The sequence below is a fragment of the Chroicocephalus ridibundus genome, chromosome 25 (assembly GCF_963924245.1).
Source record: "Chroicocephalus ridibundus chromosome 25, bChrRid1.1, whole genome shotgun sequence".
In the NCBI taxonomy this organism is placed as follows: Eukaryota; Metazoa; Chordata; class Aves; order Charadriiformes; family Laridae; genus Chroicocephalus; species Chroicocephalus ridibundus.
The window spans coordinates 741,733-811,524 of record NC_086308.1 but is presented as its reverse complement, the minus strand read 5'-3'; the positions used below and the strand labels follow the sequence as shown (position 1 = coordinate 811,524).

The following is a 69,792-nucleotide window of genomic DNA, read 5'->3' as shown; positions in this document are numbered from 1 at the left end:
CCACCCTGACTATCCCCTGAATGTGGACAGCACAATCTCTGCTCACAGCAATGGTTACTGCTCTTTCCTGCACCTTTGGCGTGTACGGAGTGTTTCCTTGTGGTGGCCCCATCCTACGATGACGACTGGGCTGTATGCCACCCCCTGCTCTCTGCAAGGCTCGGGAACTGGAAGGGTTGTCTCCAGAAGAAGGCTGCACCTTGGCTGGGGGGATTTCTGTCATCTACAGCAATCATTTCATTCTTGTCCCAGATACATGTTGTGGTCCCCGTGTCCTGGACCACTTCTTCTTTGTGGGAGTGAAACACTGGAACAGGTCACCCAGAGAGGTTGTATGTACCCACTCTCTGGAGACATTCAAAGTCGGGTTGGACACGGCCCTGAGCAACCTGTCTAATTGGAGATGTCCCTGCTCCCTGCAGGGGGTTGGACTAGATGGTCTTTAATGGTCCCTTAAAACCCAACCCTGTTTATGATTCTGTGATTCTGTGGGTTTACACCAATGCTGAAACTCTCCTGATGTGAAACCATTACATTCATCATTGACTTTGTTTTCATAACCTGCTTTTTAGACCCATTCTTCCTCTGCCTGCACTTGGGCACAGCTCTCCTGCCCAGCATGGGCAGGCAGAAGGCCTTCTCCACCGGCTCCTCTCCCCTCCCTGGAGCCACTCCTTTCTGCGGCACCCCCACCACTGTCAGTGGGATGCCCAGAACAGCCCTCCTGAGAGAGTTTAACAAAGCCCTGTTTCAACACGCACCTCACCCCTGCTCGATCCTCTCATCTACAGCCTGAGGAGAAGGAAGGATGGGGGTTGGGAGGAACTGACAGAAACAGCTTAGGAAAGCTGTCGGCTGCCGAGAGATCCCGTTGGAGTCGTGGGCTTGTAGGAAGAAATCACTTCTGGTTTTCTTCTGAAGCAGCCCCCAAGTATCTGGACAGCGAGTATTGTGTCCTGGGCACTCCTCTGGCAGCGTGTCATAGTGAGAAGGCTTTTGGTGTCATGGAGATGGAGAAGGCTGGTCAGTGCCATTGTGAGACCTCTCTCCAACACCTTGGAAAGGCCAGAGCCATCTGAGAGCCTTGGAAAAAGCAGAAATGAAACCAGTTTTCAAAAAAGCAGGAAGGAGGATTGGGACAATGACAGACTGGCCAGCCTCACCAGGGAAGGGGATATGACAAGTCCTCCTGCAGCCATCTGCAGGCGTTTGAAGGACAAGAAAGGGATGGCAGAAGACATGTGGGAGGGAAAAAAGGGGACGTTGTGTACCCGGACTTTAGCAAGGCCTTTGACTACAGGTCTCCTGTAGTCTCCGTATAGCCAGGTTGAAGAAGTGGACGATGTGGTTGGTGGAAAGCTGTCTGAATAATGACGGAGGGACATCATCTGTGGTACAAAGTCCTTCTGGAACCCACTTACTAGTGGCATCCATCAAAGACCAGCCCTTGACAACTACTATGGAACATTATTATCTCTCCGTATGATGGCAGACAATGCACTTTCACCTCCTTTGTAGATGATGCCAAGCTGGGGGAGCCCTTGAGGAATCCCACCCTGTTAGCACTGTTGGTGGCAGGAGAGTTGGGAAGGATGACTGTGGTGGGTTAAACATGGCAGGGCACGGAGGGTCGGAAGGGAGAAGCGTAGAGGGATGGCACCTTTGGGGAGGAGCGCACAGGAGAGGTGACCCAAAGCTGACTAACAGAGTACTCCATCCCACCTGCACCTTGCTCAGTATAAAAGCTGAGGGATCACAGGGCTCAGGCTCTTTTTCCAATGTCAGATGCCAGCTGGAGGAGCGGTGCTAGAGGAGGCTGGGAAGCAAAAGCGTGGTTGTGATGTGACAATTCAGGGCAGCACTTGGCCAGGGGCTGGTCCCAGGGGAATGGCGCTGGAGCCCCGGTGGTCCTGCTGTGGCCGGGACATTAATGGCCCCTGCGAGCGGGGCGGGGGCAGGGGCAGAAGGAGATGTCCTGAGCCGGAGAGGGAAAAAACTAAATGGCCCAAGTGGGGCAGGAGCAAAGCGAGTCACCCCGATTTCAGCAGAGGCACAAAGAGCCACCTCGAGCGGGGCAGGAGTAAATCCAGGCACCTGGTGTAGGGCAGGGGCAAAAGGAGCCTCCCCAGGCAAGAGAGGGGAAAAACCAGCTGTCCTGAGGGGGACACGATGAAAAGAAGCCACCCAAGCAAGGCTGAGGCCACACTGGATGCCCCAAGGGAAGGATATAAAGAAGAAAGCCTCCCCAAGTGGAGCAGGAGGAAAACTCCCTGCCCTGAGCTGAGCAGGAGGAACTCACTGCCCCGAGCAAGAGTGGGGAAAACTGGAGGACGCAGGAGGTGCAGGGGCCCAACTGGCGAGCTCAAGGAGGGCAGGAATAGCAACCAGCTGCCTTCTTGGGGCAGAGGCAACACTCATTGCCCTCCAGGCAGGTCGTGGGGTTAAACCAGATGCTAAAAAGCCACCCACAAATGTTTTTTGGAGCTGCAGGGTGGGAGAGCAGCTGGGTGGGGGCCTGGCAGCCACCCAAGGTGCACCCAGTGCAGTTGCTCAAGGTGGTGCTTTTGTAGCACTCCTTCAGTCAGGTTGTGGCTGGATCTTCTGGGGTAGATAAAATCACAGAATCGGGGAATGATAGGGGTTGTAAGGGACCTCTGGAAATCATCTAGTCCACCTCCCCTGCCAGAGCAGGTTGAGCTAGAGCAGGTTGCACAGGAATGCGTCCAGGTGGGGTTTGAATATCTCCAGATACAGAGGCTACAGCACCTCTCTGGGCAGCCTGTCCCAGTGCTCTGCCACCCTTGAAGTCAAGAAGTTCTGAACCTGTCAGACACCAGGTGCTTTGCTGCAGGAGTCTCACAGACGCAGTCCTGTACCTGGGAAGAGTGGAAAAGAAGCCCTCAGCCCCCCGACTGTGCCAGCCAAAGCTGTGAAGGGGCTCGCTGACAGCCCTGGGCAGGTTTTTATGCCTGGGGCTGGTGCGGCTCCAGGCAGAGGCGGGAGCTCTGTGGGCAGATGAGCAGCCCTTGGCCAGCAGTGCCTGGGGCAGCCCAACAGCTGCTGGCTGGTGGCTGCAGGAGGTGCCCCCGCTGTGGTGGCTGAGGGGCCGCACTGCGTCCCCGTGCGTGTGGGGGTGTCCCCTGTCACAAAGGGGCAGTGATGTGACACCTGGCCACTGCTTGTGAGGTCACCTGGCCAGGGCTTGGCATCCTCAAGAGCGGGCCAGCCAAAGCTCCTTGGGCTGAGCTGGCCCTGGGACAACTCGGCTCCTGCCTTTGCCACTTCCTTGGCTGCTTTTTCCCAACCATTCATCGTTTACTGCCCACTTCTCCTCACCTTCCATCTTCTTCTGAAGGTAATGATGATTTGACCTTCAGGACAGATCATACAGGAGGTAGATGTGGGATCAAAGTATCGTCTGGTCTATACCTTCGGAGCTTTAGGATGAGCTGTTACAGCTTTATAGTCTGGCCAGATACGCACTGTGGGTAGAGTTCCTATTTGCTAATTGTTATTTCTTCAGCACATCCTAGGGTGGGTAAGTAGGGGTGGCAGTGTACTCTGAGGCTTTGGGCTCCGTCTGGAATGAGAAGAAGCCCATCCTGACGGATGCGGTAGGAAGGGAGACAGAAAAGGAGCACAGCAAAGGCAGCTGTTAAGGCAGCAGCTGAAAGCCAGTCCCTCCTGTGTCCAAGGGGGCAAAGTGTGGGGTGGAGAACCAGAGGGCTCTGCTGCTAATGGCAGCCAGAGGGAAGCAGCAGGTCCTCTTCAGAGAAGGTGACACCCAGTGCAGTCTTCCCAAAGGGCCTTGGTAACTGCTGTCAGTTGGATTCCTGCGACAGGGACAGCAGGGCCGTCAGCTGCAGCTCTGCAGCGGTTGGAACTACCACTGAAACGGTGCTGGTGGCGGATGCTGTTATCTGGGTTTAGTTTGGGATTTTTTGTAATTTATTTTGTTGAGGTGCAACTATTTCTTTGCACTCAGGTGTCAGGATTAGCACTGATCTTCTCTTTCTGGAGCATGTCCTGGCATCCTTCGTCATCCAGAGCTTTCCCTGCTGTTCCTGAAGAGGAGCGATGGCCTCATTGGGCCACCCATCGCTCCTGTGAGTGACGACTTCACCATCAGGCTTGGACTTTGTGAATCCCCAAAGGCAAGGGACGTGGCTGGTGCTCCGTCCCTGAATGTTGATGTACCGGCAATCGAGAGGGAATTCTGGGGTGAGTCAGTCATGACTTATGAGCCAGTTTTGACATCTCATGTCATGACTTCTCATCATGATGAGACATGGGGGATGCCCCCATCCATCCCCCAAGTCCATTCAGCACCCAAGCACATCATCAAGGCCTTTCAGCCTTCAGTTCCCTGAGTGTGTTCTGCACTCCAGTTTGGGAAGAAAAGGCCTATTTTCACCCATGGCACTGAGGAAACTCCCTTTTATTGCAGAGATACCACAAAGGAGGCCAGCATTACCATGGTTCCATCCCATCTCCTGAGTGTTCCATCCCATCTCCCATGCTCAGTGTAAAAGCTGAGGGATCAAAAGGTCGGCTCTTTTCTTCAATGGCTCTCTTTGTTCAGTGACTGATGCCTGAGGAGGACCCTGTTTGTCTGCCTTTGATCCTGATCTGTGCGTTCCTGAATCTATATCCGATATCCAGTTCCTATCTGGTGCTGAGTCCAGTCCTTGACTTCCCCAGTGCCTGCCATTGACTTCTCCCTGGGAGCCTGAAACGGTTTTGTGTGCATTGTATCTATTTCATTATTTCCTTTATATTTAATTATTAATATTTCATTAATGTAACTACTTTAATGAACTATTATTTTTATTACAGTAACCATTTTTTTCTAAACTCATGAATCTTTTCTCTCTTTTCTGTGTCTCCTTGGAGTGAGAGGTGGGGGAGAGCATCTGTCATCTCACCATTGGCCAATCTGCCCCAAACCACGACAGCCCTCCTGTCCAGCTGGTTTTTACCCATCTATTTATCCATCCATGCAGACCATAGTGTGCTGACATTGAACATTGTGGGGGATGATGCTGAAAGCCTTGCTGACTTCCAGGTAGAAGACAATCATTGCTCTTCCTTGCCCAGAAATCCTCTCCTTTCTTCAGAAAACGTAAAAAGGATGGCCAGGAAGAAGCTACCTTGGGTAAATCCAGGGTAAATCACCTTCTCTTTCAGACACCCAGAAAGGGGTGTCACAGGGGGGCACAGCCTTCTGTCACCCTGCTCATCCTTTGGGCCTTTTTGCAAGGTGCATGCAATGTTTGGGTTCTTACAGTAATCAGGGAGTTCCCTCAGACTCCGTGACCTTTCAAAGATGATGGAGAAGGGCCTCACGGTGACACCGTCCTGCTCGCTCAGGTCCTTGGGAGCCTGCCCCTCCAGCCCCATAGGCTGGTAAGGACTATGTTTGCTCAAGCGACACCTGAATTGATCCACATTCACTGCTGGTTATTTTCTTCCAGACTCCTGCCTTGAGGAGCAAAGGGCTGAGAGACCTTGCTGGGGAAGACTAAGGCAAGGGGGATACAGTATCTCATATTTCTCTACACCTGTTCTTACTAAATTCTCCAGTGGCCACACGTAATCTTTGGGTTTTTTCTTGAATTCTTCTGGAAGTACTAAGAGATCCTCTTGATGTCCTCGAAGCTCTTGCAAGGGTCAACACTAGGGAAGCTTTGGCTCCTCTAAAGCCATCCCTATTTCTAAATTCCTGCTTCAGTCCTTGCATCCACGTTCCTTCCTTAGCCAAGCTGCTCTCCTGAAATGTCTGGTTGTTTTCCGGCTTATGGATGTCGACAGTTCTTATGCTTGGAAGATGCTTCTCTGAAAGACCAACTGTACTGAGCTCTGCTGCCTTTGAATACTGCTGCCCATGGGCCTACCACTGAAAGTCCCCTGAAGAGGCTAAAATCTTCTCCCAGTATTTCATGGTCCCTACAGCCAAAGCTGACACTGGTTTTCGCATCCCTGATCAGCGCTTCCTCTTTTGCAAGGACTGGATTGGAGTGAGCATCACCTTTGTTGGTCTGCGCCTGTGCAAAGAAGTTGTCCAAAGAGACCCCAACACCAGCTGGACAGTATGCATCCTGCCATGCTCACCTGCCAGTGAGCGTCATTAAAGTCTCCAATAGCACTTGGGGTCATGGATCTGAGGACTTCCATGGCTTGCTTAAGCAAACCTTTCTCCACTTCCTTACCCTGATTGCAGGTGCTTTGTCTCCCACGAGGGTGTCACACTAACAGGCCTCTCCTTTGACCCTCACTCACAAGGGCTCACGCAACCTGCTGCGCACCCCATAGAGGAGCTCCACACATAGAACAAGCTCCTGCACATGGAGGGCATCTCCCTCCTCATCTTCCTGGCCCGTCTCTCCTGAAAAGCCCCTATGCACCATGGCAGCACCACTGTGAGCTGTCCCACCACCCCTTGCCACTTATTCCACCAACGTACAAACTCTAGGATGGCACATGGGACTCCAGCTCCTCCGGTCTGTGCCCCAGGCTGAGGGCACTGGTGCACATTTGGTCTGCAGCACCTGAGCTGGAGCACTGGGGCCAAGCTTGGACTTGTCCCAGGCAAACCCAGTACCAAGTGCCCAAGACCCCACACCTGCTAATGCTGTGCTCGAGACCAGAGACATACTGGATGCGACGGCAGGCGGCAATGTGAAGGCACTAAACGAGGAAACGCTGCTCCCTACAACACCAGAAAAGCCAGGCTGGGCTCTGTAGCCCTGGAAGAAGCAGGCTTTGTTGTCTGTAGTGTTGCTGAAGACCTGTGCTGGAGGTGAAGCTGATCTCCAGGATGACAAGGTGCTCCTCAAAATGTCCCTCATCAAGGGCCTCAGGAAAGGATTGTTGAAAGAAGAACTGGGAGAGTTTGGGAGCAGCCAAATCATTTGAGACCCCAGTGTGATAGGCTTCCTGTTCATGACCTGCTCTGCATCAGCTGAATGGAGATGGGTGAGACCGTGCCTCACTGCAGTGGTGGGTTTCAGTCGCTGATCAACGGAAACTGAACGTGCCTGAGATGCCACATAGGCTTGCACAAAGGAACCAAATCGGCCTGCAGTGCCCTCTGAGGTGTCCCTCAGGCATCTGCTCTGAACACCAATGGCTTTCCCATAGGTCCTGTGCGGTCCCTGCCAGCCTGTGCTGGAGAGCGCTGGCATCTCACTTAGCACCACAGGCCTGTGTTTGGCCATTGAGAAGCGTCCTGAATTGGGTTAAGCCATGTAGGGATGTCCCTGAAACAACTGCCATTACAGTCAGTGGAGAGCTAGGAACTACAGCTGATGGAGAAGAGAAAGAGAGGGACTTAGGTCCATTTGCTCAGCTGATGACCTCTGTAGGCTGCTGTAGATATAAGGAAAAGGAAAGGTTTTAGTTGTCTTAAAGGTAAACACCTGCTGTCATTTCCATCTGCCAAAGGAATTCCTCACAAGGCTCCAGGATGGTGCCCCCGATGCTGCCTTGTCTCTCAGCATTGCTGCATTACAGCTTCTTGCAGTCACCTGCAAATGTCTTGGACAAGCTCTGGTGTCACCTCCAATGTCACCAGGTGTTTCCACCTGAACAACACCCTCAATCTCCATGAAGTAGCCTGAGAGCTGAGACAAGGAGCTCCCATACAGCTGCCTGTATTTGTGCACACCTGAACTGAGGCAAGAAGAATCCCACCTCCTGTGGGTTTGTGGAAGGAACAAGAGGGAGTCCTCTCCTAGCCCAGGACTTCAAACCCAGGATGAGATGCCTCAAATGATTCGGCTGCATCACTGCACTCACCACGGGTAAAGAGCTGTCTGGGTGTCCTGTCTAATGGTGAGACAAGGAAAGGCTATTCTCATGCCTAACTCTGTCTCTGGTAATAGAAACGACACAGCTGGAAAGAAGTGTCTCTGCCCAGCTGAGGAAGGGAACCTCAGTGCTGACTTCAGCCTGTTTCCCAGCAGGTTCTCCCGAAGCCCCAGGGACACCTGAAGGGAGGCCAAAGTGGGCAGAGCAAGGGCTGCCTTGGGCTGCTCCTCTGCTGCTGAGCTGGGCTGGGCTCCTGGGACAGAGGGAGCTCATGGCAAGCGGGCAGCACTCCTTCCACAGCACTGCAGGGAGACAGCTCTGCCCAAAGCGCAGCAGGGCTGAGGGCACTGCCTGCAGGTGCCAAGGGGAGAGGAGCAAGGCAGAGGTGTTAAAGGCACTCTAGGAGCGGGGGCATAGCTGAGCTCTCACTGCGGGAGGAATCTTCACAGCCCTCTATATGGTAAGTCTCTGGCTGCAGGGTACTGAGTTTGGTGTTCTTTGGAGGACATCCTAGACCTGGTTCATCCCGCAGCCTGCAGGACCTGGCAGGAGGATTCTCAGAGATTCCCAAGCAGAGGAGGAGGACGTGCTCTGGAGCAGGGCTTCCCTGCTGCACTTCAGCAGGTCGGGGCACGGTGGTTTCCTTGTCTTTGGGATGACTGCAGGGGTACCAACCTGGGTGTGCAGCCAGAGGAGCCCAGGGCTGTCCTTCCGCAGACGGTCCCTGCACCCCGGGGGATCACTGCCAGGGCATTTCCAAGGAAACTTTTCAAGAGGCTGGTCAAAGTGGGGATTACCTGAAAGGGAAGGAGTCTGTGCTTTGAGACGAGTCACCTTGTTTGGCTGGGTGGACAGTGGGAGATGGGACTTCATTTTTCCACCCTTGCGAAGGCACGGGGTCGCCCACTCCCTTTGAGTTCTCTGAGCCGCCCCTTTGCCCCTGTGCAGGCAGAGATGCCCTGGAGCAGTTCCCTGCTGCCAGGAGGTGTTTGCAGGGCAGAGCTGAGCACATCGCAGGTGGGATGGAGTTCTCTTTCTGGGAGCACTGCAAAGGAGGAGACCTGGGCACAGAGAAGTGGTTCCCAGCAGAGACAGCTCCAGGCAGCAGAAACCTTGTCAGAGAGGGAGAGGGAGGAGATCCCAGAAACGTGAGGGGAGGGGGGATTCGGGCACCCCCCTGCCATCCGCTGCAGTGCAAGCACCTTTCCTGCAGCAGCTCCCAGGTCTCCTCTCCCACACAGTGCAGCCCCCCACTCTCAGCGTCACAAACACTCGGCCATCACTTTCCTTCCCAACAGCTCAACCAACACAGAGGGAGATGCCACGGGACGGCTGTAGGTCGGCAGCTGCAATGAGGCCTCTGTGTCCCTGGCTGGGAGGGGAGAGATGAGATTCCTCTGCTCTCAGCAGTGTCCTGGCCTTTTCGGGGGAACACCTGGGTGTTACTGTCCTCAAGCTCAAACAGGTGCCTGCCCAGGGCATCTGGGAGCAGGGTGAGGGACAGGTCAGCTCTCCACACTCTTCACTGAGGGACAGTCCCTTTGCCTGCCAGCACCCAGAGGATTTCACTTGGAGTGCAGCAGGAATGCTCCAAAACTCCTCAGCTCTTGTGTGACAACTGGAACAAAGTCCACAAAGCAAATTCCCCTCAACTTTGCTCTGCCGTCGGGTAAATTAGGAGTGACAATGCTGAAAAGCTCTTCGATATCAAAAGTGGATGTAGGCTAAGATCACCCCGTCTTCCTATCGACCAATTGCTGTAGGCAGGACTGAATCCTGCAGAGCCCCCTGCTCCCAGTGGCACCCTCAGCCAGCACCAACCACAGCTCATGAAAGGGACCTGCCAAAGGTCTGCTTGAAAGGGGAGAGGAACTTTCAGAGGTTTTTCTGAGAAACTGAATAGACTTTGGTCTCTTCTTTGAATAGGTCCCCATGTCCAGAGGACAAATATCCAATGGCAGCTCCACCACCCAGTTCCTCCTCCTGGCATTCGCAGACACACGGGAGCTGCAGCTCTTGCACTTCGGGCTCTTCCTGGGCATCTACCTGGCTGCCCTCCTGTGCAACGGCCTCATCATCACCGCCATCGCCTGTGACCACCGCCTCCACACCCCCATGTACTTCTTCCTCCTCAACCTCTCCCTCCTCGACCTGGGCTCCATCTCCACCGCTGTCCCAAAATCTATGGCCAATTCCCTCTGGGACACCAGGGCCATCTCCTATGCAGGATGTGTTGCCCAGGTCTTTCTGTTTGTCTTTTTCATTTCAGCAGAGTTTTATCTTCTCACTGTCATGTCCTATGACCGCTACGTTGCCATCTGCAAACCCCTGCACTACGGGACCCTCCTGGGCAGCAGAGCTTGTGTCCACATGGCAGCAGCTGCCTGGGGCAGTGGGTTTCTCCATGCTCTCCTGCACACGGCCAATACATTTTCCCTACCCCTCTGCCAGGGCAATGCCCTGGACCAGTTCTTCTGTGAAATCCCCCAGATCCTCAAGCTCTCCTGCACAGACTACTACTTCAGGGAAGCTGGGCTTCTTGTGGTTAGTGTCTGTTTAGGCTTTGAATGTTTTATTTTCATTGTGCTGTCCTATGTGCAGATCTTCAGGGCTGTGCTGAGGATCCCCTCTGAGCAGGGACGGCACAAAGCCTTTTCCACGTGCCTCCCTCATCTGTCTGTCATCTCCCTGTTTCTCAGCAGTGTCATGTTTGCCTACCTGAAGCCCCCCTCCATCTCCTCCCCTGCTCTAGACCTGGTGGTGGCAGTCCTGTACTCAGTGGTGCCTCCAGTACTGAACCCCCTCATCTACAGCATGAGGAACCAGGAGCTCAAGGATGCCCTATGGAAACTGGCTCAATGGACGTCGTTTCACCATTAATAAATTGTTTCCCCTTCTCCGCACGTTTTCTAGACTTTCTCTTAGGCAATAAGCCTGCTTTTTTCTCTTGCAGTCATCCTGCTTCTGTATAATTTTCTGGGTTTGTACCACTTGTCTTGAGGTTTGTTCCAGTTGTGTCTGACCCTTGCACAACACTGTGTCAAAGGTGACCTGTCTAATAGCAGCTCTTCAAGAAAAAGGCATCTCCCAGGTGCAGTGCCTGGATGCTAGGTGCTTCCTCCAAAGGTGCTGCCAATAAAATGTCCAACGAACTGGTCTTTCAAAGAGTCTGTTCTCCCTGTGTTCTCCCTGTGTTTGGGGTTAAGCTCACTGTACTATTGGGTTCCGTGGACCAAATGTTCTGGTTCGAAAGGCTCTCTTCTTGTCTCCAGTGGTAGTGGAGATGGTGCATGAGCTCCCGATTACCTCCTCAGGCTGCTTCACATGTGTCAGGACTTATGGCATACAGCAGACTCTATGGAAATGAATTTGGACGTGTGAGGAGAGGATGGGGACTCACCACGTGCCCTGAGCTGGGAGTGAATGAAGACACAGGAGATGAAACATCCACAGAGGTGAAGTACCCCACAAGCAAAACACTAAACTGAGGTATGCACAAACAAGGACTCTGCAATGCCCAGAAAGTCAGTGTGGATCCGGTAGGCGTGGGAGAGGGAGGCTGGAGAGGTGTGGGAGCTGCCGGAGGACCCTCAGGGCCAAGGAATGTCGTGCTGTCCTGGGGAGCGGGGCTGATGTGAGCAGAGGAGGGGGCAAATTCACTCAGGGTTGGGGGTCACCTCAAAAGGCTATCAGGAGAGGCAGAGAGTGACTAGCCTGTTTTCCTCATTGCCTTGAGGCCAGCACTAGCCTGGGGCTGATGGGGAGGCTGAGCTCCTTGTCTGCCCCCCAGGGGCTGTGTGCCCTTCAGAGGAGCTGGGGCTGTGGAGTGAGTGCCGAGAGCTCTGCAGCGACTGTGGTGGGCACTGCTGTGGGACCAGCCCAGACTGGGCAGCTGTGCTTGGCTGGGCAGAGGAGAGGGCAAGGGCTCTGGAGAGAGATGAGGAACAGCTGGGATGGGCTGGTAAAAGCCTGGGAGAGGAAAATGTCAGTGTAGAGCTAAGTTGTGGGAGTGTGCAGGGTGTGGGCACTCCAGGTGTGGCCTCACCAGTGCCAAGGAGAGGGGAAGGTCACCTCCCTCCATCTGCCAGCAATGCTTTTCCTGATGCAGCCCAGGAGGCTGTTGGTCTTTGTCATGGTGGTGCATTGCTGGCTCATGCTCAGCTGTTTGTCCTCCAGGACCCCAAGGTCCTTCTCTGCAGAGCCACTATCTAGCCAGTCAGCCCCCAGCATGGTGTCACAGCGTGGCTAGATCACAAGCTGTCCTCCCCCAGGGACTTTCTCAGCAGCAGCTTGTCCTTCTTGCAGATCAGCTCCACCTCTGCCATAGGTCCCACAGTGCTTCAGAGTAACCTGGGACAGCAAACCCCTCTCCTGCCAGGGCTGCGCAGCCAAGGCCTGTTTCTCTCTGGCCCTGGGGACTGCAGCTTTTACTCTCGTTGTGGGAATCTCATCCATCGTTTTGTGTCCACCTGCCATCCACTCCAGCATGCCTCTGCAGGGTTTCTGGCAGGAAGTGTGGCCTGTGGGGGACCCACACCGGAGCAGGCTGCGAGTGCACATTGCTGGCTCATGTTGAGCTTCTCATCCACCAGCACACCCAAGTCCCTCTCCTCAGGGCTGCTCTCAAGCCATTCTCCACCCAGCCTGTATTTGTGCCTGGGATTGCCCCGACCCACGTGCAGGACCTTGCACCTGCCCTGGTTGAACTTCATGAGGTCCACACAGGCCCATCTCTCAAGCCTGTCCGGGTCCTTCTGGATCCCATCCCATCCCTCCAGCTTGTCAACTGCTTCACACAGCTTGGTGTTGAAACAAAGAACTCGACACAACAGCACTTGGATACTGTGAAGTCCGTGTTCTTTATTCAGCTTTCTTGTTGCCCTTGATGCCTCTGGCCAGATTTGACTCTCTCTGGGCTTTAGCTCTCCTAACATGATCCATGGCTGCTTGGACAATTTCTCTGTATTCCTCCCAGGCTACCTGTCCTTGCTTCCACCTTCTGTAGGCTTCCTTTTTCTTTGATTTACCCATGGTAAGTCCATGCTGATGGTTCTTAGCACAGCTGCCAAATGGGCCACACTGATGCACAAGTGGAGCTGGTACTGCCAAGAGGCAGAGCTGGTCAGAGATGTGAAGACCAGTCTCAGCCTTGGCTGTAGTGACCATCGAATGGTGGTCTCCCAGATCTCCAGGGGAACAGGGAAGGAGAGGAGCAGAGCATAAACCCTGGACAGTAGGGAAGGAGGCCTACTGAGGGCACTGGCAGGTGGGCTCCCATGGAAACCATGTCAGGGCCCTGAAAACATCCACAGGCCTTCATGGCCCTGAGCAGCTTCACCTGGGGCCTCCTCCCACCCCTCTGTCCATCAGCTCAGGATCCCCTTTAAGCCCAGGCCTGAGGTTCAGCCCCAGCTTGATCTACGCTGTAGGTGTAAAGGTTCTCCAGACACAGCCTTGCCTGTCCATGGACCTTGTTGGTTTGCTCTTGCAGGCTGACTTCCCAGCTTGATTCTTTATCGGGTGGACCACGAAAGAACTGCCATTCACTGAGCGGCCCTCCAAGTGCCAGACCCCAGCTGATTCACAGGGGCCTAGGGCCTTTCTGCGTTCTTTCTTCATGTCACTTGGTCAGGTTTGGGGAGGAGAGGAAGAAAAGCATGTGAGGTTTCTGGGTGCCAATGACTGAAAGTGGGAAGCAGAAGCATCCCATGTGAAGTGATTTAAAGGCTGGGCTAGTTCAACACTCTTATTTTCAACTCCTTTCTTGGAGGCCTTCAACCTTCCACAGAAATCTGGAAGCTCTGAGATTCCTCCATCTCACTCTCTTTTAGCAATTAAGTTGATAGTAACCAAGCCAGAGGCTTTGTTTCCATTCTTTTTACAGCCTAAATCACCACTTGGTCTGCAGATGTGGAGAAGTTTGTAGAAGAACAAGAAAGACAAGAAAGTGGCTGCTCCCAGGAATCTCAGGAGGCATGGCATACTGATAGCTTTGTTCAGGAAGCTGGTCAAATGCCTCAAGGCATGACCAATGCTGGTCAAATGTTGCTCAAGGCTTTATCCCGTAGGAGATGGAAAACATCCAAGGACAGAGATGGCACAATGTCACTGGGAAACCTCCTGCAATGCTTGGATGCCCTCACAGAGAAAAAGATTTTCATTTTCTTTGTCCTGAACCTTCCTTATTTCAACATCTGACCATTGTCTATTAACCTCCTGCCAAGCACCACTGTCACAAGCCTGGCCCCATGGCCCTGAAAATGTCCCCATAGGGACACACAGGCTGCTATGAGCTTCCCAAGACCTTCCCTTCTCCAGGCTAAAGAAGGCCCTTCCCCTTCAGCCCCTAAGCATCTTGGTGGCCAACCGCTGAACTCGCTCCCAGCTATCACAATCTTCCTTGCTGTGATGTGTTGACCATGGCCAATAGCCAATAGCCCAGCAGCCACATAGTCGCTCACACTTTCTTCCCCCTTCACAAGTGGGACAAGGAAGAAATAAAGTGTGAAAAGTTTTGGGTCAACATAACAATTTAACTGGTGAAGAGAAGAGATGAAAAAAAACCTCAACAAGTGAAACGGAGACCATCACTCAACACCTCCCACAAGCAGACTAATGCCCAGCCAGTCTCCAAGCAGCAGACTCCTTAAACAATAAAAAACCCCACCATCTTCCTCCTGTGCCTCAAGCTTTTATTCCTGAGCATGAGGTCATATGGTATGGAATATGCCTCTGGTCAGTTTGGATCAGCGGTCCTGGCTGGGTCCCCTCTCAACTTCTTTCTCACCTCCCACCTACTCGCTGGAGGGAGCAGAACGAAGAAACAGAGAAGGCCTTGACACCATGCAAACTCTGTTCAGCAATACCCAAAACACTGGAGTCTTCTGAGTTTTCTCAAGTCCCACGGGCATAGGAAACGGCCATCCTCCGGGACTTCTTGTGGTCTGGTCCAGAAGAGAAGCCGTGCTGGGCTGGCCTTTTTCCTTTAGGAGCGTTAGACCAGCAGCCCATGGAGGACCCCGGTGGAGCAGGCTCCTGGCAGGACCTGCTGCCCAAGGAGAGGAGCCCATGCTGGAGCAGGTTTTGCAGCAGGACCTGTGGCCTGTGGGGGACCCACACTGCAGCAGTCCACGCCTGAAGGACTGTACCCTGTGGAAAGCATCCACGCTGGAGCCGTTTGTGGAGAACTGCAGTCAGTGGGAAGGACCCACAGTTGGGCAAGGTCAGAAACGAAGTGTTATGAACTGACGGCAACTCCCATTCCACAACCCCCCTGTGCCACTCGGGGCAAAGGTAGAAGAGTTAGGAATGAAGTTGAGCCTGGGAAGAAGGGAGGGAGGGAGGGGGGAAGGTGTTTTGAATTGTGTTTTCTTTCTCACTGTCCTATTCTGTTACAATCAATTGGAAATACATTTAATGAATTTTCCCAAGTTGGGTCTGTTTTGCCCATGGGAGTAATTGGTCAATTAATTGGTAAACAAATGATCCTCCGAGTTTATTGCTATTGACAAACATGGCGAGAGTTGCCCTCATGCACAAATGCAGCTACTTCATGGTGCAGGCAGTCACGTTGGCGAGGCATGATTGACCCTTGGTAAGTCCGTGCTGATGGGTTTTGGACACGTTCTGCTGTTGGTGCCAAAAAATGTCACCCAAGAGGACTCCAACTGATGGCCCGCTCCTCACCGATGTGAGCTTGTGCAGCCTCTGGTTCCCTGCGGTGCAGTGTTGGATTCTTCCAAAGACGGGTGCACCATTTGCTTGTCCTCTCTCACAAGAGACCTCTGCCAATCCCATGACCTCTCAGAAAGGATATTCCAAAGAAATATTGATCTTCCCTGTGACGCCATTACAACTATTCTCCCTGTTACACAGTGCAGTTAGTTTCTCTAATTTTTTGTCTACTTGTCCTGATACAGTGACCATTTCTAAAGTCACCTTGTCAGACCCAGACTGTCTCGGCAAAGGCCCTTTCCATAGTTCTTCAGTTTTCTTCTCCATTTACTCTTTGTTCATCCAGGTACCTCTCGCCCACGCTGCTGCTTTCACCTTCAGGGACTGAACAGCCTGACTGTCTCTCAACAGTCTAATTGCCTCCTTAGCCAGCTCTTTAATTATGTTTATATGTATTGTTTTTTATCTAACTACCTAAGTTTATCCCTTGTAGAAATCAACCTCATTAGTGGTAGCTTGTACTTAGCATATGATTGCAGAATATCATTTATTGTTTATGAAAACTGATTGTGCTTTACTTTTCTTTTCTGAAGAATGGGGAAAATTCTCCTGTGCCTGGGTGCAGCCAGGTCTCTAAGGGGCTCAGGTGGGAGATGGTGCAATGGAGCTGTAACCTCCAGCTGCAGAGAGCAGTGAAGTCTGATGCAAGGAGCAGTGATGCAAGTCCCAGGTGGGCAATGTCAGAAATGGTGAGGTTGGGGAGGTGAGGAGCAAGGCTGTCCATCCAGCGATGGACATCAAGGGACTGCTTTCCCTAGGTGTCCAGACTTCCTGAGGAAACACTCTGCACCAATATCAATCAGAGAATGCTTCTATCACCTCTTCTGTAAAGTGAAAAGTAATAAAATATATCCTTTAACAGAGAAGATCATTTTTATCAGATGCATTTTGAAATCTTCCTACTTCATTACACTATGAAACCTCTCCAATTAGCTGTACAAGTCTTGAAGAAAATTACAAAAAGAGAAGCTTGTTAAGGCTTTCTGTCTTGTAATGAGCCCCATGGGGTATTTGCTGCTGAGTCCACAGACCTCAGATACTGAGAGAAGGTTGAACAGAGTGCTCAAGAAATCAGAAGTCAAACTCCAAGTACCTGGAAGCATTAATGAGCCCCACTGAGGGCCATTCCTGACAAAGCCTCCCCAGGGACTCGTTAGAGCAGATAATTGGAGGCTGTGATTGCAGGTGGGCAAAGGCAGAGTGCAGGTGGCTGTAATGCTGAAGAAACCCTTGCTTTGTTTGATGCAGCAGAAAGGCCAAGCCCTCAGCCCCAGGCCCTGGCAAGGCAGATCCTGTCCCTCGCTTGTGGCCCAGGGCTCTTCCTGGGGCAGAGGGATGTGAGGGGGAGCAATGCCAAGTGTAGGAAAATTCTGTGACACCTCCTGGCCTCCCAGAGAAGGGGCGAGGAGGAAACAGAGTCCTGAGGCTCAAAACAATCACAGACTCATGGAATCATCTATGTTGGAAAGGATCTTTAACATCATTGTGTCCAACTGTAAACCCAGCCCTGCCAGGTCCACCACTAAACCACATCCCTGCGTGCTGCATCTTGTGGTGCTGTGCTCTCCCGCTTCTGCCCCTCCCCAGCTCCTGCTCAAGCCATAACCATCAGTGGGAGGTGTGATGAGTGTCACCTGGACTTTGGGGGATGGCTGGCAACACAGCCAACACGCTGTCTGGAGTGGGGGCCTAGATATTTTGTTCCCATGCGAATATGACTGTAGGTCAATTCTCTTACTCTATAAATAGTGGACAGCCCAAGAGTGCTTGGAGCTCTCCTGCATGGCAGTGGGCTGCACGCCAGGATCTCCCCTTGAGCAGGGATGCTCGCTTAAGGTTCTACTCCTAGACGTCGAGAGATTCCTTGCCACAACAGATTCTCGGTAGGTGATTAATAGAACGTTAAACTGTGAAATCTTAGCTAAGTGATAGAAAGGATTGATTGCACATACATAATCCTTTAGACATAAACCGTTAACCAAGGCTGGGACACGCATTGGATCCAGCCATAGGCAGACTCCTCTCCGAGAAGGAGTTTAGAAAGAAAGTTGAGCCTCATGACTCAACGGGAGGGTCTCCCTGACAGCTTGTCCGACCCTGTCCTCTATGCAATAAAGAATCAAGTGTACCTTGTCATCACATCCCATAAAACACTGTCGCGTTCACTACTCATTTTGTTAAATCACATAAAGACTCTCCAGATACTAAGGGGGAACCTTCATCAGCTCAGCCTTTGCTTCCCCCTCCGCTACCTCTGCGACGCGCTAAGTCGCCCGGACCCTTAAAGGTCTGTGCCGCAGGCTACCCTCCTGAGGAAGATCCGCTTGACCCGGGGCCCGTTGATCCCGATAAAGAGCCTGACTTGTATCCCCCTGACCCTCATGATACATGGGCGAATATTAGACGTCAAGCTTTAAAAGAAGGTGACTTGGAAATAGCGCGAACGATAGTCGCCCCTGTTATTTATCAAGGCCGGGGAGTGCAGTGGGAGGCTTTGTCCTTCCCGGTGATTAAAGAGCTGCGCCGTACCGTCACAGAACACGGGCTCTCTTCCCCATATTTTGCGAGCCTGCTGTCTTCTGTCTTTGATACGTATGTTATGACTCCTCATGATTTAAAATCGCTAGCGCAATTGTTATTAACCCCTACCCAGTATTCCCTCTGGGAGTCGCGTTGGAGAGGGGGCCTTCAAACTCTCCTCACCAGCTACGTGGGTCATAATAATGCTGCTCTTGCCGCACTGACCGTGGAGCAACTTATGGGTACGGGTCAGCACTCTGATCCAGCGGCACAGGCTCGAGATTGTCCACGAGAGGCCCTGGAAGCGATCCGCGAAGAAGCAAAAAAGGCTTTACTCAAAATACCCGATTCCAGTAAACCTCAAAAGGCATTCACCTCTATTACGCAGGAACCTCGGGAGCCGTACATGCAATTCATTGGTAGACTTAAGCAAGCTTTAGAACGCCAAGTAGATAATATCGAAGCTTGAGAAATTTTGCTATTAAAATTAGCAGTTGAAAATGCTAACGCCGACTGTAAAAAATTACTTAAATCTCTCCCTAACCGAGCTCCGACCTTGGTCGAAATGGTGGAGGCTTGTAATCGTATCGGTACTGTGGACCATAAATTTGAAGCGATGGCAGCTGCTTTCGTAGCTATGAGAGGCATGTCTGGGGGAGGAAATTGTTACGGTTGTGGTAAACCAGGCCGTATCAAACGAAATTGTCTCGCTTCTAATGGGGGGGCTAAAGCCCAAGTCCCTGGGATCTGTCCCCGATGCAGGAAGGGGCGTCATTATGCTAATCAATGTCGTTCTAAGTATAATTTTCAAGGGCAGCCGATACAGGGAAACCGCTTGCGGAGCGCGGGGCAGCGACGCGCACAGACACAAGTATCGTCGCCGGTGAATCGAGCCATGCAGATGGGTGTGACCTCGCCACAAGTCTTCGCCCAGCAACAGCCGGTAGCGCCGGATTGGACCTGGCAACCTCACACGCAGTAACGTTGCTTGATTCCTCTGTTCATTTATTAGCAACTAATGTTTCAGGTCCTTTACCCCCGAAAACACAAGGGCTACTATTAGGGAGATCATCGGTTACCTTAGCTGGGCTTTTTGTATTGCCTGGAGTAATTGATGCAGATACCGTTGGGGAAATTAAAATCATGGCGTGGGCCCCATTTCCCCCTTGCACAGTACCCAAAGGAAGCCGCATTGCACAATTACTATTGATCCTGCAGAACGCAAGCTCTCTTTCGCTTCACCCACCTCCGCAGCAAAGACAAGGAGGTTTTGGATCTACTGGGGATCCACAGATTCTCTGGGTACAGTCCATTTCCCAGAAGCGACCACTTTGTCAATTCATGGCACTCAGCAAGTAATCCTGAATGGGATTATTGACACAGGGCCCGATGTTACCGTAATTTCACAGGCGAAGTGGCCTCCACAATGGCCTTTGGCAGCTGTGCCTCAGGCGCTAGCCGGAATCGGAGGAGTTGGTAGAAGCCACCAATCCTCGGAATTGATCCAAATCAAAGTCCCAGAAGGACGAGTGGCTTCCGTCAAGCCTTTTGTGCTGCCTGTTCCTATGGTCTTATGGGGACGTGATGTGCTGTCACAAGGGGGAACTTCCATTCAGTCGCATTTTTAGGAGGGGCCATTGAGGTGCGCGACACCCTGAAACTGACTTGGAAAACTCAGACGCCCATTTGGGTAGATCAATGGCCCCTACCACTCGAAAAGCTTCGCGCTCTCCAAGAACTGGTTACGGAACAATTAGCAAAAGGACATATAGTACCTACTACTAGTCCTTGGAATTCACCTGTCTTTGTTATTAAGAAGCAATCTGGCAAGTGGCGCCTGCTCCATGATCTCAGAAAAATCAACGATGCTATGGTAGATATGGGAGCTCTGCAGCCAGGGCTCCCTTCCCCAACTATGATCCCCCGCAATTGGCATCTCACCGTTATTGACCTTAAGGATTGCTTTTTTAATATTCCACTACACCCTGACGACGCTGCCAAATTTGCTTTTTCAGTCCCAAGTGTCAATATGCAAGCCCCTGTGCAACGATATCAGTGGGTTGTACTGCCACAGGGAATGAAAAATAGCCCGACAATTTGTCAATGGTATGTCGCTAAGGTACTTAGCCCTGTCAGGGTTGCGTTGCCTCAAGTTCTGTTATATCATTATAAGGATGATATCTTGATGGCTGCGCCTCACCTTGAGCTCATGGAAAAGGCCGTAGCCCTTGTCACGGCCGCTGTCAATTCGGCAGGCCTCTGTATTGCGCCCGAAAAAGTCCAGAAAATGCCCCCTTGGACCTACTTGGGTTGGCGCATCAGGACCCAGACGATAGTTCCCCAACCTGTGCATATACAGGCGGACATTAAAAATTTGCACGATGTTCAAAAATTATTAGGGACCATTACTTGGGTCCGACCCTTGCTAGGAATCTCCAATTCAGACTTAAGCCCTTTGTTTGAACTCCTCAAGGGAGATTCCGATTTACGCTCCCCTCGTCGACTTGGTCCTGAAGCTGCTGCCTCATTACAAAAAGTAGCGGAAGCCATCGCCTCACGGCAAGCACACCGCTGTGCGCCTGAATTGCCCTTCAATTTAATTATTTTGAACCCTGCACGTCAGCCATATGCTTTGATTTTTCAATGGGACCCTAACAATCCTGATCCCTTATTAATCATTGAGTGGGTCTTTTTACCCAACCAGCCCACTAAAACAATTTGGACACAACATGAAATGTTTGCTTCCTTGATAATTAAAGCACGGCAGCGCTTGCTTGCCCTGTCAGGGATGGACTTTGCTTCTATCTGTTTACCTGTAACTAATATGTACCTACAATGGTTATTCCAACAGTCTGATGCTTTCGTATTTGCCTTAACAGATTATTCGGGTCAACTAACCTCACATCCTCCGTCCCACAAGCTTCTACATGCTCATTTTAACTTAATATCCATACCAAAGAGATGTCACCAGCCCCTCCAAGGCCTTACTGTGTTCACCGATGGGTCTGGAAAAACACACAAGTCGGTGATTGTCTGGTGGGATGACCGCTCTCAACAATGGGAGTCGGACGTTGAGACAGTCTCCGGGTCCCCTCAAATCCTAGAGCTTGCCGCTGTTGTTCGAGCTTTTCGTAAGTGGTCTACACCACTGAATCTTATTACTGATTCTGCTTATGTTGCAGGCGTCGTCGAACGGGCAGAGGCCTCGGTGCTGCGTCATACTTCGCATGCTGATTTGTTTGCTTTGTTGCAGGAACTTGTTTTCCTTTTAACCTCTCGAACACATCCCTATTTTGTTTTACATGTTAGATCGCACACCTCTTTACCTGGGTTTATTGCAGAGGGCAATCGACGGGCCGATATGCTCACTCTGCCGGTACAAGTTTTACCTGACCGTATTGCAGAAGCTAAACTTAGTCATTCCTTTTTCCATCAGAATGCAGGGGGCCTCAAACATCAGTTTGGCCTCACTTCTCAGCAAGCAGCGAACATTATCGCTGTCTGCCCTGATTGTCAAAAACATTCTTTTCCTACGGCACCAGGTGCGGTTAATCCCAGAGGCTTACAAAGCCTGCAATTATGGCAGATGGATGTCACACACTATCCAGAATTTGGGAGATTAAAATACGTCCATTCCTCTATTGACACCTTTTGAGGCGCTCTATTTGCCTCCTGCCATGTGGGGGAGGCGGCGAAAGATGTTTGCAGGCATCTGCTGCGTGCTTTTGCTACCTTAGGCATCCCTGCACAAATCAAAACAGACAATGGCCCTGCTTATATCTCGGCTGCACTTAAAACCTTTTTTATCTCTTGGGGGATCACTCACATCACTGGGATCCCGCATTCCCCTACGGGCCAGTCCCTGATTGAAGGCTCTCATCAGTCTTCAAAGCGCTTGTTACAGCAACAGAAAGGGGGAGTAGGGACAGCCACCCCTGAAGAACGTCTACAGAAAGCCCTGTATGTTTTTAACTTTTTAAATTGTACTTTAATAGATAACAACCCTCTGATCATTCGCCGCTTTAACACAAACACTTCTTTCGAAGCCAGCGTAAAAGCTCCAGTCCTGATCCGCGACCCTGAGACAGGTAAGGTCTTGGGGCCGTACCCCCTTGTCACATGGGGCAGAGGCTATGCTTGAGTTTCCACAGAACGAGGCCCCAGGTGGATCCCAGCGAAGAGCGTGAGACCTTTCCGTGAACCCCTACCACAATCGGATGGCCACAACACCAATCCACAGCTAGATCATTCCCCTGAACAGCATACCGGAGAACATTCGGAGGACTGATGCAGTGCTCTTATGGACAATAGAGCAGAGACGCCAGTAGAACATATTCATTGCGTCGCCTGTGGTAATTGTGACCCTTGGGTTTTATGTGACTGCTATCGCTGTGGTAAGAGATGGTAGCGACGATTAACATTGGCCAATAGATGGTGTGACAGTTGCCTAATATATGAAATTAGCATTGTAAGAATTTAGCATTGCAAAAAAAAAAAAAAAAAAAAAAAAAAGGGGGGGGTGGGGGGAAGAGTCCTTCAAACATCATGATCCTGTTAACACTTTTTTGTCTATGTGCAGCCTGGACACATGCCAATCCTTTGCCAGGGTACCACCCTCACCTTTTTGACCCCCGTCAAAATGTCTGGGTTACTCTGGCCAGGTCGCTCAATACAACTAGCTTTTGTGCTAGTCTTGCTACGCCCAGCTCGCCCTTCATCACCTGCTTAGTAGGGGTACCACTGAATAACTCGACCTTTTTACTGTTTAATAACTCTATGACAACCTTACGGAAGCAGTACAGTATTTCTGGAAGGCTTCCTTTTTCATGGAAAAATCTCAAGGACCTTTTTGAAAAATATGATAATTGGGATGATAAATTGCCAATAGGGCCCGAGCCGCAGGAAATTGACTTAGTAGATTCTCTTAATGCTTCTCACTGTTTGTTTATTGGCCTTAGGTCATGGTCGGGGGCCCAAAAAGAGGGGCGCTTAGTAAAGGATTCTCCACCGACCGTCATCTCACCTATTGGTAATGCTACCCTCTGGCAACAACAATGGTGTTTGAGCATTGCTCGAGACGCCACTCACTCAGCCCCCGGTACCATGCTCCCTAGGCGGCTCCCCTTGGGGTTCTTTTTTATTTGCGGAAATAGAGCTTGGTCTGGGATCCCTTCTAACCCTAGAGGAGGCCCGTGTACTATTGGACAGCTTAGTCTTGGCACTCCTCACTATCATCCAAGCCCAAAACAGCGGTTACGTTTTACTCGTGACACAACACAAGCATTAGATAATACTTGCGACGATAATGTTAAGCTATGGAATCGCTGGGAGGTTTTTTTCGCCTCGCTATTTACCCCTGGGGTGGCAGCAGCGAGAGCCCACAGAAACTTAGATGCAATTGCCTGTTGGGTGGTTAAGCAAGCAAATGCTACCAGCCGCATACTATCTGAGATGGCTGAAGACTTGTCCAGGGTACAACACGCAGTCCTGCAAAACAGAGCCGCTATTGACTTCTTGCTACTAGCCCACGGACATGGCTGTGAGGACTTTGACGGAATGTGCTGCATGGACTTAGAGGACCACTCTTCTTCGATACATAAGCAAATTACACAACTCCTCACGCATTCACAAAAGGTGCAATCTGATACGGACTTCTTCGGATTGGGTGCTTCGGGGGATTGGTTTGGGCTAAAGGGCTGGCTTAGGAGCCTGGTACAATCTGCTGTGCTCATATTAGTTATTACATTGGTAGGCCTTTTGATTCTAAGCTGCGCTCTTTCCTGTGTCAGGTCTATGGTGACTAAAGTTGTTCGACATACATGGTTTATTCAAAACGGCGATATTCCGAAGATTTACGGTAGTGTTAGTTCTGTCCAGCTCACTGAGTATGATGACCTTTAAACCCGCGCCTCAGTTCTGCCTTTAAAGAAACAAAAAGGGGGGAGATGTCGGGTCTGCCAGTGGAAAAGTACAAGTATGCAAGAAACTCAAGGGCATGCCGACCTTGTAGATCTGAGACAAATAGCTCTGAGGAGTCAGGGAACAGCTGGCCTTGCAGACCCGAGACAAATAACCTTGAGGAAGTAGGGAGTAAGCAACAAGTTATAACTGTAGCTTCTAGCACATAGCAAACCTGTAGCTTCTAGCATGTAGCGAAACCGCAAGTAGGAGGGATTATTGTAATGAAACATTTAGAGCTAAGCCAATCAGAAATGATAGAATTTATGTAACTGTTAAGTAGCTGTATAAAAGGCTTTCCGACGCGTCTAATAAACTGACATTTTGCTTGCATCAAGCAGCGTCCCGTCTCTCAATCGCAGCATATATTAATAAATATTTCACTCTTCACGCCCAGGCATCTTAGCTTTGTTGGACGCCCTACCAGTGAGCCCAGAAACCTCAGCCCATGGAAGAGAAATCCCAAGACATTTCACTGCTCAGAAAGTAAAAGCTGGAAGAAGCCTTGGGACCATTAGTGTGGATGTCCCACCACCTATGTTAGAGTCCAGAAAGTTTCCAAGACGAAGAGACCACACAGGCTCCAAACACAGCCACAAGCCTCATTTTGGCCTACAAAGGTATTCAGAAGGAAATGACTTCACAAACACAGACCCCAGTCATGAGCCTGCTGCTGGATAATCATGTGCCCAAGCAGCAGCGATCCCACAAGCAACCTCTAGCTGCTGGTGTGTTCCATACGTGCTGGCGTGTCCCATACTGTGTGTTGCATTCATACGCATGCTGCTGGCATGTCCCATACTTGGGGCCTCACAAGAACCAAGCCTGGTCTTCAACCTGCTGGCCTAAGGGGTGCTCTGGAACACAGGGCTTCAAACACCCACGAGCTTGCTCATGGTCTCTCAGGTCCTCAGGCAGCAGCACCCTCACAACTGGCATTCAGGCCATTTGCCTGCTGCGGGGCTATCAAGGACTCAGGCAGAAGTGACCTCCAAATCAATATCTGCCTGCTTCTGGCCCATCAGAGACTGTGGCAGCACTGACCTCATAACCAACATCCACACCCCGTGCCTGCTGCTGGCCTGTCAGGTACTCATGGAGAAATGACCTCGTAGGCACCGAACCCAGCCTTGAGCCGGGGGTTGGCCTGCCACCAGGTTCCTGCCGTTATAGCAGCAGTGACCTCACAATCAACACGCCAGGCCTTGGCCTGCTGCTGGCCTGTTGGGTTCTCAGGCAGAAGGGACCTCACAAGCATCTACCCTAGATGTTGCTGGACTGCCATGTACTCCCAGAATCATGTAGATTGAAAGGGATCTTTGGAGATCGTCTAGTTCATTCCTGCTGCCCTAGAGGGAGTCAGCCAGAGCAGGTCACTTAAGAAGATGTCCAGGCTGGTTTTTAGTATCTCCACGACAGGACACTCCACAGCCTCTCAGGGCAGCCCGTGCCAGGGTTGTGTGTTCTTGATGCCAAAACCTGTTTTCTTGAGTTCAGTTGGAATTTCTTAGTTTTGAGGATTGGGGCCTAAACCATGTGCCCTGTGTGGGGACGGTGAGAGACATGGGCTTCTTCAACCTGGTGAACCTCCTCCAGCGAGGGTCACCATCCGAAGGGATAACCTCACTCCAAGTATGGGAGAGAGATGGATGGGATATGACAGATATAAACACATGGAAGGATTTGGCTGAAGAGATTATCAGCCTGCTGAAAGACCAGGGCATTCTTCCAACTGCCTGAAGCTCAAAGCAGCACCTGGGGAGTTTAGAGGGATGTGACTGAGCGAGGAGTAATGGGATGGGGAAACTGGAGAGCAATGGGAAGGCGGGCCCTGCTGCCCCATTAACGGTCCAATGGCCCCACCGTGCTGGAACCGCATGGGACAGGTGTGTTCAAGGGTGGGGAGATATCTCCCTGACAAAGTACCCCGGCAGCCCTCAGGGCTCTGTCCCCCTCAGCCCTCCTGTTTTGGTGGCCTCCCGCAGTGCCTGGGCCAGAGGTTGTCTGTGTCCCCTCAGTGCCAGCCCCTCTCCCCAGGCCAGCACAAGAGTCCTGCTCCAGGCACAGAGCAGCCTGCCCTGAGTGGGGGCCTGCAGAAAGAGGTTTCTCCTTCCCATGGATTCCTCCCTGCAGGCACAGAAATGCTCCCTTGCTCTTCTCCCTGGTCACCCTTTCTCCCCAGAAAGCCTTTCCCCAGGTGAGTGTGTCCAGGCTGGCCTGGCTGGACATTCCTGGTTCCCACCCCATGCTTCCTGCAGGGACCTGAGCTGGCGGTGCTGCTCTGCAGAGGGAGGGGGCTGTGGTGCCCTGGGGCCACGGGGTGACCCTGCACTCGCCATGCTGGTCAAGGTGGGGAGCAGCCCCAGCCAGAAAGGGATCACTGCTGCTGAGTCCCCTTCCATCTTCCCTGATTGCTCAGTAGACAAGGACAGGGCTTGGCAGGACAATGGGGTGTCTTTAGTGTCACAAAGGGCAGGGAAGGGCTGCCCTAGATCGGTCCCACAGGGTTTCTAGGACAGTGGGCTGAACCATTGTCTAGTCTTTTGTCCCTTTGGCCTGCTGCCTCCTGGCACTGCAGGGGCCTTGTTAGCCCATGGGCTCTTTAGGTTCACCTTTCCTTCAAGGACACTCCACCTTGGATGGTCACTCATTTGATGAGATGCCACTCACTGCTCACCCAGACTCACATACTTTTCCGGGAGATCCCATGAGCTCTCCTGGCAACTCCAAGTTCCTCTCCAGGATAGCAGTGGCCATCGGCCATACCACAAGCGGGACAGTACCAGGAAGAACAATCGAAGACCATTTGCACTCTGCTTGGACATGTGCCACCAAGAAGGGAGCTCTCCTCATCTAGCCCTTGGTCCCTAACAGATCCCCCTGCAACTCTGACCCTGTCCCCCTGAGTCTGTGGAGAACCCCAGAACACCATGAGGACTTTTCATGGAGCAATTCCTTGGGTGTGCTCCTGATACCAGCTTTGGGAGAGGCATCCAGCCTTCTGGCCCTGCCTTTCACACCTTTCATCAGTAGATGACAACTCATCGTATGAGGGTGCCACCGGGGCATGAGCCACCTCCTCATGAGATGCTCCAAAATCTATGCCCTCTGGACAGTCCGTAATCTCTTCAAGGATTCCTGGAGGTTTGGTTTCCCTGGTCGAGCTCACTGTGTGATCAGCACTACCCGCTTAGTCCATGTAGCGTCAGTCACGTGATGTGTGGAGGGGATATCCAGTGTAGCACAGGCAACTGCTGTGCCAGGAGGAGCCGTGCTTGCCCATCAACAACTTCTGAAGTGGCTCAAACCCCCTCATACGCTGTCAGGATCTCTTTTTCGGTTGGGGTGTTGAGGGCTTCCGATCCTCAATACCCTCATCTCCAAAGCCTAGAGGCTGACCTCAGGTTTCTCCCGATGATTTCTGCCAGAGGCTCCAGGTGAGACCACGTGCCCCAGCTGCACTGTAGAGACCATTACGCACGGCTGGTCCTGTCTGGACAGACCGAAGAGCTACCACACGAGCTATCTCCTGTTTGATCTGCTCAAAGGGTTGTTGTTGCTCAAGGCCGCACTCAGAATAGATCTTCTTTCAGGTTACTCCATAGAGAGGGCTCACAAGCTGATTACAACCTGGAATATGCATTCTCCAGCATCCCACAAGGCCTAAGAAAGCTTGTGCTTCCTTCTTCTTAGCTGGTGGAGACATAGTTGCAATCTTGTTGACCGCATCCATAGGGACATGACGGCATCCATCCTGCCATTTTATTCCCAAGAACTGAATCTTCTCTGCAAGTCCCTTGACCTTGCTTCTTTTATGGCAAAACCAGCTTTCAGAAGAATCTCAATTGCTCTTTTTCCCTTCTCAAACACTTCTGCTTTGTTGCCCCACATGATGAGATCATGGATGTATTGTAGATGTTCAGGGGTATCAGGCTGTTCCAGTGCAGTTTGGATTAGTCCATGGCAAACTGTAGGACAGTCGATTACAGAATCACAGAATGGTAGGGGTTGGAAGGGACCTCTGGAGATCACGTAGTTCAACCCCCCTGCCAGAGCAGGTTCATCTAGAGCACGTTGCACAGGAATGCGTCCAGGCGGGTTTTGAATGTCTCCAGAGAAGGAGAGTCCACCACGTCTCTGGGCAGCCTGTTCCAGTGCTCTGCCACCCTCAAAGTCAAGAAGTTCCTCCTCATGTGTAGATGGAACTTCTTATGTTCAAGTACCTCTTGTCCTGTCCCTGGGGGCATTCCAGGTGCATTGGACACCACGTGAAAGCAAACTGTGGCCTGCACCCTGCTGCCAAAGGGACTGAAAAAGAAGAATGCATTGGCAATGTCAGATGTAGCACACCACTTGGCTGCCTTTGGCACCAGTTCATATTGGAACTTCCACCAGAAGGTTCAAGCAAGTCGGGGGGCTAAGGCGTCTTCTGTGCGAGGGGAACATTATCAGGGCTTTGGAAGAAGGTGGGTGAACTATTGGAGTCTCACAGGCTCTGGCAAATCCCCAAGGGACAGGGGACAGGGCGAGGCTGTCCCCATTGATGAAATGCATCAAAGGTTTTCAGAGCCACCTCCACATTTGATTTTCCACCTATAACCAGTGCTTCTGACTTTCTGCTTCACCGGTCCCCAGGGACAGGAATCTTGTCCGGTCATTCCCTCCATGGTGTCTCCAGTGATGGGCACCAGCGGGGCCTGGTAACACCCTCACCATCTTGGGGTTTTGCTGCTGAGTTTTACTTCTCTAGAGGCTTGCCCAGTGTTTGAGGGTCTACAGGATCTTGGCTGGAGAGGACTCATTTCCATACCAAATGCCATAACCAGCCAAGTGTCTGTGCATGGACTTCCTGGATTCCTCAGTTCTTCTGTGCTTAATTAGAGAGTTCTCAGATGAATACATTTCAATACTAAACAACCATAAGGAAGGATTGCTTCCTTCTTACTTTGTTCTTTATTTTTTCTTCTCACACAATAAATGATGCCAGCAATCTCCAGTTCATGTTGATCCTGAATTTCTGCTAATGGAGCCTCAAGACCCTTTAAGGCAAGACCCTTTATTGCAAACACTCCATGGACAGGCTTTGTCTCAATCTCCCCATGTCTCTCATCTGGCAACCAGGACTTACAGCAGCCTGTTCAAACCTGAGCTTTCTCCACTCCAGTCCGTAGCTGCGTGTTTCCACTCCTTGGCACCGGTTCCCACCCGCTTTACCTTGAAAATGAGCTGACACAGAACGGTGTTTCCTAATGGCCAACAAAGGAGATCAAAGGCAGGCAGAGTTCAATACAGAGAAGACATGCCTCAGCTGTATGTCACGTCCCCATTCCCTGCCCTGAAGTTCACTTTCCATTCTGGATGGCCTTAGACCAATAGAAAACACATTTTCCTGTCAAGCACAGATCCCAGACTGTGTTCCGAGGACATGTTTATTTTAATACATTTCACATCTATATCTCCTATCTAAAAGAGGCTGGGCGCAATGAAGGTTGGATACGTTGGATAGATCCTGCCTTTATCTCTTTGCAGTCAAGCAATGGTCCCACCTGCTAGCACTTCCCTCCTATCGTCCCTTTTTTTGAGGTGGCCAAATCTTTATGGGGCGTACAATGGCATAACACCATGGCCCTCCAAGTGCCAAACCGTAACCGGTGTACCTGTTCCCTGAGTTCATCCAGGCACCGTCTCCTTCAGGCACCCAGAAATGCAGTGCGAGAGAACATGCTTTGGGACATGTTCCTCATCTAAAGGGAAGCTAAGCAGCCTTTAGCTCCCCACCTCCTTCTCTGGACCCTTTTGAAAGATGCATGCAGCATTTACTTTTTGCCAGATGTCAGGGAGTCCCACCAGTCTCCAGGACCTTTCCAAGATGAGGGAGAGTGGCCTCACTGTGACATTCTCTTACTTTCCAGCACCTCTGGATGTAACCCGTCCATTCCCATGTACTGGTAGTGGTTGAGTTTGCTCCAGTAGATCCTGATTTCATTCGTGTCCACCATTGGCTGTTCTTGTCCAGAGTCTTGCCTCGAGGCACAAAGCCCTGAGAGACCTTGCTGGGGAAGTCTGAGGCAAAAAAGACATAGAGTATCTCGGAACTCTCTCTCCCTACTCTAACTCAATACAGCAGTGTCCAACTAATATCTTTGTTTTCTTCTGGAAGAATTCCTGAAGTTGGAAATCTCGTTATGATTCCCTTGAATTTACTTCCAGGTTTCAAACTGAGTTTTGATACAGGCCAATGTTCTTCTTGGAGGATGCTGTCCTTGAAGACCAGCTGTACGGAGCTTTGCGCCACCTTCAGTGCTCCTGACCATTGGATCCCCACGAAAACTCCTCAGCGTAGGCCAAAGGCAAAAGGACCTCTGAGGTCCAGCGTTTGCAGTCTTCTGTTCTGCTTCCTCACTCCCCTGGAGTGCTGGCACCCCACTACTTCAGGGTCACGACAGCCAATCTTCACGTCTCTGACCAGCTCTTCCTGCATTGCAAGTATCACATCAAGGTTGGCATTATTTTTGTTGGCCCATCTGGCAGCTGTGCTAAGACGTTGTCCTAAGACACTCCAGAAACCACCTGGACCGTACATACTGCTGTGCTGCTCTTTCAGAAGCTGCCAGTATCATGGCAGTCCCCAGCGAGACCCAGGCTCATACAGCCAGACGCTTCCCTGGGATCCTTCAGAAAGACTATACCCTCTTCCTCATCCTGACTGTGGGTTCCTTATCTCCCACCTTGACAGGACACTTCTACTGGCCTCTCCTCTCACCCTCCCCCACAAAGGCTCACCAAACTCTTCACCTGCCCCAAGGAGTTGCGCCATACATCCAGTTAACGGCTTCACTTTCAGGAAACCCCACTCCTGATCCTTCCAGCCTGTCTCTCCTGAAAAGCCTGTAGCCATCCATTGCAGCACCCCAAGCTGTGTGCCTTGTCCCACCACGCCTTGGCAGTTCCTCTGTCAAAGTCAAAAAGCACAGGCTCTCTCTCAACTTGTCTCTTCCCCTGGCTGAGAGTTTTGGTGCACATCTGGGCTGTGGCACCTCAGGTGTAGCTCCAGGCCAAGCTCGGACGTCTCTTAAAGGAAACCTGGTACCAAGCATTGAAGACCTTCTGTGCGCAAAGGCTTTGCAGACGTCCCCAGAGTTGGTCTATTGCTAATTACTCGTCTGTGATGCTGGACACTGGGAGAGTTTCTAAGGTGTGTAAGAGGGACGGGGATACTGGCATTATCTCGGTTCTCCAGGGGTATCTTTTATCCTTCATGGACAGCTGAATGATTCTGAGAAGTCCTTATTTTGAGGGCAGGGCTGTTCTTCTGGTCCTTGTGATGAGCTCACCTCCTTTAACTCACTTACCCAAGCATGATAAATCAGTACACAATGGGAGCTAGCTAGATATATATCTTAAGAAAGTCAATTCATTTTCATACGATAAAGACTGATGGGCATAAGAGTTAGGGAGGTAGACTTTGATAACCTTGGATCAGAGGATGTCTGTCGCCAGGCTTTTTGGTGGTCAAGGATCACCTCTTCGTCATCCAGAACGGTCCATGCCAACATGCAGGAAGTCATGCCAAGGTGGCAGGAGGCTGGCATGCATGAGAAAGGAGCTCTGAGTAACATCAAGCCTGAAGAGGAAGCACAGAGAAGGTGGAAGCTGGCTGCCTTCCAGCCTCCAGGGTTCCGTGGTTCTGTGCTGGAGAGGGCCATTTGTTTGTGTGTGTGTGTGCTTGTCTGTGCATGGGGGAACTGGAGGGATGAGGGAATGCCGAGGCCAGCTTCTAGAGAGATGGAGGGTCTGAGACCAGCTCCTGGCGGGATCCGTGCTGTCTGTGTATCTATAGAGGTATACATCTAACACTAACGCTAACTAGCATGCAAACAGCCCCATCCTCATTGCCCTTTCTCCACAGACTGTGGATTGTCTTGGTCTGGAGTCTTCCCAAGGTCCCTTCCAGGATGAGAGACTGTGCATTTCTTTCCACCACGGGTCTTCCCTTCATGATGAGGGGGAGAGCGCTCACGTTGCCCATGACCACAGAAGTAAGCAGACATAACTTTGGTCCACTCCGCTGTGGGTTTTTTGTCCCACTCAAGGCATTGACTCAATGCTGCTCATCGGGTATCTCCAAACCGCTTTCATCATATCCTGAGTTGAACTTTCGGTTTTCCTTTTTCCTCTTTCCCCTTCCCAAGTTCTTTTCTTTAACCATTGCCGTAGACTCCTCTACAAGCTGCCCAGCTTCTCTTTCCCCACAGGCCCTACATTTGCTTGCTTTGTGCCCTCTCTACGGGGCACGAAGATGTTTCTAACATAGCTGTCCTGACAATTCCTCTGCTGGACAGTACAAAATTAGGAATGTCTTTAATTCCCTGTAGTGCCCTGCAACTCCTCGTGCTGTTATCTTGTGCTGATGCATCACCACAACCATGGTGAGCTGCCTGCACGCAAACATGAAGAACGAACAAAATGGGATCTTCAGTCCGGGGGGACCTTGGGAAATTCTGGGAGTCAGCCAGAAGAAACTGCTTAAGTTTTACAAAGAGAAGTGGCCAGTCCTGCATCAGGGGGAAGAAAAACACCGTATTACAGTGCCAGGTGGGACGTGACAGGATGAGCAGTGACCCTGAGGAGAAGGGCCCACGCATTATGAGGGACACCACATGAGGCAGTGGCGCAGGCTGACCATGAACAAGGCCAGCTGCACACAGGGATGGATTAGGAGGAGAGGGCTACCCAGACAGCTTGACTTTTCATGCCCTTTCAGTGAGCCGTGGTGTGGCCACACCTGGACGTGTCTGTCCCTCTGTGGGAATTCCTGCTGTAGACAGGTGGGGAGGAACGGGAGAGTGCCCAGAGGAGGCCTGCACATGGCCTCTGCTTGAGGCCCCACACCCCATCCTTCTGACCTCTGCCATCCCAGCACAACCCCAGGAACATGCTGTCCCTGGAGAAACACCAGCCTCTCCAGACAGCTCCAGATTCCCCTCCCACAGGATGGGTGGCCTTTATGTCATCTGTGTGAAGGGCTGGGGTACGTCCCTCAGTTAAACCCACGATCTTACCTCTCACCAGACACCGACTGGTGACTCCTAAATCCAGTCCAATATCTCTAAAATGTTACAAACGGACAGTCAGCTTTTTATTCCTGGACACATGGAGGAGGAAGAAGACCTTCAGGGGTGAATTTCCTCAGGCATGTTTGGAGAAAGACCCCAGCATTAAAGCACTGCACAGGGAGATCTTGCTTTGTTAACAGAGACTCTGTGAAAGAGGCCAGCTCTGAGCCACTGTGAAATACAGTTTTAGAAGGGAACCAGGTGAAACTAAGACGTAAATGTCTCAGGTGCAGTGACACAAGTGAAACCTTTGTGTAGGAGCATAAAAACCATAAATGACAATATCAACAGCAATGATGAGAAATGTAATCATTAAAAACACAAAACCAATAACAAAACACACAAAAAAGCAGATGGAATCAAATAGTGCGGGAGTCATTCGTGGAGAGAGGTGGAACATTTCTCCCTCTTGAAAAAAATCCATGAAATCAGATACCTAATGGCCTCCTTGAGCTCCTGGTTCCTCATGCTGTAGATGAGGGGGTTCAGTGCTGGAGGCAACACTGAGTACAGCACAGCCACCACCAGGTCGAGAACTGGGGAGGAGATGGAGGGGGGCTTCAGGTAGGCAAATGCGGCAGTGCTGAGAAAGACGGAGACCACGGCCAGGTGAGGGAGGCACGTGGAGAAGGCTTTGTGCCGTCCCTGCTCAGAGGGGATCCTCAGCACGGCCCTGAAGATCTGCACATAGGACAGCACGATGAAAACAAAGCACCCGAAGGTTAAACAGGCACTGACCACAAGAAGCCCAACTTCCCTGAGGTAGGAGTCTGAGCAGGAGAGCTTGAGGATCTGGGGGATTTCACAGAAGAACTGGTCCAGGGCATTGCCCTGGCAGAGGGGCAGGGAAAATGTATTGGCCGTGTGCAGGAGAGCATAGAGAAACCCACTGCCCCAGGCAGCTGCTGCCATGTGGACACAAGCTCTGCTGCCCAGGAGGGTCCCGTAGTGCAGGGGTTTGCAGATGGCAACGTAGCGGTCATAGGCCATAATGGTGAGAAGACAATACTCTGCTGTGAGAAAGAAGATGAAGAACAAGAGCTGTGCAGCACATCCTGCATAGGAGATGGCCGTGGTGTCCCACAGGGAATTGGCCATGGCTTTGGGGAGAGTGGTGGAGATGGAGCCCAGGTCGAGGAGGGAGAGGTTGAGGAGGAAGAAGTACATGGGGGTGTGGAGGTGGTGGTCACAGGCGATGGTGGTGATGATGAGGCCATTGGCCAGGAGGGCAGCCAGGTAGATGCCCAGGAAGGTCCAGAAGTGCAAGAGCTGCAGCTCCCGCGTGTCTGCAAATGCCAGGAGGAGGAACTGGGTGATGGAGCTGCCATTCGACATTTTCTTCCCCTGGGCTTGGAGACCTGTGAATGGAAAGAAAAGCAGTGAGAAGTTAGGGAAGATTTCTCTCAAACTAAAGTATTCAATTGGTCTTAGAAACCCACCAAACTGGCTCTCTCCTTTCAGGAAGACCTTTTGCAGGTCCTTTTTGTACACTCTGGTTGGTGCTGGCTGATAGTCCACCAGAGAGCTGAGATCTCTGCAGGGTTCAGTCCTGCCCTACAGCCATGGGTAAAAAGGAACACGGGGTGATCTCAGATTAAATCCACTCCTGGCATCAAAGGGCTTTTCAGCATTGTCACCCGACTGCAGGGCAGAGCTCAGGGCACCTTGTTGTTGGTGTTGTTCTGTTGTAGTTTCCCCACCACACCTGAGGAGTGTTTTTAAGGCAGAAATCCCTGGCATTTCTGCTGTGCTGCCAGTGAAACCTTGTGGGTCCTGCCAAGAGAGTCAGTACAGTTCTCCTGCCAAGAGAGTCAGGACAGGGAGACACAGTCAGACACTCAAGGATTTCTCCTCTTTGGTTGTTGGGCGGCTGGGAAGGACACTCAGGACTTCATACCCGGGATATTCAGGGGTGGAGGACTCTACTGTGTGGGGAGAGGAGACCACGGAGTGTCTCCAGGGAAGGCACCTGCACTGCAGGGGATGGCAGGGAGGGCCTGGAATCCCCTCTCCCATGACCTTTCCTGCAGTAGCTCCCTTTCACTCTCTGCCCATGTCTCTGCCACCCGGAGCTGTCTCTGCCTGGGGCTGTGTCATTGTCCCCAGGTCTCCTCCCTTTCAGTGCTCAGAGAACCCACCACACCTGCTGTGTGCTCAGCTCTGCCCTCAGGGCAAGTGCCTGCAAGCGCTAACAAGCAGCTTAGAAAAGATCCTGCTAGAACCAGGGTATCATTGCCTTCTCCAGAACGGAGAAGTAAAATCCTCTCTCTCACAACCCATCCAGCAAAGAAGGAGTGGAAAACTCCAAGCAGGGACCCTGTTTCTTTCAGGTAAATGCTGCCTTGAAGTCCTTCTCCAAAAGGACCCTCTGCAAATGTCCTGGGGGTGATCTGGAGCTGGGAGGAAACACGACCCACGCAGCACCCTCACGACTGCAGAAGGACCCTGCCGTGACACGACTGGGGTCACTCCTTCCACCCACAGCTTCTCCCCGCAGCGCCATGGGGAGCTCCCCGGGCAGGCTGAGAGCTGACCCTGGCAGGCAGCAGAGTCCCTGGCCCAGCACACAGTTCCCTGGGACACGGGGACCCTGCTCTGAAGGACAGCCCTGAGCACCCCTGCACGCACACCCACCTTCACAGCCCGGCAGCCGTCCCGGGGAGAAGGCAGCCGACATGCCCTGTGCCTTTGGTGATGTGGTAGGGGTGCCCTGCTCTCGAGCACATCCTTCTCAACACCGACGGAGCCTTGAGAGCCTTCCTGACAGATCACATTAGCCATGGGCTATGCCAGCTTTAGGAGACTGCTCCAGGGAGCCTCTCTGCATTATACTGCAGCAGAGACACATCATGCCCTGTCCCTCTGACGGTGCAGCAGGGAAGCCCTGCTCCACACGTTGTCCTTCTCCTCGAAACTAGAGAAACTGTGAGAGTGGTACTTGCAGATCCCGTAGGCTGGGGGTTGTTCCAGCTTCTGGAGATCCCTCCAGCAGCTGCAGATTCAATGCCCTGCAGCCAGAGACTGTGCAAAGGCTGTGAGGATTTCTCCCAGTGAGCTCTCAGCACCCTCCCACCCCAGGCTGCCTTTAAGCTCCGCTGGCCTCACACGTCTCCCCTCGCTGCCTGCAGGCAGTGCCCTCAGCCCTGCTGCCCTTTGCAGAGGAGCTGCTCCTGGGCAGAGCCGTCTCTCTGCAGCGCTGCCCGCTTGCCACGAGCTCCCTCCATGCCAGGAGCCCAGCCCAGCTCAGACGCAGAGGACCAGCCCGAGACGTCACTTTCTCTGCCTCCTCGGGGCTCCCTGGAGGTGTCCCTGTGCCTCCAGGGGAACCTGCTGGGAAAGAGACTGAAGTAATACTGTGTGGTCTCTCTTGCACCTCTGGAGAGACGCTTCTTTCCAGCCGGGTAATTTCTGCTATCAGAGAGAGCTGCGCACGAGAAAGGTCTTGTTCCTTCTGGTATGAGACAGGAAACCTGGACAGTGCCAGATCTCCTTTGCCCGTGCTGAGCGAAGGCAGTCGGCTTCGTCAACTGAGGCATCTCCTCCTTGGTTTGTAGTCCTGGGTGTGAAGTGGACTCAGCTCTCACTTAGGGCTCCCACAATCCCACAGGAGGGGGGATTCCTCTTGCCTCTCTTCAGGTGGGCACAAAATAGGCACCTGCTGCATGGGAGCTGCTGGTCTCAGCTCCCAGCGTCATTCCTGGAGATGGAGGCCAGCAGTGAGCTCTTCAGACTCAAACCCCTACTGACATTTCAGGTCTCAGACGTGGTCCAAGATACGTGCCGGTAACTGCAAGATCTAACGGAGCAGTTCATAGAGACAGGGCAGTATCTGGTGCCGTCATCTTTGAGATTCACGAGGAATTCCTTTGGCCACCAGCACGTGCCCACATTTCGGACAACTGAACTTTTCCCTACTCTTTCAACCCAGGGCAGCCTTCTGAGGTAGTCAGGGGACCAGATGTACTCATTGCCATTGACCTCATCCATCTTCTGCATCAGCCGTGTATACTAGATCCCCACTGACTGTAACGGCAGACGTCTCATGGACATCCCCACATCACCTAACCTAATTCAGGGCAGCTACTCAATGGCCATGGACAGGCCTGTTGTGCTACAGGAGGTGCCAGGGCTCTCCAGCACAACTGCAGGTGGCCGGCAGGGACTGCACAGGACCTACGGGAAAGGCATCGCCTTCAGAGTGGGTGCGAGACACACACTCCAGATGCCATGTCTCATAGATTCAGTTTCTGTTGGCCGGCAACTGAATCCCACGAGGGCAATGAGGCAGGGTCTGACCCACCTCCATCCAGTCGACGCAGAGCAGTTCAGGAACAGGAAGCACATCACACTGGGATCTCCACTCATTTGCCTATTTAAGCAACACAAGGAACCCTCCAGAATAATGACCCCAGGTCTTATTGGAGACATTAATGACCCTGACACCACTGGAAGGGGAACACAGCAGCATGCATACTGTCCAGCAGGTTTCTGGGTCTCTTGGGACAACATCTTTGCACAGGCGCAAGGTAGGCCAACAAAGGTGTTGCTGAGTCCAGTCAATTCAGAGGGAATTCTGATCAGGGGTGTGACAATGTCAGCCTGGGCTGTAGCGACCATGAAATAGGGGGGTCTCAGCTCCCAAGGGGACTGAGAAAAGACTGAAGCCAGACTACAGATGCTGGGTTTCTAGAGGAGAAATGGGGATGGCTTTAGGTAAGCTAGAGCTTCCCAAGAGTAGACCCTTGCAAGGCAAGGGTTCGAGGGCACCAAGAGGAGAGGCCGCTGCTTCAGGAACAGTTAAAGAAGAAACAAAGAGAATGAGTGGCCACTGCTGGAATTTACTAACAGCAGGAGTAGATGAATCTGCGATTCTCTGTGTCCTTCTTGCCTTGGTCTCCTCCAGCAAGCTCTCCCAGGCCTTTGTGCCTTGAGGCAGGACTCTGGAGGGAGAAAAAACCGTGGTGAATTTGGATAGAGTCAGGAGTTACTTGAGCAAACACAATCCTTAGCAGTCTATGGGACTGGAGGGGTGGCATCCGAGGGAGCTGAGAGGGCAGGACGATGCCACAGTAAAGCCACTCTCCATCATCATTGAAAGCATCTGGAGTTTGCGGGAACTCCCTAACAACTGGCAGCACCCAAATGCTGCAGGCACTTTCTGCTGTGACCCTGCTTTGCGTAGAATGTTGGTCTATAGAAATCTTGCAAGGTCACTTCCAGCCTGAACGGAAAGTTCCCAGAACAGGCCAATGTCTGCCACCCTGAGACCTGGAATCTGCACTCTGCTCTTCGTCCTCACTCCCTCGGGAGCTGAGACTCCACTCTTTCTTTGCTACTAGAGCCAAGGCTGACAAGGATGACACAGGTTTTCTGATCCAGGTGAGCATCGCCTTGCTTGGCCCATCTGGCAGCTGTGCTAAAAAGCTGAGGCAAAGAGCCTCCAGACACCTCAAGGAGCATTTGCACCGTGCTCTCCTGGGAATGTCAGGGGGTGCTGGGCTGACTTTTGGCTGCCAGGTGCCCACCCAGCTTCACTCCCGCTCCCCCTCCTTCTCCACTCGCCTTGCTGTCTGCAGGGCTGTTTCTCTCCATGTGTCTCACTCCTCTCTCTTACGGTGACTGCACGCTGCTGTTTAGCCTTGCTTCAATATGCTATCACAGAGGTGCCACGAGAATTGCTTACTGGCTCAGCTTTGGGCAGTGGCATGTCCCCTTTGGAGCCAGCTGAAAGTGGCTCTCTCTCACATGGAGTCACCTCTTGATCCCTTTTCTCCTAAGCCACCTCTGCAGCCCCCTCACCCCTACCAAAACCTAGCCATGCCAACGCAATACACAGGGTCATTGATGTCCCCGGTAAGACGTTAAGTCGTTGGTGAGCCCAAGACTTCCTCAGGTTGGTTAAATAAGAGTTGGTCCCCTTCCTCTCCTTCATTATAGGTTCTTTGTGTCAGAGCAGAGGTGTGCTGCACCTCAGTCGTGGCACCAGGGCCAAGCTCAGGCGTGCAACAAAGCCAGCTGTTACCAAGTGCCCAAGTACCGTGCGGGCAAAAGGTTTGCGTCAGAGCATGCTGGGGGGGATGGCAGATGGCAATGTAAAGGGGAAACGAGGAGATCAATCCCTGCTCTCCTCAGGACGAGAGAGAAGCAGGGCTGGACTCTGCAGCCCCAGCAGGAGAGGGCTTTGCGCCTGCGGGGTCTCTGCAGCTCCAGAGGGCCTGTGGTGCAGGTGAAGCTGATCTCCAGGAAGGACAAGGGGCTTTTGCAAGTGTCCTTGGCTATGGGTATCCTGAGATCCAGGAACACTGTGCAAATCATTGCTCTGTTCCTTGACTGCATCATCAAAGGGATGACTGAGGGATGTGGGAGAAGCACTCCCTGCATCTACTGGATTGAGATGGGACAGCACTTGCCTCACTGCAGTTGCTTGAAGGAAAGCACTGAACGCCTCAGAAGGTCTCTTGGGGTCTCTTACACGGCTGCTCTGAATGGGGATGATGTTCGCGCGAGTCCTGTGCTGTCCCTGCCGGCTGCACGCAGTTGTGCTGGAGAGCCCTGGCACCTCAGGCAGCTCCACAGGATGGAGTTAACCTTGAAATTGGGCAGCTGCCCTGAATTCGGTTGGGCATTGTAGGGGTGCCAGTGAGAACCCAGCCCTAACTGCCAATGGAGATCTGGTAAAGACAGCTGGTGGAGAAGAGAGAGAGACGTAGCTCTTCAGATGGCAATGACTCCATTTGCTCAGAGGAATAGCTCTATAGGCTGCCCTGTACATAGTGAGCAGGAACAGGCTTCATTGTCCTAAAGGTGGCCATCTGCTGTCACTTCAGCTGCCCAAAGCAATGCCCCAAGAGCCTCCAAAATGATGGCCCCAGACGCTGCCCTGTCCCTCTGAACTGCTCCATCAAAGTTTAGAGATACCTGCACATGTCTCGGGCCACCTCTGGCACTTCAAATGTGCACTGTGGTTTGCAGGGGTACAGGAGATTCCTCCCTTTCATTGTCTGGGTGTCCTGTCTCATAGGTGGAAAAGAAGAGGTCGTTCTGGGACCTAACTCTGCCTCTGATAGGGGAAATGATACTGCCGGAAAGGAATGTCCCCCCCAACAGCTGAGGGAGGAAACATCAGTCATGACTTCAGCTTGTTTCACAGCAGGTTCCCCTGGAGCCTCAGGGACATCTTTGATGGAGCCACAGCGAGCCGAGAAAGCGCCACCTGATGAGGTCAGAAGTCCTTGATTGCATTGCATGGAGGAGACTCAAGCATGCACATCATGTGCCTGTGGGGAGAGGAACCCGAGTTGAGCACAAGTGCCACCAGCTATTCCCAGAGCGTCCACGAAGGCCTGTGGGACACACTCTGTCTTCGGGTAACTTGACTTTGAGAGGAACATCCTCTGGGAAACCACCTGGATGCCGCACTGGGATGTGCTTCCGTGAACCAGGGTCCCTATGTCCATACCTCATGCCATGAGGCATCTCAGATGGGCACCACACCACAGGGCTGAGGTGCCTCCCAGCATCTGGGAGTGGCAGCAGGAGGCCAGAGAGTCCCTACGCCTCTGCACGTGGAAGGGAAGGGCTCGCGGCTTTGAACAGCCCTGTCAGAGCCCTGACAATTCTGCGTGTGACTTCAGGAACAACCCCACCGGCCCAATGAGATTTCTCTCACCTGCCTTTTCCGGTTCATCGCAAGTGCCTCTGTGTGCTGCCTCACCCTCCCCTGTCCTTATGGCCCATCCCTTGTTTCACACAGTCTGAAAGCAGCACGTCCACAGAGCATTTCGCCCGCGCAGTCCGAAAGGGTTCTGCAAGCAGGAGTGTCGCTGCCCTCCAGAAGATGGCTTTTCTCACCCTTCACACAGAACAGAGCACGTCTAGGGACTACGATGCACTCAGAAGCACAGACACCTCCGTGTTTCACCTCTCTGAACTTCCTTCCCAATGTCCTTAGGCACCTAACAGAGAAACAAATGTTGTCACTCGAAGGCATACCCACAAGGAGAGAGGGCACAGGAAGACCTAAAATTTTCCATGGAAAAAGGGGATTAGACAATTTGTCATCATCAATGGCGTTTCCCCTAATGGGAATGGGGAACGTCCCCAACCTTCAGAAAAATCTCTTCCTCCTCCCTCCCATGACCTGCCCCATAATTGCACTTGGGAACAGCCTCAGCATGGGGCTGCTGGTGGAAAACATGGAAACCTGCTACAGCTCCGCCACCCTGACTGTCCTCCCACTGGGCACAGCACCATCTCTGCTCACAGCGCTCTTAGGGCTATTTCCTGCACCTTTGGCAGGTACAGAGTGGCTCCTGCTGGTGGCCACATGCTATGAACAGTACTTGGCTCTGTGCCACCCCCTGCTCTCTGCAAGACTCCGGAACTGGAAGGGTTGTCGCTAGAAGACAGCTGCACCTTGGCTGGGGGGATTTCTGTCATCTGCAGTAATCATTTCCTTCTTGTCCCAGACACATTTGCTGGCCCTGATGTACTAGACCACTTTTGTGATTTTGCCCCAAGGCTGGAGCTCTCCTGCAGTGACACCATGACGCTCATGCTCTCAGCTTTGGAAACGTGCTGTTTAGATCCAGTCTTCCCCTTCCTGGTCACACCGGCATCTTGTGTGTGCATCAGAGCTTCCATGGCCACCGAATTAATTCGCATCAGGTGCAGGGATGCTTTACATGTGCCCTTATACAGCCCTGACCATATCAAGAATCCTTCAGTACTCCTTCAGGAGTTTGTTTGACTTCCCAAGGAGTATCAGTACCTATTAAAAAAAATATAAACATACATATGTCCAATGCAGCAGTCTGCATCTCTGTTAGAAGCCTTGAAGCAGTGTCCGGGGGAGCAGGGCTTGAGGTGTGAGCATCCCGTGAGTTGACGGATCCCTTTCCCAGCAGGTGGGGTCAGGGCTTGGCTGTCCTGCTTGGTGACACACATCAAGGGCTTTCACAACCACATGCCACGTTTGATTTTCCACCTCGAAGCAGCACCTCTGACTTCCCGCTTCACCAGCCTCCAAGGACTCTCGGAAACTCTTGGAGGTTTGCTGCTGACTTTTACTTGTCTTGAGGCTTGTTCAGTCTTTCAGGATCTGCAGTTCAGGCACTTGGCACCAGAGGGCTCATTAACATGCAAAACGCCCTAACAAGTCAAGTCTCTGGGCATAGTTTTCCTTAAAGTCTTCAATTCTCATGTGCTTAATTAGAGAAGTTTCAGGAATGTAATCAAAGTGAAATAATATGATTACTAAACAACAAGAAGAAAGGATTTCTTTTTTCTTTTTCCTACTTTATTTTTCTGCTTATACATGAATGGAAATCAGCAGTCTCTACATGATACTGATCCTGAGCGTCTGCTAATGCAGCCTGAACAGATATGAAAATCAAGACCCTTTGTGTTCCACAACCTATGGCCAGTCTTCATCCTGCCCCCAACCCAGCATTTCTCTCATCAGCCCCCTGGGACTTACAGCAGCCCTGTTCAAATCTGAGCTTCCTCCACTGAAGCTGCGCGGTTCAGCCCATTGGCACCGGTTCCCACCTGGGTTACTTGGAGAACGAGCAGCACACGGACACAGAAGGGTGTTTGTCACTTGCCAACAAATGGAAACAAAGGAATGCATAGTTCAGTAAAAAAATGAGACATTCCTCAGCTATGTGTAAAGTCCACATTACCCCCACCAAAATCTGCTTCCTACAGTGGCTAACCTTAGACCAACAGAAAACATAATTTTTGTTAAATCACAGATCCCAAGACTTCCCAAGAGATTCCCTGTCCTGGACTTTCTTTCTTTGTCCATAATTGTTCTTTGCACGCAGTGAGGCATACACTCATGTCATGAGCTCCCTGGATTCGCAGAGAGAAGCAAAGAGACAAAGTAAATCAAATGGTCTTTTGAACACACAAATCTGCCTAAAGGGGGCCCTGAGCAGCAACAAGCTTTTGGACAAATCATGGAATAACAGAATGATGGAATGTGTGGGGTTGGAAGGGACCTTGAAAGGTCATCTAGTCCAACCCCCTGCAGTAAGCAGGGACACCGACAACTAGATCAGGTTGCTCAGAGGCTCATCAAACCTGGCCTTGAATGTCTCCAGGGATGGGGCCTCCACCCCGTCTCTGGGCAACCTGTGCCACTGTCTCACCACCCTCAGTGGAAAGAACTTCTTCCTAAACTCTAATCTAAACCTGCCCTGCTCTAGTTTAAAACCATTGTCCCTCGTCCTAAGGCCACATGCCCTTGCAAACAGCCTTGCAACAGCTTTCTGACAGGGCCCCTTCAGGTACTGGAAGGCCACTATAAGGTCTCCCCGGAGCCTTATATGAGCACATTGTTAGCTCATGTCCAGCTTTTCATCCACCAGGACCCCCAAGTCCTTTTCCACAGGGCTGCTCTCTATCAAGTCATCCCCCAGCGTGTATTGGTAACGAGGGTTGTCCTGACCCAAGTGTAGGACCTTGCACTTGGCCCACCTTGATTGCCGTGTCCATTTTTGCACCCCCCACCACAAAAAAGACACTGAGGGGCTGGAGCAGGTCCAGAGAAGAGCAATGAAGCTGGTGAGGAGTCTGGAGAACAAGTCTGATGAGGAGCAGCTGAGGGAGCTGGGGCTGTTTAGCCTGGAGAAAAGGAGGCTGAGGGGAGACCTTCTCGCTCTCTACAACTCCCTGAAAGGAGGGTGTACAGAGGTGGGGGTCGGTCTCTTCTCCCAAGAAACAAGCAACAGGAGAAGAGGAAATGGGCGCAAGATGCCCCAGCAGAGGTTTAGACTGGATATTAGGAACAATCTTTCCCCTGAAAGGTTTTTCAGGCATTGGAACAGGCTGCGCAGGGAAGTGGCTGAGGCACCATCCCTGGAGGTAATTAAAAGACGGGTAGACAGAGTGCTGAGAGACCTTTGGTTTAATGATGGTTTTTCTCAGAGTGAGGCTGATGGTTGGACTAGACGATCTGAAATGTCCCTTCCAAGCTAGACAATTCTATGATTCTATGATTCTCCCCCAAGTGTGCCCAGGAGCCCAGCCTGATGCTGCTGGATGAGCCAGAAGGGCACATTGCCCCAGCACCCGGACACACGGACGCCTGCTGCAGGCAGGGCCCTGACCGCGCGTTCGCATGGTGCCAGAAACCAATGCAGAAAACTGACAAGTCCTCCTTTTTGTCTCTGTGCCAGGGAGCCAGGAGCTCCCCTCTACTCCCCTGCGCTGCCACATTAAAGGGCTGCAGCGCCCACTGTAGAGCAGGTGGCCACAAGGACTTCTTTGAAGGACAGGGGGACTCTGTCAAAGAGGAGAGATTTTCTACCCCTTTCCACTTCCTTTACCTTTTTCCCCAGCTTTGTCCTGCAGAAGACAGGCTTGGAGCCAGGCAGCACGGGGACCTTGACCCCGAGCGGGAGGTCCAGCAACGCCGTAGGTCCTTCTGCCAGTGGCTGTCTCCTGCTCCCGAGCTAGAAAGAGACACACACTCAGGGGCGCTCAGGCACTGTCTCCATAAGCCTCCTGCACGACACTTGCTAGAAAGGCTCTCGCAAGACTCCCACCAGGGGCAGCGCCAAGAGCAAGCCCCGTCAAAAGCTGCTCTCTGCTTCCTCGCCCCCGGCCCCACAACTCCCATCCCTTCCTCAACCCACATCCGCCTCCTGTCGCAGCAACCCCTGCCACCTGCTTAGCCGTGAGCCATGCTGGGCAGAGAGGCACGACTCCCCGCTAACTCTGCCCGGCCCCACCACCTTTGCATCCCTCGCAGCTCCCCGTGCACGTCCCGAGGCCCCAGAGCAGCCCCACGTGTCCCCGGCTCCCGGGCTGAACCCTCTCCATCAGTCCGTTGCTCGCCTCTCCCCTCCTCCCCACTGCGCTCAGCAGTGTGTCCACCTTTGGGATGCCGTCAGTGAGATGGTGCTCCATGGCTCCTTGCAAGAGCTCTCCTGGAGCTGTGACCCTGCGCTGCCACCTCTCGCTCCAGAGGCACCCAGCTGCGGCCACCACAGCCAGTCTCCCAGCAAGCGGCTCTAGAGAGCAGACGCACATTGTTGCATCGTCACGTTGCCGCGACACCGCACTGCACATCGTCATGTTGCCACGCCGCTGCCCGGCTGCTGCCCAGCCACCCCGGGGCCCACCTGGAGGGCCGTGTGGACACGCGTGTGGGCCACTCGCTCTCGCTTGGGACAGTCAAGATGTGGCTTGGTCTCTAAAAATGACTGGCTGGATCCTAAAAATGCTTGTTTAGAGCTTCAGAACGGGTCTTTGAATCTTAAAATGGGCGTTGGAACTTGTAAATGAGGGTTTGTACCTAAAAATGAGGCTTTGGGATCAAAACCATGGTAATTTGGTCCCTAAAAGAGGGGTTTGGACCATCAAAATTAGGGTTTTGATATTCAAGATGCATCTTGCACCCTAAAACTGACTGGCTTAATCTTAAAAATGCCTTTTTGGAGCCTGAAATAGAAGCTTTGGAAACAAAAAATGCGTTTTGGTACTCTTGAAAGGAGACTTTACAAAACACAGCTGAGCCTGGGGGCCCCTCTCCAGCCCCCAGTGGGGTCGACAGTGTCCCCTGGTCTCACTGTGACACGGAGGTGGACAAAACTGATGCTGCCATGGAACCAGCCCAGCAGGCGGCCGCTGTCCCCACAGCCCTGGGCATTGGGCACCTGTGGGGACAGGGAGGGGGACGAGAGACCTGGAGGGACAGAGACAGGGCTGGGGACAGTGGTGTGGCCAGGACACCTGTGGGGACAGCAATGGGGACATGGCACCTACAGGGATGACACTGGGGTCAGGGATAGGGTCAGCTGCAGGTTGTACACCTGCCCCTCCTCTGCGCTCCCACACAGGGAAGTCAGGGGCTGAATGTGGCACGTGTGTCCCCCTCCCCGCAGTGTCCCCACACCCCAAGGTGCTCTCCCCATCTCCTCCCCGAGGAGCTGCATCTGTGTGTGTGGCATCTGTGCTGCTGTTGGCTCTCGGCCTGCTGGAGGAGGTCTTGCTCTTTTTGAAGAGCCTCCAGTCTTTCAATCCGCTGCTTGATCACCGTGAGGTGCCTGTCAAGAGAAAGGAAGGCAGCTGAGAAGGAGCCGCTCTGTCCATCTGGGCCAGGCTGTTTTCCGCTCAGCCGCTCCCGTCATCCTGCTCCCAGCTGCTTTGCTCCAGGAGCCCCGGCAGCAGCTTCCAGCTGCCTGCCCAAGGCTGCAAAGACAGACTGTGCCAACGTGTTTGCATCTGGCACCGGCTCCTTCCACCGCCGGGCTTTGTCTGTTCACTGGGCCATGAGGCTCCAGGACTTCTCTTGGGGACCACGGGCCCCCTTCAAGAGCAAGCGTTACTTGGCCTTTTCTCACCTCTGCTTCCTCCTCCTCTCTCCACCTGGCAAACTCTTTCTCTCCTCCTGCAGCAGCCAGTCTCGCAGGCAAGAAACGTCAATCCTTCCCGGCAGTTCAGGGGCATCGTCTAATTTGGCCGGGTCTTGCCGGAGCTTTTTCTGAAAGGTAACACCGGTTTGGGGTTCACTGTTGCCTGGACAAGCGCTCACGCCCCTGCATGCTGAGGCGTCCCGCAGGCCCAGCCTAGCGACGAGGGCAGGAGAGAAATGCTTCCCTCGGGACCCCGCGTGCTTGCAGGTGACTTTTCTGCGCATGCCCACCCCGCTCTCTGCGCTTGCTCTGCTGGCGGCCCAGTCGTCCTTTCCCTGCCACACCACGCGTCCCAGCAGCACAGCCCTCACTTCTGCATTGGGTGCCTCCCCTCCCCGAGATGCCGCAAGGGAAGCCCCAGCCCTCGGCACCGTGCCGCTGACCGGTGCCCACCAACACCCGCTGTGTCTACCTCCTCTCGCATGAACCATCATTAAACCAAAGGTCTCTCAGCACTCTGTCTACCCGTCTTTTGATTACCTCCAGGGATGGTGCCTCAGCCACTTCCCTGTGCAGCCTGTTCCAATGCCTGAAAAACCTTTCAGGGGAAAGATTGTTCCTAATATCCAGTCTAAACCTCTGCTGGGGCGTCTTGTGGCCGTTTCCTCTTCTCCCGTTGCTTGTTTCTTGGGAGAAGAGACCGACCCCCACCTCTCTACACCCTCCTTTCAGGGAGTTGTAGAGAGCGAGAAGGTCTCCCCTCAGCCTCCTTTTCTCCAGGCTGAACAGCCCCAGCTCCCTCAGCTGCTCCTCATCAGCCTTGTTCTCCAGACTCCTCACCAGCTTCATTGCTCTTCTCTGGACCTGCTCCAGCCCCTCAGTGTCTTCTTTGTGGTGAGGGGCGCAAAACTGGACACAGCACTCGAGCTGGGGCCTCACCAGTGCCCAGTACAGGGGGACGGTCACTTCTCTAGTCCTGCTGGCCACACTGTTCCTGATACAGGTCAGAACGCTGTTAGTCCAACCTGGCCTTGTGCCCCGGGATTCTGGGTTGGTTGGGTTGGAGTTTGGGGTGGATTTTGGGTTTTTTGATTTGGATTTTGGATTGGATGTTGAGTTTCCTGGACTGGATTCTTTTTGTTGGATCTTTCCTGTTGGATTTTTGGGGTTGTTTTTTTCATTTATTTAAGTTGTTTTTTGGGGTTCACGTTTTGGGGTTGGATTTTGGGTTTAATTATGGGTTGGTTGGTTGGAATTTTGGGGTTTGATTTTTACCCCTGCATGGGCGTGTCAGGCAGCCATTGTGACATGAGGGCGGCAGGGCCAGCGCTGAGTGTCTGGCGGTGGTGGCATGGCAACCGCTGATGTGCTGCCCGCAGTGGTGGGGCTGCCATCGGCAGGGACATGTTCAAGCAGGTCAGGTTCCTCCAACGCCGTCCAAGCTGGCCTTGAGCCCTGGGATTTTGGGTGGGTTGGGTTGGATGTTGGGGTGGATTTTGGATTGGATTTTGGATTTTTTGGGGTTGGATGTTTGGGCTTGGGTTTTTTGGGCTTGGATATTTTGGGGTGGATTTGGGGTTTTTTTCAGTTAGATTTTGGGTTGGATTTTGGGTTTTTGGGTTGGATTTTTGGGGTTGGACTTTTTGGATTGTATTTTTGCAGTTGGTTGGGTTGAATTTTGGGTTGGGTTTTTTGGGGATTGGGTTGTTTGGAGTTGGGTTTTGGACTTTTTTGGGTTTGATTTTTTGGGTTGGATTTTGGGGTTGGGTTTTTTGGGTTTGATTTTTACCCCTGCATGGGTGTGTCAGGCAGCCATTGTGACATGAGGGCGGCAGGGCCAGCGCTGAGTGTCTGGCGGTGGTGGCATGGCAACCGCTGATGTGCTGCCCGCAGTGGTGGGGCTGCCATCGGCAGGGACATGTTCAAGCAGGTCAGGTTCCTCCAACGCCGTCCAAGCTGGCCTTGAGCCCTGGGATTTTGGGTCGGTTGGGTTGGATTTGGGTTGGTTTTAGTTGCTTTTTTAGGGTTGGATTTTTTGGGTTTGGAATTTTTTGGTTGAGTTTTTCAATTGTGTTTTTGGGCTTTTTGGGGTTGTATTTCTGGGATTGGATTGTTTGGATTGGATTTTTTGTAGGTGTTTTTTTTTTTTTTTTGTTGGATTTTGGATCAGATTTTGGGTTTTTCGCATTGGATTTATAAAGTTAGATTTTTTGTGTTGATTGGGTTGAATTTTGGGTCGGATTTTTTGGGATTGGGTTTTTTGGAGTTGGCTTTTGGATTTTTTTGGGTTCAGTTTTTGGGGTTGGATTTTGGGGTGGTTTTTTTGGATTTAGTTTTTGGCCCTGAGTTTTGCCTTTGCGTGGGCGTGACAGGCAGCCATTGTGACATGAGGGTGGCAGGGCCAGCGCTGAGTGTCTGGCGGTGGTGGCATGGCAACCGCTGATGTGCTGCCCGCAGTGGTGGGGCTGCCATCGGCAGGGACATGTTCAAGCAGGTCAGGTTCCTCCAACGCCGTCCAAGCTGGCCTTGACCCCTGGGATTTTGGGTCGTTTAGGTTGGATTTGGGGTTTTTTGCGGTTTTTTTTAGGGTTGGATTTTTTATGTTGGATTTTTTGGTTGAGTTTTCCATTGAGTATTTGGGTTTTTTGGGGTTGGATTTTTTAGATTGGTGTTTTTATGTTTTTTTTGTTGTTGTTGTTGTATTTTGGGTTGGATTTGGGGTTTTTCGGGTTGGATTTTTAAGGTTAGATTTTTTCTGTTAACCGAGCTGAATTTTGGGTTGGATTTTGGGTTGGGTTTTTCATTTTTTTCGGGTTGGATTTTTCAGGTTAGTAATTTTGAGTTGGATTTTTTCGGATTGTATTTTTTGGGGTGGATTGTTGTTTTTTTTCAGTTAGATGTTGGGTCATATTTTGGTTTTTTTGGGTTTGATTTTTCGGGTTAGAAATTTCAAGTGTGTTGGGTTGAATTTAATGTTGGGTTTTTTGGGGTTGGATTTTTCTGGGTTAAGGTTTTGGATTTTTTTGGGTTCCAATTTTTGCGTTGGATTTTGGGTTGGATTTTTGATTGTATTTCTTGGGTTGGATTTTTGGGGTTAGATTTTCATCCCTGCACGGGCATGTCAGGCAGCCATTGTGACATGAGGGCGGCAGGGCCAGTGCTGAGTGTCTGGCGGTGGTGGCATGGCAACCGCTGATGTGCTGCCCGCAGTGGTGGGGCTGCCATCGGCAGGGACATGTTCAGGCAGGTCAGGTTCCTCCAACACCGTCCAAGCTGGCCTTGAGCCCTGGGATTTTGGGTGGGTTGGGTTGGATGTTGGGGTGGATTTTGTTTTGTTGGGTTGGATTTTGGATTGGATTTTGGATTTTTTGGGGTTGGATGTTTGGGTTTTTTGGGCTTGGATATTTTGGGGTGGATTTGGGGTTTTTTTCAGTTAGATTTTGGGTTGGATTTTGGGTTTTTGGGTTGGATTTTTGGGGTTGGACTTTTTGGATTGTATTTTTGCAGTTGGTTGGGTTGAATTTTGGGTTGGGTTTTTTGGGGATTGGGTTGTTTGGAGTTGGGTTTTGGACTTTTTTGGGTCTGAATTTTTGGGTTGGATTTTGGGGTTGGGTTTTTTGGGTTTGATTTTTACCCCTGCATGGGTGTGTCAGGCAGCCATTGTGACATGAGGGCGGCAGGGCCAGCGCTGAGTGTCTGGCGGTGGTGGCATGGCAACCGCTGATGTGCTGCCCGCAGTGGTGGGGCTGCCATCGGCAGGGACATGTTCAAGCAGGTCAGGTTCCTCCAATGCCGTCCAAGCTGGCCTTGAGCCCTGGGAGTTTGGGTCGGTTGGGTTGGATTTGGGTTGGTTTTAGTTGCTTTTTTAGGGTTGGATTTTTTGGGTTTGGAATTTTTTGGTTGAGTTTTTCAGTTGTGTTTTTGGGCTTTTTGGGGTTGTATTTCTGGGATTGGATTGTTTGGATTGGATTTTTTGTAGGTGTTTTTTTTTTTTTTGGTTGGATTTTGGATCAGATTTTGGGTTTTTCGCATTGGATTTATAAAGTTAGATGTTTTGTGTTGATTGGGTTGAATTTTGGGTTGGGTTTTTTGAGGTTGGGTTTGTTTGGGTTGGGTGTTTCGGTTTGGTTGGGTTGAATTTTGGGTCGGATTTTTTGGGATTGGGTTTTTTGGAGTTGGCTTTTGGATTTTTTTGGGTTCAGTTTTTGGGGTTGGATTTTGGGGTGGTTTTTTTGGATTTAGTTTTTGGCCTTGATTTTTGCCTTTGCGTGGGCGTGACAGGCAGCCATTGTGACATGAGGGTGGCAGGGCCAGCGCTGAGTGTCTGGCGGTGGTGGCATGGCAACCGCTGATGTGCTGCCCGCAGTGGTGGGGCTGCCATCGGCAGGGACATGTTCAAGCAGGTCAGGTTCCTCCAACGCCGTCCAAGCTGGCCTTGAGCCCTGGGATTTTGGGTCGTTTAGGTTGGATTTGGGGTTTTTTGCGGTTTTTTTTAGGGTTGGATTTTTTATGTTGGATTTTTTTGTTTGAGTTTTCCATTGAGTGTTTGGGTTTTTTGGGGTTGGATTTTTTAGATTGGTGTTTTTATGTTTTTTTTGTTGTTGTTGTTGTATTTTGGGTTGGATTTGGGGTTTTTCGGGTTGGATTTTTAAGGTTAGATTTTTTCTGTTAACCGAGCTGAATTTTGGGTTGGATTTTGGGTTGGGTTTTTCATTTTTTTCGGGTTGGATTTTTCAGGTTAGAAATTTTGAGTTGGATTTTTTCGGATTGTATTTTTTGGGGTGGATTGTTGTTTTTTTTCAGTTAGATGTTGGGTCATATTTTGGTTTTTTTGGGTTTGATTTTTCGGGTTAGAAATTTCAAGTGTGTTGGGTTGAATTTAATGTTGGTTTTTTTGGGGTTGGATTTTTCTGGGTTCAGGTTTTGGATTTTTTTGGGTTCCAATTTTTGCGTTGGATTTTGGGTTGGATTTGTGATTGTATTTCTTGGGTTGGATTTTTGGGGTTAGATTTTCATCCCTGCACGGGCATGTCAGGCAGCCATTGTGACATGAGGGCGGCAGGGCCAGCGCTGAGTGTCTGGCGGTGGTGGCATGGCAACCGCTGATGTGCTGCCCGCAGTGGTGGGGCTGCCATCGGCAGGGACATGTTCAAGCAGGTCAGGTTCCTCCAACGCCGTCCAAGCTGGCCTTGAGCCCTGGGATTTTGGGTCGTTTAGGTTGGATTTGGGGTTTTTTGCAGTTTCTTTTAGGGTTGGATTTTTTATGTTGGATTTTTTGGTTGAGTTTTCCATTGAGTATTTGGGTTTTTTGGGGTTGGATTTTTTAGATTGGTGTTTTTATGTTTTTTTTTGTTGTTGTTGTTGTATTTTGGGTTGGATTTGGGGTTTTTCGGGTTGGATTTTTAAGGTTAGATTTTTTCTGTTAACCGAGCTGAATTTTGGGTTGGATTTTGGGTTGGGTTTTTCATTTTTTTCGGGTTGGATTTTTCAGGTTAGAAATTTTGAGTTGGATTTTTTCGGATTGTATTTTTTGGGGTGGATTGTTGTTTTTTTTCAGTTAGATGTTGGGTCATATTTTGGTTTTTTTGGGTTTGATTTTTCGGGTTAGAAATTTCAAGTGTGTTGGGTTGAATTTAATGTTGGGTTTTTTGGGGTTGGATTTTTCTGGGTTCAGGTTTTGGATTTTTTTGGGTTTGAATTTTTGCGTTGGATTTTGGGTTGGATTTTTGATTGTATTTCTTGGGTTGGATTTTTGGGGTTAGATTTTCATCCCTGCACGGGCATGTCAGGCAGCCATTGTGACATGAGGGCGGCAGGGCCAGCGCTGAGTGTCTGGCGGTGGTGGCATGGCAACCGCTGATGTGCTGCCCGCAGTGGTGGGGCTGCCATCGGCAGGGACATGTTCAAGCAGGTCAGGTTCCTCCAACGCCGTCCAAGCTGGCCTTGAGCCCTGGGATTTTGGGTGGGTTGGGTTGGATGTTGGGGTGGATTTTGTTTTGTTGGGTTGGATTTTGGATTAGATTTTGGATTTTTTTGGGTTGGATGTTTGGGCTTGGGTTTTTTGGGCTTGGATATTTTGGGGTGGATTTGGGGTTCTTTTCAGTTAGATTTTGGGTTGGATTTTTGGGGTTGGACTTTTTGGATTGGATTTTTGCAGTAGGTTGGGTTGAATTTTGGGTTGGGTTTTTTGGGGATTGGGTTGTTTGGAGTTGGGTTTTGGACTTTTTTGGGTTTGATTTTTTGGGTTGGATTTTGGGGTTGGGTTTTTTGGGTTTGATTTTTACCCCTGCATGGGCGTGTCAGGCAGCCATTGTGACATGACAGTGACAGGGCCAGCGCTGAGTGTCTGGCGGTGGTGGCATGGCAACCGCTGATGTGCTGCCCGCAGTGGTGGGGCTGCCATCGGCAGGGACATGTTCAAGCAGGTCAGGTTCCTCCAACGCCGTCCAAGCTGGCCTTGAGCCCTGGGATTTTGGGTCGGTTGGGTTTGAAGTTGGAGTGGGGTGTTTTTTAATGGTTCGATTTTGGCTTGGATTTTGGAATGTTTGGGCTTTAATTTTTTTGGCTTGGATTTTTTGGGCTTGGATTTTTTGAGGTGGATTTTATGTTTTTTGAGTGATATTTTGGGTTGGATTTTGGGTTTTTCAGGTTGGATTTTTGGGGTTTGGTTTTTGGGTTTGATTTTTTGGATTGGATTTTTTGGATTGGATTTTTTGGGTTGGTTGGGTTGAATTTTGGGTTGGGTTTTTTTGTTTGGGTTTTTTGGGATTGGGTTTTTTTGGGGTTCGGTTTATGTTTTTTTGATTAGATTTTGGGTTTTGGGGACTGGATTTTTGGGGTTGGGCTTTTTGAACCCTGGGATTTCTAGTTGTTTGGAGTGGATTTTGGGGTGTTTTGGGTTGGTTTTTTTTGTGTTGGGGGTTTTTGTTGTTGGGTTTTTCTTTTTGGGCTAGATTTGTTGGGGTTGGATTTTTGGACTGGGCTGTCCCCAGGGCCCTGCATCCCCCATGCGTTTAAACTTGCCTGTCTTATACCAACCAAATCCCTTTGATTTGGCTGAAAATAAAAGTATTCCAGTGCTTGACAAACCTTTCAGTGAAGAAATTTTTTTCCTACTATCCAATCTAAACCTTCCCTGGCACAACTCCTGGCCATTTCCTCTTGTCATGTAACTCGTTACTTGGGAGAAGACACCAACAGCCACCTCGCCACTTCCAAGCCTGTAGTGCTGCATTGGGTTTTCGTGACCCAAGTGTAGGACCTGGCACTTGGCTTTGTTGAACCTCAGACCACTGGCCTCTGCCCATCGATCCAGCCTGTCCAGATCCCTCTGCAAAGCCTTTCTACCCTCAAGCAGGTCGACACTGCCAACCAACTTGGTGTCGTCTGCAAACTTATTGAGGGTGCACTCGATCCCCTCATCCAGATCATTGATAAAGACATTAAAAGGAGCTGGCCCCAGTTGTAGGCCCTGGGGAAAACCACTTGTGACCAGCTGCCGCCTGCATTAAACTTTGTTCACCACCACTTTGGCTACTCTTTGGCTCAGCCATCCAGCCAGGTTTTCACCTGGCATAGAGTACTCCCGTCCAAGCCACAGGCAGCCAGTTTCTCGGGGAGAATGCTTTGGTAAATGCTGTCAAAGGCTTTTCTAAAGTCCAGGTAAAGAACATCCACAGCCTTTCCCTCATCCACTAAGTGGGTCACCTTCTCATAGAAGGAGATCAGGTTTGTCAAGCAGGACCTGACTTTCATGAACCCATGCTGACTGGGCCTGATCACCTGGTTGTCCTCATGTGCCACATGATGGCACTCAGGATGATCTGTTCCATGACCTTCCCCACACCGAGGTCAGACTGACAGGGCGGTAGTTCCCAGGATGCTCCTTCTGGCCGTTTATGTTGATGGGTGTCACCTTTACTAACCTCCACTTAACTGGCACCTCCCCGCTTTGCCAGGACTGCTGACAAATGATGGAAAGCGGCTTGGTGAGCATCTCCGACAGCTCCCTCAGTACCTGTGGGTGGAACCCATCTGGCCCCATAGATTTGTGTATGTCTAAGTGCTGTAGCAGGTCCCTCACTATTCCCTTTGGATTATGGGGGCTTCATGCTGCTCCCCATCCCTGTCTTCCCGCTCAGGGGCTGAGTACCCAGAGAACTGCTGGTCTTACTAGTAAAGACGGAGGCAAAGAAGGTATTAAGTACCTCAGCCTTTTCCTCATCCTTTGTCACTATGTTTTCCGCCATATCCAATAAAGGATGGGGATTCTCCTTAGCTCTCTTTGTGTTTCTAATGTAATCATAGAAACATGTTTTAGTGTTTGTTATGACATTAGCCAGACAAAGACCTAGTTGGGCATTGGCCTTTCTAATTTTTTCCCTGCATAACCTCACAACATCCTTGTACTCCTCCTGAGTTGCCTCCCCCTTCTTCAAAATGTCATAATCTCCTTTTTTCCCCTGAGTTTGAGACAAAGCTCTCTGTTCGGCCAGGCCAGTCTTCTTCCCCACCAGCTTGTGTTTAGGCACATGGGGATGGCCTGATCCTGCACCTTTAAAAGTTCCTTCTTGAAAAACGTCCTGCCTTCCTGGACTTCTTTTGCCCTTCAGGACTGCCTCCCAGGGGACTCTGTCAACCAGGCCTCTCAAAAGGGCAAACTAAGATAACCAGGTCCAAAGCCCAGAGAGTTATTGCCATTAGGCACCTCCTGATGGTGGAGGGAGGGGAAGCCCAAAAGAAGGAACTCCATGACACTGGTATGGTTCAATAGTTTGCATCCAAACTGCAGTGAGTAATGTCAGATGGTCAGTGGAGGAAACAATGCTTCAGGAGGTTAAAAGAAGATGAGACAGAGTGAAAGAGTGTAGAAGGACGAGAAAAGAGGTTCATGGGGACATTCACGCAGAGGCTGGAAGGAAAACAGAATGGAGAGGAAAATCATCTGAGAGCAAGAAGACATCCTTTGATGTACAAAGAACAAAGTTATTAGGGGAGTGAGAGTAGGACTTCACTAGAAACAGTAGGTAAGTTATTGCATTTGCGCTCTTTACCCAAGAGTCTCTTTACAGTAAATGGAGACCACAATTGGTGTTTCTCAAGCTAGTCTTTTTCCTCTAGTTCTTCCTCTAGTCTTATTTAAATACATCATTTAGGATACGCTAAAAGGAATTCTATTGGAAGAGAAAACACCTCAGAAAGTGGAGAAAGTGGCATGGAGAGGGTGACAAATGAGGAGACGTGGGAAGTAAAGGTAAGCAAGACAGGGAGGAGGGAAAGGTCCTCAGTCACTGACCACTTTCTCGCTGAAAACCAGTTTTGGTAAATCATTCTGGCTGTGAGGGGGAAAAACAAAAGAAGATTTAAAAAGCAACAGAAAAGAGGGGAAGAACCCAAAGGAAAAAGCTATGGGCTTGCTTCTTTCAGGAGCCTCACCTTTACCTTCCCGTCCCTGACTGTTACAGCCCCGACCAGCTCTTCCCTGTTTGTAAGGAGGAAGTCCCACAGGGCACTTCACCTCATGGCATCACAGTCACCCTTGTAAGGAAGACATCCCCAATGAGCTCCAAACCCCTCCTGGGTGGTTTGCACCTCACTCTCTTGCCCCTTCAGCAAATGCTGGGATAGTTTAGGTCGGCCATGAGGACCAGGGCCTGCAAACATGAGGTTTCTTCCAGGTGTCTGAAGAAGGCCTCATCTGCTTCCTCTTCCTGGTCAGGGGATCCATAGCAGACATCCACCCACCACAGCAGTGCCCATGTCCTGCCCTCTCGTGCTGGCCCTTCAGCTCTCAGTTGACTCATCTTCCACCCCCAGGCAGAGCCCCATGTGTTCCTGCTGCTCCCTCCCAGAAAGGGCAACTTCCCCTCTGGGTCCAGACCTATGGCTTGACCAGTACCAGACCCACAGTTTCTCTAGGAAGGAGTATTTGTAGTGCCCTGCAACTCCTCATGCTGTTCTCTTGTGAGAGACACCCCAGTCAAGATGAGCCAGCTGCATGCAAACATTAAAAGCTGAGCAAATGGTGCTTCAGTCCATGGATTCCTTGAGAAACTCTGGGATTCGGGCAGTGGAAGTCCCTTGAAGTTTTACAAGGAGAAGTGGTCAGTCCTGCCTTGCGGGGTGCCGGGGGGGAAGGGGGAGAATAAGCCCATACATCAGGACAGGCTGGGACCTGACGGGCTGAGCAGAGACTCTGAGGAGAAGGGCCTGGGCACCACGAGGGATGCCCTACGAGCCCGTAGAGTAGGGACACTATGAGCAAGGCCAGCTGCATATGGGGCTGCATTAGGAGGAGCATGGGCCACCCAGAGAACCTGAGTTCTCATCCCCCTCAACTCAGCACCGGTGTGGCCCCACACACGTGGCTGTGTCCCAGTGTGTTGCTCCCCATTTCTGAGAAGTAGTGATGAACTAGAGAGTGTTGAGTGGAGGTCTGCCAAGGTGGGGTGCGGGACCTCGTGCACGTGACCTGCGTGGGGTGGCTGAGGGACCTGCAGTTCCTTGGCCCAGCACTGTGGGGGCTCCAGGCAGTATTGCAGTAACCCGAGAGTGCTTGAAGGCTGCTTTCAGAGATGATGGGCCTTTCCTTTCTCGTAAGGTACAGCATGAGAAAGAAATAGCGATGCAACGTGCAGCTGGGGAGGTCCAGACTGCACATGAGGAAGAAGAAATGTCACTCCAAGGGCAGTGCTGTGGTGTAACAAGTCACCCAGAGGGAGACGGGATCAGCCCACGGCTTTGTGTTTCAAGGAACAGCCAGGGAGGAGGGAGAGACATCAGTAAAGGAAGGAAGATGCTGAGGTGAGAGCAAGGTGTGGTAGCAGGGTGGAGGTCTACAGCCTGCAGAGAAAGAGGTGCAGGTGTGGGACACTGTAGGACAGCCTGTGGTGGAGCTGATAGAGGGATGAAGAAAGCCTGAAACGCACCAACAGGGATGAGCTCTTTCTGCCCTCGGCTGTTGTCTCTGCCACCGATGCCTGTGAGGAAGCACTTTATCCTGACAGCATTAGTGTCTCATTGCCTCCCCTTCCCCACCCAAGAGCCTGGGAGCTGTTGTTCCATAGTCCTGCCATTGACATTGAGCATCCCCACATCTCACTGCACCCAAGAAGAGCCCTGAGTTACTTTTGAGGGACAGATCTCCTTTCCAAGGGCTGGGCGTCACGGCTTGGCCCTTTGGCTGAATGGAACCCATCCAGGTTTACTCCAAATGTGTTCCACCTGGACATTCCCTTTGCCTGTCTGTCATCTCTGCCTCCAGTTGACCGCTCTAACCAGCCACTGGGGAGGCTTTGTCAGTCATGGTCCTCAGTGGGACCCATTGACGCTCCAGGGAACTTTGGGTTGTGAATCTGACATTAAAAGGCCTCGGGCTGGTCCTCTGCTGCTGAGCTGGGCTGGGCTCCTGGCATGGAGGGAGCTGATGGCAAGCGGGCAGCGCTGCAGAGAGACAGCTCTGCCCAGGAGCAGCTCCTCTGCCAAGCGCAGCAGGTCTGAGGGCACTGCCTGCAGGCAGCGAGGGCAGAGGAGGGAGGCAGAAAAAGGTTTAAAGGCAGTCTGGGGTGGGAGGATGCTGAGTGCTCAAGAGAGGAGAAATCTTTGCAGTCCTTGACACAGTAAGTCTCTGGGTGCAGGGCAATGCAGCTGCAGTTCGTGAAGGGATCTCCTAAAGCTGGCATAACCCACAGCCTGTGGGCTCTCTCTCTTCTACAGAGGAGGAGGACGTGCTCAGAGCAGGGCTTCCCTGCTGCACCATCAGAGGGACAGGGCAGGACAGGGACAGGGGCGGCTGCAGGGGTGTGAAGGTGGGTGTGCAGCCAGGGGTGGCCACGGTTGTCCCTCAGAGCAGGGTCCCTGTGCTGCAGGGGGCTGTTTGCCGGGGCAGGGACTCTGCCGCCTGCCAGGGTCAGCTCTCAGCCTGCCTGAGGAGCTCCTCATGGCACTGCGGGGAGAAGCTGTGGGTAAGAGGAGTGACCTCTGCCAGGGCAGGGTCCTTCTTTTGTGAGAAGGTGCTGCATGGGCCAGGGCAGCTCACAGCTCCACATCACACCAGGACATTGGCAGAGGCAGCATTTCAAGAGCAATGGTCAAGGCAGTGCCTATCCTAGAGCTGAAGATCTTTCCAGCATTTGTGATCTCAGCTGGCTTCTAAGGGAAAGGAGAAAGGGGCTCTAAAGGTTAAGACTGAGCCTCCTGACCTGTTACACTGAGGGATCAGCAGATCTGCCAAAAGCCTCGTAAGTGCCTTCCCCCACTCCTCTACCTACAGACAGCACCGGCATCACCTTTGCTTGCGGCATCAGTGCTTATCTGAACTACTCCTTAGGACCTGCTGACAGGGAGATGCCTCTGAGCAGTGCCCTTCTGCCAGGAGGTGCCTGCAGGGCAGAGCTGAGCACAGAGCGGGTGGGATGGGGTCTGTGAGCACTGGCAGGGAGGAGACTTGGAGGCAGAGAAACAGCTCCCAGCAGGGACAACTCCAGGCAGCAGAGAGCCAGGCCACCCCTCTGCATCACTCTCTGCTCAGCTGCACAGGGAGAGAGGGAAGGGTTTGGAGAAATGGACTTTGAAACTGGACTCTTCTGAGCTCAGAAAACTCCCGTTTCTTCTTCAAGAAGGTTTCTAGTGAGAACATCCTCTAACAGAGAGACATGTAAGCAGAGGGCACCTGTGTGGTGACCAGCAGGTCACTCATGGGCAGACCGGCTCTCCTGACTCTGCATTAGGGCACAGGGAGCCCATTTATCGCTCAGGGCTCACCAGTGGTCAGGCTGAGAGCAATGGGAAAGATGAGGATTTCTGCCCCTTCAGAGCAAGTGCCCTCACTCAGCAGCAAAAACCTGAGCTCACAAAAAAGATGAGTGGAGCTCCCTCAGAGAAAGAGAAGTAACTCTGAGGGGATGTTAGGGGAAATAGCTTAGGCTTGACTCAAGAAGTCAGCTGTAACTTGTCAATGTCTTCTCCTCTTTCAATGGTCAGCCATGCCCAGAGGCACCAAATGTCCAACAGCAGCTCCATCACCCAGTTCCTCCTCCTGGCATTCGCAGGCACACGGGAGCTGCAGCTCTTGCACTTCGGGCTCTTCCTGGGCATCTACCTGGCTGCCCTCCTGGCCAATGGCCTCATCATCACCACCATCGCCTGTGACCACCGCCTCCACACCCCCATGTACTTCTTCCTCCTCAACCTCTCCCTCCTCGACCTGGGCTCCATCTCCACCGCTGTCCCAAAATCTATGTCCAATTCCCTCTGGGACACCAGGGCCATCTCCTATGCACGATGTGTTGCCCAGGTCTTTCTGTTTGTCTTTTTCATTTCAGCAGAGTTTTATCTTCTCACTGTCATGTCCTATGACCGCTACGTTGCCATCTGCAAACCCCTGCACTACGGGACCCTCCTGGGCAGCAGAGCTTGTGTCCACATGGCAGCAGCTGCCTGGGGCAGTGGGTTTCTCAATGCTCTCCTGCACACGGCCAATACATTTTCCCTACCCCTCTGCCAGGGCAATGCCCTGGACCAGTTCTTCTGTGAAATCCCCCAGATCCTCAAGCTCTCCTGCTCACACTCCTACCTCAGGGAAGTTGGGCTTCTTGTGGTCAGTGCCTGTTTAGGCTTCGGGTGCTTTGTTTTCATCGTGCTGTCCTATGTGCAGATCTTCAGGGCCGTGCTGAGGATCCCCTCTGAGCAGGGACGGCACAAAGCCTTTTCCACGTGCCTCCCTCACCTGGCCGTGGTCTCCCTGTTTGTCAGCACTGCCGTGTTTGCCTACCTCAAGCCCCCCTCCATCTCCTCACCATCTCTGGATCTGGTGATGGCAGTTCTGTACTCCGTGGTGCCTCCAGTAGTGAACCCCCTCATCTACAGCATGAGGAATAAGGACCTCAAGGATGCAGTGTGGAAATTGGTATCTGGATGGTTTCAGAAGCATTGAGCTGCTTGTTTTCTTCTGAAAATCACTCCTAATGGAACTCATTGCAGGTTGGTTTTGGTTGTGAGTTTCTGGGGGGTTTTTTGGTTTGCTTTTCTTTTTTTTTTAATTATAATATTGTCCACAAGAAAATGTCATTATTTTATGCCATTTCCAATTATGTATCAATTCACCTTCTGTGTGGTGTGACCCACAGGCTGTGTGAAGGAGGAGACATGCTCTCTCTGTGTCTTAAGAAAATAAAGGACCTTCAATGTATTGTTTGATCCTTCCTTTGAGACCTTCTCTTGAGCTCCAGGGGCAGTTCCTGTGTGCAGAGGTGGAGGGGAAAAGAGTCCCGGCACCGGAGCACTGACAAGGAGCACCAGCGCTTGGTCTTCCCAGAGCTGCTCACTTTCCACTTCAGCGCTCCCCTTCTTAGCTCGTCTCTTGGTATAAGGCCTGAGTGCTCTTGAAGCCTGGCGGCAGTTTTGCGGTGTGGTGGTCCTGTAGCTGCAGGCAGGGACAGGGAACGAGCGCTTCTGTGACAGAGCTGGCCTCCAAAAGAGCATTTCCATCATACCAGGGGATCTCCTCAGGGCAGTGCCTGAAGGCTCAGGTCTCTTGCCAAAATGGCTCTCAAGCACGTGGACATTAATGTGCCCAGGAGAAAAAACATCAGTGAAGAGTGAAAGCGAGCGAGTGTGCAGGGTGGGAGCACACAGCAGTGTCCTTGCACAGCCAGGCTCCTGGGAGGGACAGGAAGGTCCAGCAGAGCAGGGTCTGGTCTGTGCCTTTGTTCACTGGACACCCTGGGGATGCTTCCCCAGGGCAATCGTCACAGACCAGCCAAGAACCACCACCATTTCCAGCACTGGCCGCTCACCCTTGCTCGGAGACGTTGCTTCTCCTTCCACGTAGGGACGCGGAGTGACTGGCTCACAACTCCGTGTTTGCATCGTACAGACGAGGCGTAATCATGCCCAACGTGCGGGGGTGGTGGGATGAACCTGAGTGAGCACAAATGCCATCAGCTGTTCCTAGAGGTGCCTTGAAGGCCTGTGAGACAGCGTCTGGAGGTCAGTTCACGTAGACAGTGTCCTGGTTTGAGGTAAAACAGAACTGACCTTCTTTTTAGGAACTTTACTTTTCAGTTAAGCCTCTTCTGACCCTCTGAAGTTCATGGCATAATGTTATGACCATAGCCCGCTTCCAGAGTGGTAAGGGCTTGTTTATAATTAATACCAAGGAATGGTGTGCAGAGGGGCTCCTGCTTGTGGCCATTAGGCACGGACTCCGTTTCGGTGTACAAACGAAATCGCTTTATTTTAGGCAACAGCCTCCTTAAATACCTTCTGCTACAGAGCTAGCAATTTCCCACTGCTACATCCTTATCGTGTGATTACCCAGCACATACCACACATACCACACATGGTGTAAACAAAGACAAACTATTCATCTTCAGCAACGCGGCCCGCCGGCAGCACTCTCTCCTTTTCTTCCCCTTACCATGGCCCAGGTGCTGTGCAGCTAGGGCTTGTTTACTTATCCCGCGGTTCGCCGCCAGTGAGAGCCATGAGAACTCCAGGGCTCGTTCCGGGTGCCGTGTCCGCAGGTTCTTCGGCATCCACACCTGCTCATCCTTATTGCTGTCACAGCCAAGCTCAGCTCACTGTGTTATTTGCCCCGTTGGAGGGGGGGAAGCGGAGAAGCGTAGAGGGGCAGCACCTGCGGGGAGGAGGGGACAGGATCCCAAACTGACCAAGGGGGTATTCCATCCCACCTGCCCCACGCTCAGTGTAAAAGCTGAGGGATCAAAGGGTCAGGCTCTTTCTTCAATGTCCAGTGTCCCAGGAGGACTCCTCTGGCTGTTGGTCTGCCTTTGTTCCCGATCTGTGCACTCCTGAATCCAGCCCCTGAGTTCAGTCCCCTTCCGTCACTGACTCCAGTCTGGGGCTTTCCCAGTGCCTGCCGGTGACACGATCGTCATCCTGGGAGCTTGACATGGTTTTGTATATATTGTATATATTTCATTATTTTCTTATTAATATTTGTCACGGATGGAGCAATGCACTTCACTCGGAGAGAGAAGCAGCAATGCATTTATTGACATAAAACAGGGATTTAACAGTTTGATGGTAAATGTGACAGCGTTTTAAGATAACACTTGGTTATTTACTGCACAGAGGACAGAGCTGTCAGGAAGACCCTCCCGTTGAGTCACGAGGTTCAGAGAGGACCCCCTTGCTTTCTAAACTCCTTCTCAGAGAGGAGTCCAGGGGCGGCTGGATCCAGTCTTAGTCCCAGACTCCTCAATGGTTTATGCCTAAAGGATTATGAATGCGCAATCAGTCCTTTATATCACTTAGCTAAGATTTCAAAGGTTACATGCTGTCAGTCACTTACCGAGGATCTGTTGTGACACGTCTTGAGCGGGCGTCCCTGCTCAAGGGGAGATCCTGGCGTGCAGCCCACTCAAAGGGGGCTGTTCCCTACTTATGGGGCCAAGATGAATGACCCATACTCATATTTGCATATTGACCACCGTGCCAGTATTGCTCAAGTTAGCCCTTGGCTATGGTGTTGTTGTCTGTCTCACCAAAACCACGTTCAACCCGGTGCAGCCACCATGACTACATGCACCCATTGTGACCACCACTTGGGCAGGGTTACAGGAGATAAAGGTCAGGTTTGTGCCTGTGGAGGGGAGCACACCGTCACAATATTATTATTAGCTTTTCTTATTATTAGAGTATTATGTTGGTTTAGTTTCTCTTCAACTCATACGTCTCTCTCTCTCGTTTTCTCTCCTCTCCTCTGAAGGGAGATGCTCTCCCTCCTCTGAAAGGGAGAGAGGTAAAAGGGAACATCTGTCATTTGGTTTAGTGGCCAGTCCAGCCCAAACCATGACACTGGGGAAGACGGCAGAGTTACTAAAGGCTGCCTTTGTTTCAGTCTTTACTGCTAAGGCTGGCCCTAAGGAATCGCAGACCCTGGAGGTAAGAGAGAGAGCCTGGACAAAGGAAGACTTTCCCTCGGTAGAGGAGGATCGCGTTAGAGATCATTTTGGCAAACTCGACACGCACAAATCCATGGACCCTAATGGGATGCACCCACGAGTGCTGAAGGGAACTGGCAGATGTTATTGTGAAGCCGCTCTCCATCACCTTTGAAAGGTCCTGGAGAGCAGGAGAGGCGCCTGAGGACTGGAGGAAAGCCAATGTCATGCCAGTCTTCAAAAAGGGCAAGAAACAAGGCCCGGGAAAGTACAGGCCAGTCAGCCCCTGCTCCATGCCTAGGGATGTGAGGGAACAGCTCATTCCGGATGTCATCTCTAAGCACGTAGAGGAACGGAAGGTTATGGGGAGTGGTGAACATGGATTCATATAAGGGACAACTAGTCATTTCTCCTAAACAAAGCAGCCTGAAGAGACTTTTCATGTCTCAAACACTCGCAGTACCAGGCCTTCTGTCATGGAACTGATAAGGCCAACACCTGCTTATCTCTTGTGCGACTCATGAGAAAGAAAACTGGCACCTGGACGACCAGTTTTAAAGAAACACAACAGCCCTGTTTTCTCTCCCGTGAAGGATGAGCTGTTTCTCCACAAAAGACACTATGCCCGGTGTTGACCTTTGCCTCATTATGCGTGAAATGATTATTAAAGTTCACACCCCTGCATATGGTAATGAAGATTATCGAGATCATGCTAAACGTATATGACTGTAGCTCTCATCTCCCACCCAAATCACGCTGCGCGTCACCTGGCGGGCGGGGGCAGGGAACCTGAGACAAAACGGCCCCTAGGAGTGGGCGAACATAAAAGGGGGAAGAATTTCCCTGGAGAAAAGAAGAGTTTTGGCTGGTCAGACTTTTCCCTGAAGAGACCCTCAAGACAGTTCTGCGACCCGCGCTGACTGGAGTAGCGCTGGAGCCAGGACCGGTGATCTCTTTCTCTCTCTCTCTCGATCTCTCCTTCTCTACTCCGTTGCTTCTTTCTTTATCTTTCATTTTAGTTTCTTATTCCTTTCAGAGAAGTAACACAAGGCATACCGTACTGCTTGCCATAAGTTGTTACATACCTAAGCAACTGTTGTGGACCTAGTTAAGACCTGGTTACTGACCTAATAAATGTTTGTATAGGGACCTTGAGATTTGTCTCACCTCAGTCCGCGCTGCTGAGGATTTGTGAATCTGAGTCCCTCACACACCCCTCTCTCTTCTGAGTGGGACGTGACAACCAAACAACCGCTGTCAGCATCAAGGTACTGGAGCAGCTCTTTAGTGTCATGAAATGCCTGTGGGCAGGGGGAAGGAAGCATTCCCAGGGACACTGCAGAGGGCAGAGAAGGGCTCTAGGCTATAGGTCAAGTGTCCTAAATCACCACCAATTTCACTGGTGCCACGTGCTCTGCATCCCCTGCTGCCCTCCTTGGAAGGACGCCTGGCAGAAGGTGTCCCTCAGCAGGTGTCAGACCACCAGGTCTCACTGTGAAGAACATGCACGTTCTCTCTCTACCCCTGCCAGGAGAGCCCTGGAGGTAAGAGCCCATCTGAAATGCGGGCACTCGGTCTGAATTGTACCAGTCTCCCACGGGAGAGCTGAGGGGCCTTCCTCAGAAAAGGGCTAGAGAGAACACAAGACCAGCTGCGTTAGTCAGGCACTAAGAGACAAAAACTTGCCCAGCAGACCCCCTCGTTCTGGGTCAAACGCTGTGGCAATGGAGAAAAGCCTCTGTGCAGCCGGGCAGCAGTGCGGCAGGCTCGGCGGGGCCCCGGCAGTGGCACGGTTCCCAAACCTCAGGCCATGTCTGATGAGCATCTGGAGATACCAAAGAAAGAGGCGCTGGCTTGTGTGCCAAGACGTGCACTGAAACCCAAATAAAGATCAGTTAACCGCTGGAAAAGCTCACCCTAATTCGCCCTGCTTATTATTGATCAAAGCCACGAGTTGCAGGGTGTTCTAAGGGCAACGGTTAGAGAACTGCAACCCAAGGTGGTGCTCCCAACTGCACCATGAATTGTCTGCTCAAGGTGCATCTGGATCTACGGGCTTGGAGTTGGACAAGAAATTAAAACGTTTTCCGCATTCTACCTGCCCGCACGTCAGCGCGCTCTCTGCCCTCCTCAGGCTCTGGTGCTCTTGGCTCCAGCTGCTTCTGCGCTTGCTGCAGAAGCACGTGCTCTTCTGTGGACTTCTCTGTGCCTTGGAGTCTGAGGACACTGATGTGGTATCGTCTGGGCAGGCGGGAGGAAAACAAATCCCTCCCAGATGACTTTCCATAGGTCAGTGGTACTCTTTCTCCCCAAAGGTACATGAAGACGCCTGCCTTTAGTCCCCCCGCCCAGTTCTCCAGTAGCAGTTCAGCTGGCCCATTGTGCCACGGCCAAGGAGATGGCTGTGCCATGGAAGCGCTCAGCAAGGGGAAGAGCAAGGCCTTCTGAGGGTGGGGAGCGATGTCCCTGAGCAGGGCAGTGCTGCTCTGCTCAGAGCCCATCTCTCCCCGGCGCTGCCCGGGCCAGCACAGCCAGACACTGGTGGCCGTGGCCGGGGTGGCTGTGGGAGCCACAATGGCCCCTTGTGAGGTGCAGGGGGCACGCCCAGGGCGGGGGCCACAGCGGGCTCCGGGGCACAAGGAGTCGCTCCCACTCTAAGGGCTTTCCCACGCTGCTGGCAAACAAAGGGAACTCCATCCCAGCTAAGGCTCCTGGACAAGGCAGAGAGCTGCTGGCGGGAGCCACCTCGGAGCCAAGAGAGACACTCGGTGCCCGACCCTGCCAGCTGAGCAAAGGCCTTCCGAAAGGCAGCCCTTCGGCACCTCGGCTCTGCTGCCACCACCCCTCGGCACGGGATGATGTTCAGTCCTTCCGTCTGGTCCTGCGTACTGGGTCCGGGGCTCAGGCCAGACTTGGCGAGACTCTCCGGGATGAGGACAAGTGGGTAACAGCCTGGATTTCCTGCTCCCAACAGGCTGTGGGCAGGCAACCCTCAGCAGCACGGTGCTGACAGCCGTGCTGAAGGAAGACACAACGTCGGTGAGCCGAGGCCGCAGGTGAGCCCACCAGTGTCACCCAGACGGTCCCACCAAACCTGTTGGACTCCCCCAGGCCCCAGCGCCTCCGGTGCCACCGTCCATTTCTCTGCTTGGCCTGGGTCCCCAACCTCCTGTCCCAGGGCACAATGTCACACCCCAGGCCCGGCCTCCTCTAAGGCACCTACCCAGAATGGTCTGTTGCTCTAGGAGGCATGTCCGTGCCCAGCAGCTGCCAGGACTCCTGCCAGGCAGCTACCACACTCTCTTGGCCTCCTCTGCAGCAACCTGAAGGCCCAGGAGCAGCCCCAGGCTCTTCCAAGGCAGCTATCCGAGGAATCGTGGCCATGGTCAAGGCAGGTCCACGTATTCTAGCACCCCATGACTACTCCCAGGCAGCTCCCAAAGACTTTTGGCCTCCTCTGGAGACAACTGAAGTCCCGGGTGTCACCCCCAGACTCCTCCAAAGAAGCTCCTTGAGGAATGCTGTCGATGTCGGAGGCAGGTCCATGGCCGCTAGCTCCGCGGGACTCCTCCCCTGCATCGCTTCGTTCATCTTCCTCCCCTGCCCAGCGGCTGCTGGAAGCAGGGCTGTGACGCACGGCTGCGGGCTCTGCCCGCCCTTCCTGTCATAGCGGCAGCAAGGGCAGGTGGGGGATCCCGCGATTCAGGTATCCATGGAGGTGCAGCCACCAGCCGGAATGGCCCAAACCCCCCAGCGACCTGCAGCTGGGTCACCCTGGAGAAACACTCGTGACAGCTCGCCTTGACACAAAGTGCCAGGGACCCTTTCCACCTCCCCTGCGGGAGAGCGGCCTCTTGGCTGTGCTGGGGTGCTCGTGCCCTGGGGCAGGAGGTTTGTGACCCAGCCCAGGCAGAGGAATCCCTCTGTCTTCGGGACACAAGGAGCTCGGGAAAGAGACGAAGAAAAACACAAGAGAGATGCTGCTAAAGGGTGTTGACTTTAGAAGTTGTTCACAGCGGTCCTTCCCCCGAACAGGGGAGAAGGGTTTTACAGTTCGCCATGGCTCTGAGATCAGCCCAACGTGGTGCTGGAAGCACGGCCATCTGAGGGACCTTCCTTCAGGACCTTGACCCTCCCAGGGACCTTTTGCATGGTGCCATGGAAAGGAACCTGCTTTCTTGGGCAAGAGAGGGCAACCAGACCACTGTGGGGACAGGGACGGGGCATCTGTGGGGACAGTGACAAGAACAGGGATGGGGACATGGCGCCTGCCGGGACAGAGAGAAGGATGGGGACAGTGGCGGGGTCAGAACTCCCGTGGGCACACTGATCAGGACATGACACCTACAGGGATGACGCTGGGGTGAGGGATCGGGTCAGGGATGGGGACAGGACCCTTGTGGGGACAGTGAAGAGGAGAGGGAAAGCAGAGGATGGCCCATCACCTGTGTCACCTCCATGCAGTCCAGCCTGTCCCCAGTCCCCAGCTGCCCGTAGCAGTTCCTCCCTTGCATGTAGACTCTCCTCTGGACATCCACCAGCCCCAGGTGGTTGTACGCCACAGAGCAGGCCACCGCTTTGGGCACAGGGTGACAGCGAGGTGACATCTCTCGCGACACCACCCAGGGTGTCAGGGACACCCACAGGAACCCCCCTGATCTCAATGGGCAGTGGCAGGGGGATGAGCGTGTGATGGGCAGGGCATCCCGATGTTTGCACCTCTCCCATCTCTGCGGGACATCGCAGGTAGTGTCAGGGGGAGTTTTTTGGGGTGAATTATGGGGATTTGGGGAGAATTTTTGACAGGTGCAGCCAGACAAGGGGAGGAGGCTCCCTGCCCGCCCTGCAGCTCCCTCCCTTGGCATTATTTGGGTGATTTGGAGTTATTTTGCTGTGGCAGTGAGGCAAAGCTGGGCTCCGGAGCTGAACACGGCGAGACCTGACAACGGGTGGGATTGTCTTGAGGCTTTGCATGGAGCCCTGTCTCCGCTGGAGGGGATGCTGCTCGTGTTGAAGACAAGGGTGCTGCATCCTTTGTTGTTGCGTGTGTGCGTCCCGCCCCCAGCCCCCAGGGTCGTTCCTTCTCCCAGGGCCTCAGCGCTGCTTTCTGATGGGGCCATGCCCGGGTCCTACAGAGACCTGTCTGTCCTGGCTTCCCTGACAAAGGGTTGCTTCCACTGGGGAAGGGGACAGGGGAGTCACCCCCTGCCATTGCCTTCCCTGCTGGAGGTGGGTTAGCCTTGGGGGTGGCTCGGGGCGCTGCAGGGCTCAGGGGCTCTGACATGGGGCTCAGGGGGCCTTTTGTACCTCTTGGGTGATGTTTCCCGGTGCCCCCGGCTCCCTCCTCCTCCCACACAGGCACAGAGCGGTTCTGCAGGAATGGCTTTTAATGGAAAAAAAAAAGTGTCATGAAACCTCTTCTAATGTAATACCCCACCACCCCCCAGCAGCTGCACCATTTCCCCCCCCAGTCTCCATCTCACCCTCGCTGTGGGTCTAATCTCACCCTCCCACCCCGGTGCTGGATGAGCGAGCCCTGCGCTTGCTGGGTGGCTTTGGCCAGGTCCTCTTCCGCTTCTTTCCCCGCTCTTTCAGCCGCCCCAGGCTGGGGTGCTGGCAGGTCCACCCTGCATCCCACTAGAGCTCCTGGGAACCCATCCTGATGGTGGTGAACTGCCCCAGGCTCAGGGAGACGTTGGAAGACTCAGGGACATTGCGGTTGGGGGTGAGCAGCTCTCCAGGCAGTGAGAGCAAGCCGATATTGGAGTGGGGGATGGCTCTGCTGGTGCCACCAGCGTCCACAAGCATGGGCATGCTGCTGGGACCGTCCTGGCCCACCAAGGAGCAATTCAGAAGCACCTCCTGGGGCAGTGCAATCTTGCCTGCTGGGTCGCCAAGGGCTTGGCTGTGGCGTCAGCACAGTGACTGAGCAGGACGTCGCTGCCCGGGGGGGATGCTGCTGCCTGGGAGTGCCCCGGTGACGGTGGCCGTGTCACAGAGGCTGAGCCGTGTGCTGGTAGCCAGGGAAGCACAGCAGCAGCACCGGGGGATGTGGGGCCACCACTCTTCCCTCATGGCTGCAGGGTGCGAGGTGTTGGGGTTGGCCCTGGGGGTTCCCAGGGGCTGCCCAGGCTGGGGGGTCCTGCAGCCCCGCGGCCCCAAAGGGCAGCCCCTGGCAGAGAAGCAGCGCCGTGGCCGAGCGTGGCGGTGACTGGTGGAGGCGGGTTGGTGCGCGTCCACTAGATGCGGGAGACCCAGAGTTCTGCTCGGGGACGGATCACCGGCCATCACCTTCACTCCTTTCCCCAAAAGTGTTCCCGAGCTGCAGGGGTCGCGGCCAGTCTCTACCGTGGGGGTAGAAGCTTTCAGGATGGACAAAGGGCT

The 69,792-nt window shown here is 52.3% G+C and overlaps 3 protein-coding genes across 3 annotated transcripts; 2 read left to right on the top strand and 1 right to left on the bottom strand.

Moving 5' to 3' along the window:
* Positions 1-9,957: 9,957 nt before the first annotated feature.
* On the top strand, positions 9,958-11,087 carry LOC134527017 (olfactory receptor 14C36-like; the record flags this gene model as incomplete). Its single annotated transcript, XM_063359365.1, has 2 exons — positions 9,958-10,599; positions 11,082-11,087. Coding segments are annotated over 2 exons (648 nt in total), but the record flags the coding sequence as incomplete, so codon positions are not given.
* A 19,268-nt stretch (positions 11,088-30,355) lies between these two features.
* On the bottom strand, positions 30,356-45,053 carry LOC134527016 (olfactory receptor 14C36-like). Its single transcript, XM_063359364.1, has 4 exons — positions 45,000-45,053; positions 44,471-44,596; positions 33,582-34,271; positions 30,356-30,496 (listed from the first exon to the last, which is right to left on the bottom strand). The coding sequence occupies exons 1-4, from the start codon at positions 45,051-45,053 to the stop codon at positions 30,356-30,358; spliced, it is 1,011 nt and encodes a 336-aa protein (XP_063215434.1).
* A 14,448-nt stretch (positions 45,054-59,501) lies between these two features.
* Positions 59,502-60,434, top strand: LOC134527063 (olfactory receptor 14J1-like). Its single transcript, XM_063359401.1, has one exon. It carries the CDS (start codon positions 59,502-59,504, stop codon positions 60,432-60,434), a length of 933 nt encoding a protein of 310 aa, XP_063215471.1.
* The last annotated feature ends 9,358 nt before the right edge of the window (positions 60,435-69,792 follow it).

Bases quoted from the DNA above. Each gene is read 5' to 3' on its own strand.
- LOC134527016 (XM_063359364.1), bottom strand. From the start codon at position 45,053: ATGGAGCACCATCTCACTGACGGCATCCCAAAGGTGGACACACTGCTG. The intron at 44,597-44,999 runs GTGGGGAGGAGG...GTCTCTTTCTAG, and splicing joins TGGACACACTGCTGAGCGCA to CTCGGGAGCAGGAGACAGCC. The intron at 34,272-44,470 runs GTAAAGGAAGTG...CTCTCCCTCCTC, and splicing joins GGACAAAGCTGGGGAAAAAG to GACCTGGGCTCCATCTCCAC.
- LOC134527063 (XM_063359401.1), top strand. From the start codon at position 59,502: ATGTCCAACAGCAGCTCCATCACCCAGTTCCTCCTCCTGGCATTCGCA.